Here is a 72,089-nt window from a genome sequence, read left to right on the forward strand (position 1 = left end):
GCCTACCCCTCTATAATCTGTCCAGTAATGTTAGGCCTACCCCTCTCTATAATCTGTCCAGTGATGTTAGTCCTACCCCTCTCTATAATCTGTCCAGTGATGTTAAGCCTATCCCTCTCTATAATCTCTCCAGTTTTGTTAGGCCTACCCCTCTATATAATAATATGTCCTGTGATGATATCCTGTGATGATAGGCCTACTCCTCTCCATAATCTGTCCAGTAATATTATGCATACCCCTCTACATAATCTGTCCAGTGATGTTAGGTTTACCCATCTCTGTAATCTGTCCAGTGAAGATTGGCTCACCCCTCCTTATAATCTGTCCAGTGATGTTGGGCCTACCCCTCTCAATAATCACAGATTTTAGCCCGACACCTCTCTATAATCTGCCCAGTGGAGTTAGGCCTACCCCTCTCTATAATCTGTCCAGTGATGTTAGGCCAACCCCTCTATAATCTGTCCAGTGATGTTAGGCCTATCCCTCTCTATAATCACTGATTTTAGCCCGACACCTCTCTATAGTCTGTCCAGTGAAGATTGGTTTACCCCTCTTTATAATCTGTCCAGTGATGTTAGGCCTACCCCTCTCTATAATCTGTCCAGTAATGTTAGGGCTACCCCTTTCTATAATCTGTCCAGTTATGTTAGGCCTAACCCTCTCTGTAATCTGTCCAGTGATTGTAGGCCTACCTCTCTCTATTATCTGTCCAGTGATTTAAGGCCTACACCTCTCTATAATCTGTCCAGTGATGTTAGTCCTACCCCTCTCTATAACATTTACAGTTATGTTAGGTTTACTTCTCTCTATAATCAGTGATGTTATATCTACCTCACTCAATAATCTGTCCAGGGATGTTAGTCCTACCATCTCTATAATCTGTCAAATTATGTTAGGCCTACCCCTCTCTATAATCTGTCCAGTAATGTTAGTCCTACTCCTCTCTATAATCTGTCCAGTGATGTTAGGCCTACCATCTCTATAATCTGTCCAGTAATGTTAGGCCTCCCCCTCTCTATGATCAGTGATGTTATGTCTACTCCTCTCTATAATCTGTCCAGTGATGTTAGGCCTTCCCCTCTCTATAATCAGTAATGTTAGGCCTACCCCTCTCTATAATCTGTCCAGTGATGTTAGTCCTACCATCTCTATAATCTGTCCAGTAATGTTAGGCCTTCTCCTCTCTATAATCAGTGATGTTAGGCCTACCCCTCTCTATAATCAGTGATGTTGGGCCTACCCCTCTCTATAATCTGTCCAGTGATGTTAGGCATTCCCCTCTCTATGATCAGTGATGTTAGGCCTAGCCCTCTCTATACTCAGTAATGTTGGGCCTACCCCTCTCTATAATCTGTCCAGTGATGTTAGGCCTTCCCCTCTCTATAATCAGTGATGTTAGGCCTACCCCTCTCTAAAACCTGTCCTGTGATGTTATGCCTACCCCTCTCTATAATCAGTAATGTTATACCTACCTCTCTCAATAATCTGTCCAGGGATGTTAGTCCTACCATCTCTATAATCTGTCAAATTATGTTAGGCCTTCCCCTCTCTATAATCAGTAATGTTATGCCTTCCCCTCTCTATAAATCAGTGATGTTAGGCCTTCCCCTCTCTATAATCTGTCCAGTTATTAGGCCTTCCGCTCTCTATAATCGGTGATGTTACGCCTACCCCTCTCTATAATCTGTGATGTTCTGCCTACCCCTCTCTATAATCGGTGATGTTACGCCTACCCCTCTCTATAATCAGTGATGTTAGGCCTACCCCTCTCTATAATCTGTCCAGTGATGTTAGGCCTTCCCCTCTTTATAATCTGTGATGTTATTGTCATAAGCGTCGTAATGATTGGACCAAACTGCAGCGGGGATGTGAATCCTCTTCTTGATTTATTAAAGAAATGAACGCCAAAAAAAACAGTCCTGTAAGGTATATAGACTATACATGGAACAACCACTCACAAACACAAGAGAAAATTAACCCACTTAAATATGGCCTCCAATTAGAAGCAACGACAACCAGCTGCTTCTAATTGGAGGTTGTTCCCAAAACTAACATAGAAATAGAAAAACTAGAAAACCCACATAGAAATAGAAAACATAGAACATAAACCAAAAACCCCGAAACACACAAAACAAACACCCCCTGCCACGCCCTGACCAAACTACAATAACAAATAACCCCTTTTACTGGTCAGGACGTCACAGTTATGCCTACCCCTCTCTATAATCAGTGATGTTATGCATACTCCTCTCTATAATCTGTCCAGTGATGTTAGGCCTTCCCCTCTCTATAATCAGTGATGTTATGCCTACCCCTCTCTATAATCTGTCCAGTGATGTTATGCCTACCCCTCTCTATAATCAGTGATCTATTGCCTACTCCTCTCTATAATCTGTCCAGTGATGTTATGCCTTCCCCTCTCTGTAATCAGTGATGTTATGCCTACCCCTCTCTATAATCTGTCTGGTAATGTTAGGCCTTCCCCTCTCTATAATCAGTGATGTTATGCCTACCCCTCTATAATCAGTGATGTTATTCCTACCCCTCTCTATAATCTGTCCAGTGATGTTAGGCCTTCCCCTCTCTATAATCAGTGATGTTATGCCTACCCCTCTATAATCAGTGATGTTATTCCTACCCCTCTCTATAATCTGTCCAGTGATGTTAGGCCTTCCCCTCTCTATAATCAGTGATGTTATGCCTACCCCTCTCTATAATCAGTGATGTTATGCCTACCCCTCTCTATAATCTGTCCAGTATCTGGAGTTTCAAATTATTACTTGACTTTTCTATGCACAGGACTAGTTGGCTGTAACACCAGATAGGCCCACAGACTGCTGTTCTGCATAGATTCGTCTAGCATTCCCAAACCAGCTATACCTTTTCCTTCTATAAGGACATTAGCATGATACACATCGACTCAGGGCGCTCCATCTATACTGCATACACGTAGTTACCTATAAAATGTCTCCCCGCTTTCTGTTCACATGATGAACATTTATGCCATCAAAACCAAACTCTCCAACTAGTCTCTCCCCTGGAATCCAGCCTCTCAAGGTTTCACGTTCCTTCTGAGAGCATTAATGTTCAGGTGATGTTAAATCTGCAGCTACTGGATCAAAACCCGCCGTCGAACACAAACACCAAGATTTACTTCCTGGTCATCATTTTCAACAATTAAGGCTCCAAGCTAAACCAGGGTATTATTAAGTACAGTAGAAAGCGTAATTTCCAGCTCCTGCAGGAGCCAAGAGAAATAGGATGTGTGGAGAGCAATAGTGAAAGTAGAGTAATGTGACGCAGGGCGCAACTTTCACTGGGGACCCCCACCCCACATTCTGAAATTCTGTTTTTGACCCCCCTCCCCACAGTTTTAACATTGGAATGTGATACAAAATGAGGCAACTGTGTGCTTTAGGACCACGCGGATGTCTCCAAGCGGTCACGTAGGCTGTTTGGAGTGTTTATCCGACTGGATAAAAATTACAATATTAATAATAATTATGCCCCCCCCACTTCTAAAACCAAAGTTGCGGTCCTGATGTGACATGTTGCGGCTCTTATTCCTTGTCCACTGGTACGTCTCAAATGGCACCCTATTCCCTATATAGTGCGCTACTTTTACCAGGGGCCATATGGCTCTAGTTAAAAATAATGCACCCTATTCCCTATATAGTGCACCACTTTTGACCAGGGTCCGTAAAATGTATATAGTATGTATAAGGTGGAAGTAGAAGCCTAAGTGTTGGTGTTCATTAGTTTACTCCAATTAGGGTAGCGGTGGTAGGGTTAGTGGAATGAATAAAGGAAAATATATTTAAAAGATATTTGGATATTTATATATACAGTACCAGTCGAAAGTTTGGACAATCCTACTCATTCAAGGGTTTTTCTTTATTTTTTATTATTTTCTACATTGCAGAATAATAGTGAAGACATCAAAACTATGAAATAACACATATGGAATCATGTAGTAACCAAAAAAGTGTTAATAAAATATTTGAGATTCTTCAAAGTAGCCACCCTTTGCCTTGACGACAGCTTTGCACACTCTTGGTATTCTCTCAACCAACTTCATGAAGTAGTCACCTGGGCCCAGATTCACAAAACAGTTCTTATGCAAAAACTTAAGAAATTTCTCAAGAAAAATTGTAAGAAGTTCATAAGATTCTTACAAACTTCTCAAATATCTTCTTTCAAATTTAATTAGATGTTAGCTAGCTATCTAGCTAGCAATGGCAATCATGTTAGCATATTTCCGACTGAGATTACTGTTCTAAACATGTTCTTGGGTTTAAAATAATCAATACTGAAACTTTCAGATGAAGTTTGTGAGTGAATTAAACATGTTAAAATGCATTCATTAGCTTTTTCTCTCACTGCCTTGAGTTTAAGACAAGGGTTTAGCTATCTTGGAAGTAGGAACATTTCCAATAACTGTCTTTTCAAGAATCTGATTTCTTCTTAACTTTTTGCTTAAGGAGATACATAAGAAATAGCGCAATAAAATGTCCAATACTCTTTATGAGGAATAGCAACTTTGTTTAACTTTTTTCTTAAGTCTACATTTAAGAAAAAAAATGGCAGTTAAGAACAAATTTCTTCTTAAGAAGGTTTTGTGAATATGGGCCCCGGAATGTATCTGAATTAACAGGTGTGCCTTGTTAAAAGTTCATTTGTGGAATATCTTTCCTTCTTAATGCGTTTGAGCCAATCAGTTGTGTTGTGACAAGGTAGGGGTGATTTACAGAAGATAGCCTTGTTTGGTAAAAGACCAAGTCCATATTATTGCAAGAACAGCTCAAATAATCAAAGGGAAACGACAGTCCATCATTACTTTACGACATGAGATCAGTCAATCCGGAAAATTTTAAGAACTTTGAAAGTTTCTTCAAGGGCAGTCGCAAAAACCATCAAGCGCTATGATGAAACTGACTCTCATGAGGACCGCCACAGGAAAGGAAGACCCAGAGTTACCTCTGCTGCAAACGATAATGTTACGACGACCAACGGACATGGGAACAATAACTGACAAGGACAATGGGGAACAGAGGGCACATATATAACATACTAATCAGAGGAATGGGAACAAGGTGTGCGTAATCAGACAAGACAGTCCGGGGTTAATGATAATGAATCCAGTTCAGTGAAGCCTAGAAGGCCGGTGACGTCGACCTCCGGAACTGGTGAACAGAATGAGCAGCAGTATCGGGGGGATCCGTGACAGATAATTTCATTAGAGTTACCAGCCTCAGAAATTGCAGCCCAAATAAATGCTTCTCACAGTTCAAGTAACAGACACATCTCAACATCAACTGTTCAAAGGAGACTGCGTGAATCAGGCCTTCATGGTCAAATTGCTGCAAAGAAACCACTACTAAAGGACACCAATTAGAAGAAGAGATGTGCTTGGGCCAAGAAACACGAGCAATGGACATTAGAACGGTGGAAATCTGTCCTTTGGTCTGATGAGTCCAAATGTGCAATTTTTGCTTCGAACCGCAGTGTCTTTCTGAGACACAGAGTAGGTGAATGGATGATCTTCGCACATGTGGTTCCCACCGTGAAGCATGGAGGAGGAGGTCTAATTGTGTGAGGGTGCTTTGGTGGTGACACCGTTGGTGATTTATTTAGAATTCAAGGCACACTTAACCAGCATGGCTACCACAGTATTTTGCAGCAATATGCCATCCAATCTTGTTTGAGCTTAGTGGGACTATAATTTGTTTTTCAACAGGACAATGACCCAAAACACATCTTCAGGCTGTGTTAGGGCTATTTGATGAAGGACAGTGATGGAGTGTTGTATCAGATGACCTGGCCTCCACAATCCCCTGACCTCAACCCAATTGAGATGGTTTGGGATGAGTTGGACAGCAGAGTGAAGGAAAAGCAACCAACAAGTGCTCAGCATATGTGGGAACTCTTTTAAAACAGTTGGAAAAGCATTCCAGGTGAAGCTGGTTGAGGCAATGCCAAGAGTGTGCAAAGCTGTCATCTAGGTAAAGGGCGGCTACTTTGAAGAATCTAACATATATTTTTGATATGTTTAACACTTTTATGGTTACTACATGGTTCCATATGTGTTATTTCATAGTTTTGATGTCTTCATTACTATTCTACAATGTAGAAAATAGTACAAAGAAAGAAAAACCCTTGAAAGAGTAGGTGTCCAAATTTTTAACTGGTACAGTATATATATATATATATATATATATATATATATATATATATATATATATATATATATATATATATATATATATATATATACTTTTACTGGAAACACTTATTTACTGGAAACACTTATCTCCCTCACTAGCTTTAAGCACCAGCTGTCAGAGCAGCTCACAGATCTCTGCACCTGTACATAGCCCATCTTTAATTGAGCCCAAACTACTACCTTTTCCCCTACTGTATTTATTTATTTTATTTATTTTGCTCCTTTGCACCATATTATTTATATTTTAACTTTTAACTTTCTTCAAACTACAAATCTACCATTCCAGTGTTTTTTCTTGCCATACTTTATTTACTTTGCCACCATGGCATTTTTTTGCCTTTACCTCCATTATCTCACATCATTTGCTCACATTGTATATAGTCTTATTTTTTTCTACTGCATCATTGATTGTATGTTGTTTTACTCCATGTGTAACTCTGTGTTTTTGTATGTTGTCGAACTGCTTTGCTTTATCTTGGCCAGGTCGCAATTGTAAATGAGAACTTGTTCTCAACTTGCCTACCTGGTTAAATAAAGGTGAAATAAAAAAAAAAAAAAAAAAAATATACAGTTGAAGTCGGAAGTTTACACACACTTTAGCCAAATACATTTAAATATATATATATACATACAGTTGAAGTCAGAAGTTTACATACACCTTAGCCAAATACATTTAAACTCAGTTTTTCACAATTCCTGACATTTAATCCTAGTAAAAATTCCCTGTCTCAGGTCAGTTTGGATCACCACTTTATTTTAAGAATGTGAAATGTCAGAATAATAGTGTAGAGAGAATGATTTATTTCAGCTTTTATTTTATTTCTTTCATTACATTCCCAGTGGGTCAGAAGTTTACATACACTCAATTAGTGTCAAGAAACACTCAAACAAAATAACAGAAGGGAAAAACGAAAATGCACAGTTCCATCAGGCACATACGCTAAACAGAAAATAATCTCCCACAAAACTCAGGTGGAAAATAGGCTGCCTAAGTATGATTCCCAATCAGAGACAACAATAGACAGCTGCCTCTGATTGGGAACCACACTCGGCTCAAAACAAAGAAATAGAAAATATAGATATTCCCACCCGAGTTACACCCTGACCAATCCAAACATAGAGAATAAATAAGATCTCTAAGGTCAGGGCGTGACACAATGTTTTCACCATGATAGAGGCCCTATTTATTTTAGAGAATAAGCATTGTATTATCTGCTATAGACCTTTGAGGTAGATTCCATAAACCTGGAGAATGTGCTGATGATGACTTTAATACAGTTACAGAGTTTAATGGCTGTGATAGGAGAAAACTAAGGATGGATCAACAACATTGTAGTTACTCCACAATACTAACCTAATAGACAGACTGAAAAGGAAGCTTGTACAGAATCAAAAAATTCAAAAATATGCATCCTGTTTTCAATAAGGGATGAAAGTAAAACTGCAAACAATTTGGCAAAGAAATTAACTTTATGTCCTGAATACAAAGCATTACGTTTGGGGCAAATCCAACACAACACATCACAAAGTACCAAGCTTCATATTTTCAAGCACGGTGGTGGCTGCATCATGTTGTTGGTATGCTTGTCATAGGAGTAGGAATGGCAAGGATAAAAAGAAACGGAATGGAGCTAAGCACAGGCAAAATCCTAGAGAAAAACCTGGTTCAGTCTGCTTTCCACCAGACACTGGGATATCAATTCACCTTTCAACAGGACAATAACGTTAAACACAAGGCCAAATCTACACTGGAGTTGCTTACCAAGAAAACATTGAATGTTCCTGAGTTACAATAATGTGCAAATATTGTGAAATCCAGGTGTGCAAAGCTCTTAGAGACTTACTCAGAAAGACTCACAGCTGTAATCACTACCAACGGTGATTCTAACATGTATTGACTCAGGGGGTTGAATACTTATCAAGATATATTAGTGCTTTATTTTTCATATTTTATTTTTTACAAATGTTAAAAATGTTCTTCCACTTCGACATTAGAGTAGTTTGTGTAGATCGTTGACAAAAAAATGACAATTAAATCCATTTGAATCCCACTTTGTTACACAACAAAATGTGTAAAAAGTCAAGGGGTGTCTTTCTGAAGGCACTGTACATGCCGGTAAGATGAAATCACTTCATAGATGTCCACAAGAGGGTGATATACCACAAGCTATGGCTATATACACTTGTCAGTATACTTGTATTTATAAACTGGGTGGTTTGAGCCCTGAATGCTGATTGGCTGACAGCCGTGGTATATCAGACCGTATACCACGGGTATGACAAAATATGTATTTTTACTGCCCTAATTACATTGGTAACCAGTTTATAATAGCAATAAGGCACCTCTGGGGTTTGTGGTATATGGCCAATATACCACGTCTAATGGTGGTATCCAGGCACTCCACGTTGCGTCGTGCTTAGAACAGCCCTTATCCATGGTACATTGGCCATATACCACACCGCCTTGTGCCTTATTTCTTAAATATACTTGTATATATATACACTTGTCAGCATACTTGGACAGCAGGTAGACTAGCGGTTAGAGCATTGGGCCAATAGCCAAAAATATCTTGTTTTGATTACGCGAGCCGACAAGGTATACAAATCTGTCGATGTGCCCTTGAGCAAGGCACTTAACTCTAAATTGCTCCAGGGGCGCTGTACTACTATGGCTGACCCTGTAAAACAACACATTTCACTGCACGTGACAATAAAACATTTTTTTGTAAGTCTGTGAATGTTATTGTGAGCAAGAGCAGTAAAAAACCTGTACATTGAATATATCATAGATCAATATATCATGGCATTGGAACGTTAAATAAACACAATCTGAGAAAGTAGTTGGCATCAGAACGTTAAATAAACACAATCTGAGAAAGTAGTTGGCTTTGGAACGTTAAATAAACACAATCTGAGAAAGTAGTTGGCATCAGAACGTTAAATAAACACAATCTGAGAAAGTAGTTGGCATCAGAACGTTAAATAAACACAATCTGAGAAAGTAGTTGGCATCAGAACGTTAAGTAAACACAATCTGAGAAAGTAGTTGGCATCAGAACGTTAAATAAACACAATCTGAGAAATTAGTTGGCATCAGAACGTTAAATAAACACAATCTGAGAAAGTAGTTGGCATCAGAACGTTAAATAAACACAATCTGAGAAAGTAGTTGGCATCAGAACGTTAAATAAACACAATCTGAGAAAGTAGTTGGCATCAGAACGTTAAATAAACACAATCTGAGAAAGTAGTTGGCATCAGAACGTTAAATAAACACAATCTGAGAAAGTAGTTGGCATCAGAACGTTAAGTAAACACAATCTGAGAAAGTAGTTGGCATCAGAACGTTAAGTAAACACAATCTGAGAAAGTAGTTGGCATCAGAACGTTAAATAAACACAATCTGAGAAAGTAGTTGGCATCAGAACGTTAAATAAACACAATCTGAGAAAGTAGTTTGCATCAGAACGTTAAATAAACACAATCTGAGAAAGTAGTTGGCATCAGAACGTTAAGTAAACACAATCTGAGAAAGTAGTTGGCATCAGAACGTTAAATAAACACAATCTGAGAAAGTAGTTGGCATCAGAACGTTAAATAAACACAATCTGAGAAAGTAGTTTGCTCACCTCCTTTTCTTTTCCATTTGACTTGACAATTTTCTCTTCTATCGGCCAGGCCATATGGACATCAGTATTCGTCTAAGCAGTTATACAAATGAAAAGGCTAATGCATTATGGCCACAACATCACATAGGCCAGAACAGCATTCACCTCCGAGGCTAACTTCAACTGGCCCAAGTATGCAGTGCTGAAACTAAATTGGCCTGGATGGTGAACCATGAGCTATTGATATATCACTTACACTTATGATGTGTCTCTTCCTCAAACTGGCCTCTCCAGCGGGAATAACTAAGCCAATGTCATACTCTTAATTGTTTTCAGCCCTGTATATTAATGTGGGCCAGGGCCAAGTGTGCATCCCAAATGGCACCTTATTCCCTATATAGTGCACTACTTTTGACCAAAGCCCTATGTTCCCTGGATAAAAGTAGTGCACTATAAAGGGAATATGTTGCCATTTGGGACGTGACCCATGTTTTCCTTGTCATGCATTCCTAATGAGCTGGTCTCACGAGTCGTCCGTCACTCCTGTTGGCCAGACATTTTGATTCATCACATTTTAAATCATCACTCTATTTAGCTATTTTTGGCGAGGAGAATGAAATCATTAGTGGAAGGAAAATATGTTGAGTTGTGAATGCACTGTAAAAGCCTTAATTACAGTACTGTAGCTACAGAGCAAATAATGATAAGCCAATAAATATTACACTCCAGCCTGTAACAATGGATTATCAGCAAATGGTTCCATTCCATTCATGTTAAAGCAAAGAGAACCACCTTAACATTCTATTGTAGAATTAGTTTGTACTGTATCATTCATGTTGCCATGGAGAAGGTTCCAAATATATTGTCATCATTTCAGCAAGTTCACACCTTGAGTGTGGGCATGCTTACAGCTAAATATTACATGGATAAATATCAAATAACTCAGTCATACATCAAATAAATTTGACAGAGCTTAATCTGAGATGCACAGGAAACGAGATGTAGCCACTAGGAGAGGAAGCGGATTGAAGGTATCTATTTTAGTATGAGTGTTACTGGCATGAGAGTAAAGGACTCAGGGAAGTCGCTTAATGAGAGGATCATAGAGTGTCGAGAGAATGGCTACCTTCTCTCTGGCAAGATGAGGACAGGTGCTTTCTCCAAGGTCTACCTGGGGTATGCTACCCCAAATAAGATCAGCCAGTACTACAAGCTGGGCAATGACCTGAGGAGCAAGAACCATGATATGGTAGCGCAATGTAATTTTGCCACATTGTTACCATGGTAAAAATCATAACAAATACATTCTCAACTTAAATTTATGACCATAACATACTGATTATTTTGTATTTTAGCCAGAACTTATGTCCATATTATCTGTACACATTTTAAAATAATAGTATCTCACTATGACTAGCACTGGAGTCACACTGTAATAAAAACCTATTTTTGGTAAACTGTGTGGATAAGGACCTTCAGCCCTACAACCATTCACTTTCAGGTGGCCATCAAAATCCTCTCTATCAACGAGGCTCCCCTAGAATACTCTAAGAAGTTTGTGCACAGCGCGATATATGCTCTGAACGCCACGTATAGACACCTAGTGGTGGTGAGTGTTGTCAGAGAACAAACACCAAACACATTTCTTCTTTGATATACGCAAAACATATAGGGCTAGTTTCCCAGACTAAGACTAGTCCTAGAATAAAAAGCACCTCCATTGAACATTGTTTTTAGCTTAAAACCTCTCTGGGGTATGTGGGACGCTAGCGTCCCACCCGCGGGACACACTATTCAACAGCCAGTGAAATAGCAGGGCGGCAAATTCAAAACAACAAAAATCTCATAATTCAAATTTCTCAAACATACAACTATTATATCCCATTTTAAAGATACACTTCTCGTTAATCCAACCACATTGTCCGATTTCAAAAAGGCTTTACGGCGAAAGCATAACATTAGATTATGTTAGGACAGCGCCGAGACAAGAAAAACCACACAGCCATTTTCCAAGCAAGGAGAGGCGTCACAAAAACCAGAAATACAGCTAAAATGAATCACTAACCTTTGATGATCTTCATCAGATGGCACTCATAGGACTTCATGTTACACAATACATGTATGTTTTGCTCGATAAAGTTCATATTTATATTCAAAAACCCCATTTTACATTGGTGTGTAATGTTCAGAAATGTTTTGCCTCCCAAAACCTCCGGTGAATGAGCACATCAATTTACAGAAATACTCATCATAAACGTTGATAAAATATTAAACTGTTATTCAAAGAATTATAGATACACTTCTCCTTAATGCAACCGCTGTGTCAGATTTCAAAAAAACTTTACAGCGAAAGCACACTTTGCAATAATCTGAGTACAGCGTTCAGACATGAAACCAAACCCGCCATTTTGTGGAGTCAACAAAACTCAGAAATAATATTATAAATATTCACTTACCTTTGATGATCTTCATCAGAATGCACTCTCCGGAATCCCAGGTCTACAACAAATGTTTGTTTTGTTCGATAAAGTCCATCATTTATGTCCAAATACCTCCTTTTTGTTCGCGCGTTCAGTCCACTACTCCAAATGCAGGAAGCGCTCGCAAAATGTCACGACAAAAAGTAAACATTTTTTTCTCACTCATCAACTTCCAGGCCCTCTTGTTCGCTTCGGATTCACAGTAGAAGCATGAAATAACGTTCTAAAGACTGTTGACATCTAGTGGAAGCCTTAGGAAGTGCAAAATGAACCCTAAGTCACTGTATACTGTATAGGCAATCACTTGAAAAACTACAAACCTCAGATTTCCACACTTCCTGGTTGGATTTTTCTCAGGTTTTTACCTACCATATGAGTTCTGTTATACTCACAGACATCATTCAAACAGTTTTAGAAACTTCAGAGTGTTTTCTATCCAAATCTACTAATAATATGCATATCCTACCTTCTGAGCCTGAGTAGCAGGCAGTTTAATTTGGGCACGCCTTTCATCCGGACGTCAAAATACTGGCCCCTACCCTAGAGAGGTTAAGCTAGATCTGGGAAACTGGCCCTTATGATGGCCCTCATTATATGATGTCAAGCATTCCTGGTTCGAATCCAGGCTGCATCACATCCGGCTGTGATTGGGAGTGCCATAGGGCGGCACACAATTGGCCCAGCGTCGTCCAGGTGTAAGGATCTATGTGTAGCTGGTGCAGAGGAGTCAGGCGCAGGACAGCAGAGATGAGTAAATAAAAGTAACTTTACTCAAAGTCATCAAAATACAAGAGAATTACCAAGCCCACAATACAGACCACAACGCTACAAACAATCACTCACAAACAAACATGGGGAACAGAGGGTTAAATAATAAACAGGTAATTGGGTGAGTGAAACCAGGTGTGTAAGACTAAGACAAAACAAATGGAAAATGAAAAGTGGCTAGAAGGCCGGTGACGTCGACCGCTGAACGCCGCCTGAACAAGGAGAGGGATCGACTTCGGCGGAAGTCGTGACACCAGGTTTGGCCGAGGTAGGCCATCATTGTAAATAAGAATTTGTTCTTAACTGATTTGCCTAGTTAAATAAAATAAAAATATGGATCCAGACTTACTGACTGTATGTGCTATAGCAATAGAATCATTAGGCTAATAAACTCAGCAAAAAAAGAAACGTCCCTCTTTCAGGACCCTGCCTTTCCAAGATAATTCGTATCAATACTAATAACTTCACAGATCTTCATTGTAAAGGGTTTAAACACTGTTTTACCATGCTTTTTCAATGAACCATAAACAATGAACATGCACCTGTGGAACGGTCGTTAAGACACTAACAGCTTACAGATGGTAGGCAATTAAGGTCACAGTTATGAAAACTTAGGATACTAAAGTGGCCTTTCTACTGACTCTGAAAAACACCAAAAGAAAGATGCCCAGGGTCCCTGCTCACCTGTGTGAACATGCCTTAGGCATGCTGCAAGGAGGCATGAAGACTGCAGATGTGGCCAGGGCAATAAATTGCAATGTCCGTACTGTGAGACGCCTAAGACAGTGCTACAGGGAGACAGGATGGACAGCTGATCGTCCTCGCAGTGGCAGACCACGTGTAACAACACCTGCACAGGATCGGTACATCCGAACATCACACCTGCGGGACAGTTACAGGATGGCAACAACAACTGCCCGAGTTACACCAGGAACGCACAATCCCTCCATCAGTGCTCAGACTGTCCGCAATAGGCTGAGAGAGGCTGGACTGAGGGCTTGTAGACCTGTTGTAAGGCAGGTCCTCACCAGACATCACCGGTAACCACGTCGCCTATGGGCACAAACCCACCGTCGCTGGACCAGACAGGACTGGAAAAAAGTGCTCTTCACTGACGAGTCGCGGTTTTGTCTCACCAGGGGTGATGGTCGGATTTGCGTTTATCGTCAAAGGAATGACCGTTACACCGAGGCCTGTACTCTGGAGCAGGATCGATTTGGAGGTGGAGGGTCCGTCATGGTCTGGGGCAGTCTGTCACAGCATCATCGGACTGAGCTTGTTGTCATTGCAGGCAATCTCAGCGCTGTGCGTTACAGGGAAGACATCCTCCTCCCTCATGTGATACCCTTCCTGCAGGCTCATCCTGACATGACCCTCCAGCATGACAATGCCACCAGCCATACTGCTCATTCTGTGCGTGATTTCCTGCAAGACAGGAATGTCAGTGTTCTGCCATGGCCAGCGAAGAGCCCGGATCTCAATCCCAATTGAGCACATCTGGGACCTGTTGGATCAGAGGGTGACAGCTAGGGCCTCACTGTCTGTCATAACAACCACATAGTACACAGGTAACACCTCACTGTCTGTCATAACAACCACATAGTACACAGGTAACACCTCACTGTCTGTCATAACAACCACATAGTACACAGGTAACACCTCACTGTCTGTCATAACAACCACATAGTACACAGGTAACACCTCACTGTCTGTCATAACAACCACATAGTACACAGGTAACACCTCACTGTCTGTCATAACAACCACATAGTACACAGATAACACCTCACTGTCTGTCATAACAACCACATAGTACACAGATAACACCTCACTGTCTGTCATAACAACCACATAGTACACAGATAACACCTCACTGTCTGTCATAACAACCACATAGTACACAGGTAACACCTCACTGTCTGTCATAACAACCACATAGTACACAGGTAACACCTCACTGCTGTTGCTGCAACAGTCTGATTCTACATCTGCAAAATCACAGGTAATGCCAACAGCATCATAGGTTGTTGAGTAAAACCACAACAATCACATATTGTAGTTTACAGGTAATACCATAGCAACCAAACACAGGTAATACCACAGTAACCAAACACGGGTAATACCATAGCAACCAAACACAGGTAATACCACAGCAACCAAACACAGATAATACCATAGCAACCAAACTCTGGTAATACCATAGCAACCATACAACAGCAACCAAACACAGGTAATACCATAGCAACCAAACACTGGTAATACCATATCAACCATACCACAGCAACCAAACACAGCTAATACCACAGCAACCAAACACAGGTAATACCACATCAAACAAACACAGGTAATACCACAGCAACCAAACACAGGTAATACCATAGCAACCAAACACAGGTAATACCACAGTAACCAAACACAGGTAATACCACAGCAACCAAACACAGGTAATACCACAGCAACCAAACACAGATAATACCATAGCAACCAAACACTGGTAATACCATAGCAACCATACACAGCTAATACAACAGCAACCAAACACAGGTAATACCACAGCAACCAAACACAGCTAATACCACAGCAACCAAACACTGGTAATACCACAGCCAAACACAGGTAATACCATAGCAACCAAACACTGGTAATACCACAGCAACCAAACACAGGTAATACCACAGCAACCAAACACAGGTAATACCACAGCAACCAAACACAGGTAATACCACAGCAACTAACCACAGGTAATACCACAGAAACCAAACACAGATAATACCACAACAAAACACAGGTAATACCACAACAAAACACAGGTAATACCACAGCCAAACATAGGTAATACCATAGCAACCAAACACTGGTAATACCATAGCAACCAAACACAGGTAATACCATAGCAACCAAACACAGGTAATACCACAGTAACCAAACACAGGTAATACCACAGTAACCAAACACAGGTAATACCATAGCAACCAAACAGAGGTAATACCACAGCAACCAAACACAAATAATACCATAGCAACAACACACAGGTAATACCACATCAATCAAGCACTGTTGCTCCCTGTCACACCCAGATTAGGCACAGAGGTAATGCCAATATTTCTTGCAGTCACCATGACTTGCAACACCTGTCTTTTTTAATGTATTTCCTATTCATTTCCAGAGACTTAAAATGTGAAAACATACTGTTGGATGAGCAAGGATTTGTGAAATTGACTGGTAACATAACCATGCACTCCACTACCCACCTCACCAGTGTTTTTTAATCAATTTTATAGTAAACCCTGTGCATCACTGACTCTGTGTGTGTGTGTGTGTGTGTGTGTGTGTATGCTGTCTCACAAATACAACGGAGAACAAGCTGAGCTGTGGAGCCTGTGTGTCAGAGATTTGCGTCTCAAATGGCTCCCTATTCCCTATATAGTGCACTACTTTTGACCAGGGCCTATAGGGCTTAAATGAGTATCATCCAATGACTTCTACAGAACTAGCCTACTCATTGGTCCCAGGGTACCAGTATAATAGTTACCTACTGTATATGTTGACAGTCATGCTACCAATAAATAACACAGCCATACACAGCAAAGGGGCATCACATATCACTGTCATAGTTTTGAACACAACTATTTTCTGCTTACTGGAAGTTAGTTGGTCCCATGTCTCTTCTATCCATAGGGGTGATTCTGTATGCCATGGTCACAGGGAAGCTGCCCTGCCATGAGAAGCATCCCTGCAAACTGGTCCAACTCATCAGGAAAGAGCTGCCGTTCCACCACCCAGTTTCCCTAGGTATTCTGCCAGTGATGAACAGGGGCCATATTCATAAAGCATCTTGGCGTAGGAGTGCGGATCTACGATCAGGTCCGCCTTGTCTAAGTAATCGTATTCCTTTAGAAAGATTTAGAAAAGCAAAACTGATCCTAGAACAGCACTCCTACTTTGAGATGCTTTTTGGATATGGGCCCTGGTCTGTAAAATGTGTTTTAAAAAAAACAACACTTCTCTGGTCCTTAAGCCCACTTCTCCAATCCAACACTACAGTCATGGCCAAAAGTTTTGAGAATGACACAAATATTAATTTTCACAAAGTCTGCTGCCTCAGTTTGTATGATGGCAATTTGCATATACTCCAGAATGTTTTGAAGAGTGATCAGATGAATTGCAAAGTCCCTCTTTGACATGCAAATTAACTGAATCCCCAAAAAACATTTCCACTGCATTTCAGCCCTGTCACATAGGGACCAGCTGACATCATGTCAGTGATTCTCTCGTTAACACAGGTGTGAGTGTTGATGAGGACAAGGCTGGAGATCACTCTGTCATGCTGATTGAGTTCAAATAACAGACTGGAAGCTTCAAAAGGAGGGTGGTGCTTGGAATCATTGTTCTTCCTCTGTCAATCCTGGTTACCTGCAAGGAAACATGTGCCGTCATCATTGCTTTGCACAAAAAGGGCTTCACAGGCAAGGATATTGCTGCCAGTAAGATCGCACCTAAATCAACCATTTATCGGGTCATCAAGAACTTCGAGAGCAGTTCAATTGTTGTGAAGAAGGCTTCAGGGCGCCCAAGAAAGTCCAGCAAGCGCCAGGACCATCTCCTAAAGTTGATTCAGCTGCGGGATCGGGGCACCACCAGTACAGAGCTTGCTCAGGAATGGCAGTAGGCAGGTGTGAGTGCATCTGCACGCACAGTGAGGCAAAGACTTGGAGGATGGCCTGGTGTCAAGAAGGGCAGCAAAGAAGCCACTTCCCTCCAGGAAAAACATCAGGGACAGACTGATATTCTGCAAAAGGTACAGGGATTGGACTGCTGAGGACTGGGGTAAAGTCATTTTCTCTGATGAATCCCCTTTCCGATTCTTTGGGGCATCCGGAAAAAAGCTTGTCCGGAGAAGACAAGGTGAGCACTACCATCAGTCCTGTGTCATGCCACCAGTAAAGCATCCTGAGACCATGTGTGTGGTTGCTTCTCAGCCAAGGGAGTGGGCTCACTCACAATTTTGCCTAAGAACACAGCCATGAATAAAGAACACATCCTCCGAGAGCAACTTCTCCCAACCATCCAGGAACAGTTTGGTGATGAACAATGCCTTTTCCAGCATGATGGAGCACCTTGCCATAAGGCAAAAGTGATAACTATGTGGCTCGGGGAACAAAACATCGATATTTTGGTCCATGGCCAGGAAACTCCCCAGACCTTAATCCCATTGAGAACTTGTGGTAAATCCTCAAGAGGCAGGTGGACAAACAAAAACCCACAAATTCTGACAAACTCCAAGCATTGATTATGCAAGAATGGGCTGCCATTAGTCAGGATGTGGCCCAGAAGTTAATTGACAGCATGCCAGGGCAGATTGTAGCGGTCTTGAAAAAGAAGGGTCAACACTGCAATATTGACTCTTTGCATCAACTTCATGAAATTGTCAATAAAAGCCTTTGACACTTATGAAATGCTTGTAATTATACATCAGTATTCCATAGTAACATCTGACAAAAATATCTAAAGACACTGAAGCAGCAAACTCTGTGGAAATTAATATTTGTGTCATTCAACTTTTGGCCACGACCGTGCATATGTCTTGGAAAGAAAGCATACCCAAATACACTTCAGCCCAGCTCGAAAGAAATCTAAATACGAATGCCTTCAATTACTGAAATTATACATTTGTGGCTCAGTTGGTAGAGCATGGTGTGTGCAACGCCAGGGTTGTGGGTCTGATTCCCACAGGGGGCCAGTACAATTTTTAATATTTTTCAATAAAATGCATGAAATGTATGAATTCACTACTGTAAGTCGCTCTGGATAAGAGCGTCTGCTAAATGACAAAAATGTAATGTAAAATGTAATAGAACGGTGGTGATGTAAATTGAAAAAAAATAAATGACTGTTGTTGGATGTGAGCCTGTCTTTACTTGATGTTACTTTAAAGTGAATAAATCTACTTTGCCATAAAGAGCTGTAGTCCCCTGGCTGTGTGCCCCTCCAGGCTGCCAGGACCTGATTTAGAATCTGTTACAGTGGCAGCCCTCAGCCCCCAAGCCCTTCCACAACCTACCTAACATCAGGAAGCCCGGCTCAGCCCGTAAGGACCAGCACCCCAACAGGCAGCTGCACAGGTAAACTGTCTGACAGAAGCCTGAGGATTCCTACTCCTGGCTACTAGCCTAGGGACTGCTAACCATGGATTATGATACCATGGACTACTATGGGCTCAAATGTGATTCCATTTGGAACTCAAACATTTTTGGGTTCCTACAGAAAATAAATCAAGGACAGACTCTTTTCGTTAAAAACAAAATGTTATTATTTTAATAGTTAGTTACTTGACTTTTGTTGTCTGAATTTACATGTGAAAATACGACCCAGTCCTTCCCAACTCCTGTTTACATGCAAGTTTGTTGTTGTGATGGCGAGAATGATCTTGTGTTCATTCCAGTCAGCAGTTGGTTTGGTTCCATTGTTCATCAGATGGTGGCTCAGATGAAATGTAGAAAAGACCTCCCTGCTACATCATCCTCACTATGCCAGCACACTGCTGGGGCTTGTCTGGATTTAACAGATCTTCCTGGTCCTTCTCCAACTGCTCCTGCTCCTTGGCATCCATGTCTTTGAGCTTCACCTCCACATCCTCAGGAATCTCCACCTCCAACAAGTTCTCCATGCCTGGCTCCGGTTCGTCCCCGATCAACACCTGACAGAGACACGCACATACAAAAAAGGATACATCAATGCTGGTGGCAAACACATTAACATAGACTTACTTTAAGTGAAAAAAACTGTAGAGAGCAAAATATTCCAATGACATCCTCAACATTACTACAGACTGGAATTGACAACAAATTAGCTCAAGAAATGTCAAAACGGCATCAGGACGTGCTCCAAAAATTAGGAAAAACTGGAGGGGGAAAAAGTGGTATTTTTAAGTAATATGTTACAGCCTTGTTAAGCGCAAGCTTCAGCATAAAAAGACCATTAATCTTAGATAAATATCATGCTCGGATTTCAACTCGCTAGATTTATATGCTTTATGACTGCAATTAAACTGTCTGGGTAGCTAAAGACTGAACCTATACCTCTGAACCAGAACTCAAAAGGGATCTCCGAGCTGTATGGAGTGTATCAGGGTGTCATCCAAGACCGAGTGACATCTTTTCCACTCAGTCGTTCCCCACTACCACAGCAGAGCAGGCACTATGCAGGGAAGGAACAGTGGAAGCTTTTTCCAGCCAATCAGAACATCCTGTCTGTGTCCTAAATGGATCCCTACAGTGCACTACTTTTGCCCAAGGGCCCCGCAGGGCCCTGTATAAAAGTAGTGCACTATGTAGGGACTAGGGTGCCATTTGGGATACAAATTCAATTTCCTCAGTTAGCCGCTGCTGTAAATTTCAGCACTCAGAGTATTGACATGTCATGAGATGAATTGGCATTGTAGACTGGGGTGTCTTACCAAGCACAACAAGAAGCCATGCAATTCCCGAACGGACTGGTTACCAAGGTGCCATGACGACAGCTGGAAAATCTGGACTTGCTTGTGAATAACGCAGCAGCTCACCATGAGATTGCTCTGGGTTGATTTAATAGGGTAAACCTAAACCCTAACCGCAGAGGTTTGCCTCAGAATTACAGCAACCGTTTGTTGATCTTAGTATAAACCTAACACACATTAAATTACACAGAGTATACAAAACATTAAGCACACCTGCTCTTTCCATGACAGGTGAAAGCTATGATCCCTTATTGATGTCACTTGTTAAATCCACTTCAATCAGTGTAGATGAAGGGGAGGAGACAGGTTAAAGAAGGATTTTTTTAAGCCTTGAGACAATTGAGACATGGATTGTGTATGTGTGCCATTCAGAGGGTGAATGGATAAAACAACATTTAAGTGTCTTTGAACAGGGTATGGTAGTAGGTGCCAGGCACACTGGTTTGTATCAAGAACTGCAACGCTGCTTGGCTTTTCATGTTCAACAGTTTCCCCATGTGTATCAAGAATGGTCCACCACCCAAAGGACATCCAGCCAACATGACAACTGTGAGAAGCATTGGAGTCAACATGGGCCAGCATCCCTGTGGAACGCTTGACACCTTGTAGAGTCCATGCCCCGATGAATTCAGGCTGTTCCGAGGGAAAAAGGAGGTGCAACTCAATATTAGGACGGTGATCCTAGTGTTTGGTTTACTCTGTATATTCGGAGTTTACCTGTATAAACTTCTCGCAAGCAGCGGCCACGTGAGGTTCCTTTTCCCAGTTGTGGAACTCCCTCATGATGGCGTAGGCGTTCTTGGCCTTCAGAAACTGCCGGCCCACTTGGGTCGCAGTCAGCTGGGTGCATCAAGAGAAAAATGTCAAGTTACGAGTATTTCCAGCTGTTAAAATCACTTTGGGTTATACAAAAAAAAGAGCTTTTCTGGTTTAGTGACAAAGATGATTAAGTGTTGGAGCCAGAAACAAAGCATTTCGTTGCACCTGTGGTAACATCTGCAAATCTGTAAACGCGACAAATAAGCTTTGATTTGAAGTGTTGGTGGAAGCATGGCATGGTATTGACTCCTGGGTACACCAACCAGGATCATGGTCTCAATGAGCATCTTGCGAATGTCGGGATCCTCCTCTCTTTTCTTGTCCTCTGGCAAGTACTGGAGGTCGACGGGTAACCCTTCATTGAATAGGAATAATGTACCATCAGAATTAGGCTACATTTTAATGCAGATATCTTACTGTATTACATTAGCAGTAGGCTATATCAAGGAGTTTAAGTGTTTTTAATCAATGTATGTTGTTCACAGTACAAACTGTGGGCCTGTGATGCCCACCATCTCTTTATGAATTATTCTCTAGCATCTCAGGCTGTGTAGCCTTCTATAAAGACTGGTTAACGTGGCCATGTGCCACAAGACTATAAAACAACAAAACAAATGAAATTTTTTTAACTATTTTTACGTGACCACCGCCTTTAAAGAACCCCGGGCTGAGTACAGTAAAACTTCCTTGGAAGGATCTTCAACATTTTCTATTTGGGTCCCTCTGACGTTACTGTGATGTAAACATTTTTTACCAACTCTCCATGCACAAGGTGGGGACAAATACACAGTGCCTTGAAATTCCACCTGCCATCTGCACAGAACAAACACATTGCGCCCTATGGAGGAGAGGGCAACTGCAGCAGACACGCTCATGCCACAGGCACAATGATTTCCTGTTGCAGCTGGGAATAGGAATGAGCACTGAAGTTAGCCCTAGGTATAGATCTTGGATAACCTTCCCCTAATACAACCATTAGTGGGTAAAATGTCAAACTGACTCAAAATCGAGGAAACTGCAGTGGGGTTGCCAAAATGTTTTGGAGGAGGAGGGGGGACAATACTTTTTGTTAGGATCCCCATTAGCTGTTGCAAAAGCAGCAGCTACTCTTCCTGGGGTCAACACAGAACATGAAACAATACAGAACACTAATAGATAAGATCAGGACAGAAAATATACAAACGTTTTTGAGAAAGACATTTTGAAATAAAATATTGAGTAAACGTATTTATTGTTTTTTATTCTTTTTGATAAGAGCTAAAAATTCAATAAATTGAAGGTTATTTGTTGACGTAAAACTCAAAATGTTATAATTTTAAAGGTTGTCATTAGATTTGGGGCGGGATCGCAAGAAATTCTTGAGGGAAAAAATAAATAAAAATGGGGACCGAGAAACTCTGTCCCCCCCAAAAAATGGGATCCCCGCTGAAAAAGTTTGAATATCACTGCTCTAACCCGCTGTGCCAGCGTCTACCAACTAACCCGCTGTGCCAGCGTCTACCTACTAACCCGCTGTGCCAGCGCCTACCTACTAACCCGCTGTGCCAGCGCCTACCTACTAACCCGCTGTGCCAGCGCCTACCAACTAACCCGCTGTGTCAGCGCCTACCAACTAACCCGCTGTGTCAGCGCCTACCAACTAACCCGCTGTGCCAGCGCCTACCAACTAACCCGCTGTGCCAGCGCCTACCAACTAACCCGCTGTGCCAGCGCCTACATGCTAACCAACAAACCTGTATTATCAGCGTCAACCAACTAACCTGTTACATAACCAGCTGCCCACTGCACTGAGGCTAGGAAACACGGTTACCACTGATAAATCTACGATTATTGCAAATTTCAATAAGCATTTTTCTACGGCTACCCCTACCAACAGCAACTTGCTCAAGCCTCCCCCATTTGTCCTTCACCCAAATCCAGACAGCTGATGTTCTAAACCTGCAAAATCTGGACCCCTACAAATCAGCTGGGCTAGACAATCTGGACCCTCTCTTTCTAAAATTATCCGCCGCAATTGTTGCAACTCCTATTACTAGCCTGTTCAACCTCTCTTCCGTATCTTCTGAGATCCCCAAAGATTGGAAAGCTGCCGCGGTCATCCCCCTCTTCAAAGGGGGAGACACTCTAGACCCAAACTGTTACAGACCTATATCTGTCCTCCCCTGCCTTTCTAAGGTCTTCGAAAGCCAAGGTAACAAACAGATCACCGACCATTTCAAACCCCACCGTACCTTCTCCGCTATGCAATCTGGTTTCCGAGCTGGTCATGGGTGCACCTCAGCCACGCTCAAGGTCCTAAACGATATCATAATCGCCATCGACAAAAGACTATACTGGGCTGCCGTATTCATCGATCTGGCCAAGGCTTTCGACTCTGTCAATCACCGCATTCTTATCGGCAGACTCAACAGCCTTGGTTTCTCAAATGACTGCGTCGCCCGGTTCACCAACTACTTCTCAGATAGAGTTCAGTGTGTCAAATCGGAGAGCCTGTTGTCCGGACCTCTAGCAGTCTCTATGGGGGTGCCACAGTGTTCAATTCTCGGGCCGACTCTTTTCTCTGTATACATCAATGATGTCGCTCTTGCGGCTGGTGATTCTCTGATCCACCTCTACGCGGACGACACCATTCTGTATACTTCTGGCCCTTCTTTAGACACTGTGTTAACTAACCTCCAGACGAGCTTCAATGCCATACAACTCTCCTCCATGGCCTCCAACTGCTGTTAATTGCAAGTAAAACTAAATGCATGCTCTTCAACTGATCGCTGCCCACACCTGCCCGCCCAGCATCACTACTCTGGACAGTTCTGACTTATAAATATGTGTACAACTACCTAGGTGTCTGGTTAGACTAAACTCTCCTTCCAGACTCATTAAGCATCTCCAATCAAAAAATAAATCTAAAATCGTCTTCCTATTTCGCAACAAAGCATTCTTCACTCACGCTGCCAAACATACCCTTGTAAAACTGACTATCCTACCGATCCTCGACTTCGGCGATGTAATTTACAAAATAGCTGCCAACACTCTACTCAGGAAATTGGATGCAGTCTATCACAGTGCCATCCGTTTTGTCACCAAAGCCCCATATACTAACCACCACTGTGACCTGTATGCTCTTGTTGGCTGGCCCTCGCTTCATATTCGTCGCCAAACCCACTGGCTCTAGTTTATCTGTAAGTCCTTGCTAGGTAAAGCCCTGCCTTATCTCAGCTCACTGGTCACCATAGCAGCACTAACCTGTAGCACGCACTCCAGCAGGTATATTTCACTGGCCACCCCCAAAGCCAATTCCTCCTTTGTCCGCCTTTCCTTCCAGTTCTCTGCTGCCAATGACTAACGAATTGCAAAAATCACTGAAGCTAGAGACTCATATCTCCCTCACTAACTTTAAGCATCAGCTATCAGAGCAGCTTACCAAACATTGCACCTGTACATAGCCCATCTGTACATAGCCCATCCAACTACCTCATCCCCATATTGTTATTATTTTTTGCTCCTTTGCACCCCAGTATCTCTACTTGCACATTCATCTTCTGCACATATATCACTCCAGTGTTTATTTGCAAAATTGTAATTATTTCGCCACTACAGCCTATTTATTGCCTTACCTCCCTAATCTTACTTCATTTGCACACACTGTATATAGACTTTCTATTGTGTTATTGACTGTACGTTTGTTTATTCCATGTGTAACTCTGTGTTGTTTGTGTCACACTGCTTTGCTTTATATTTGCCAGGTCGCAGTTGTAAATGAGAACTTGTTCTCAACTGGCTTACCTGGTTAAATAAAAGGTGAAATAAAATAAATATCAGTGTCTACTAACTAACCTGTTATATCAGTATGTAACTAACTAACCGGTTATATCAGTGTATACTAACTAACCTGCCATGTCAGTGCGTACTAACTAGAGAAAACGTTTGAATACCACTGGTCTAGGGGCAACTTCACTGTACTCTTTAGGGTCGAGGATGTATTTAAGGACTGTTGAACCATCTGAAATCACAGTGCCTGGTACAGTACATGATACGCTGTCTGCTGGAGCCTGTCTGTTCTGCAGGGAGATGAGAAACCTTTTGCCATGCTGTGGTGTCTCCTTACCTTCATTCTCCTCGTCAGAGAGTTCCTCAGGCCCAGCGAGAGGCAGCAACAGGAAAGGCAGAATGTCCACCGCATCACTAAGCAACCACTCATGATGAGCTGGGGGAAATAATAAGATATCCAAATCAGGAACTTTTTTCCCCTCTTACCCTTTCTTGGAAACATATATTACAAGGTCAAAGGCCAACATAGCTACAACGTTTACCGAAAATGAATCCTCTTCAATTCAACACAAAACGGGCATGAACTAGGAAGGTTAAAACTGACTGTCCTACAGCCATAAAGATGTATGTGTGTCTTTTCATCCCTTACCATGGTCAAAGCAACAATTTCTCAGAGTGCCAATGACTCCCCCTCGTCTGATTGTGGAGGCCTCGTATTGTATGTAGGGAAGGAGTCTCTGCACTACACACCTGTGGACCATCAAACATACACACAAAGAACAGGCATCATCATTGGACAGGGAACAGACAGGTAACACTTATTGGGTAGGAAGTTTGACATCTCTTTAGGCATGAAGTCTACCAAAAAAACTGAAATCTTCATCCCTAACTACAACATTTGCAATCTACTGCAGAGATAGCCTGCAGAGTTCTGTCCTACTATCCAGGTCTGTACCCAAACAATTTGAACTTCTACTTTTAAAAATCCATCTCTAAAAACAAGTCTCTTACCGTTGCCGCCTGCTATAGACCCCCCTCGGCCCCTAGCTGTGCTCTGGACACCATATGTGAACTGATTGCCCCCCATCCATCTTCAGAGCTCGTGCTGCTAGGTGACCTAAACTGGGACATGCTTAACACCCCAGCCATCCTACAATCTAAGCTTGATGCCCTCAATCTCACACAAATTATTATTGAACCCACCAGGTACCACCCCAAAGCCGTAAACATGGGCACCCTCATAGATATCATCCTAACCAACTTGCCCTCTAAATACACCTCTGCTGTTTCAACCAAGATCTCAAGAATCCCTGCCTGCATCCGTAATGGGTCAGCGGTCAAACGACATCGACAAATCACAGTCAAACGCTCATTGAAACATTTCAGCAAGCAAGCCTTTCTAATAGACCTGGCCCGGGTATCCTGGAAGGATATTGACCTCATCCCGTCAGTAGAGGATGCCTGGTTATTATTTTTTTAAATGCCTTCCTCACCATCTTAAATAAGCATGCCCCATTCAAGAAATTTAGAACCAGGAACAGATATAGCCCTTGGTTCTCTCCAGACCTGACAGCCCTTAACCAACACAAAAACATCCTTTGGCGTTCTGCATTAGCATCGAACAGCCCCCATGATATGCAACTTTTCAGGGAAGTTAGAAACCAATATACACAGGCCGTTAGAAAAGCCAAGTCTATCTTTTTCAAGCAGAAATTTGCTTCCTGCAATACAAACTCCAAAAAGTTCTGGGACACTGTAAAGTCCATGGAGAATCAGAACACCTCCTCCCAGCTGCCCACTGCACTGAGGATAGGAAACTGTCACCTCCGATAAATCCACTATAATTGAGAATTTCAACAAGCATTTTTCTACGGCTGGCCATGCTTTCCACCTGGCTACCCCTACCGCGGTCAACAGCACTTCACCCCCCACAGCTACTCGCCCAAGCCTTCCACATTTCTCCTTCTCCCAAATCCAGTCAGCTGATGTTCTGAAAGAGCTGCAAAATCTGGACCCCTACAAATCAGCCGGGCTAGACAATCTGCACCCATTTCTTCCTAAAATTATCGCAACCCCTATTACTAGCCTGTTCAACCTCTCGTGCCGTCTAAGATTCCAAAAGATTGGAAAGCAGCTGCTGTCATCCGCCTCTTCAAAGGAGGGGACACTCTTGACCCAAACTGCTACAGACCTATATCTATCCTACCCTGCCTTTCTAAGGTCTTCGAAAGCAAGTCAACAAACAGATTACCGACCATTTCGAATCTCACTGCACCTTCTCCGCTATGCAATCTGGTTTCAGAGCTGGTCATGGGTGCACCTCAGCCACGCTCAAGGTCCTAAACGATATCGTAACCGCCATCGATAAGAAACAATACTGTGCTGCCGTATTCATTGACCTGGCCAAGGCTTTCGACTGTCAATCACCACATCCTCATCAGCAGACTCAATAGCCTTGGTTTCTCAAATGATTGCCTCGCCTGGTTCACCAACTACTTCTCTGATAGAATTCAACGTGTCAAATCGGATGGCCTGTTGTCCGGGCCTCTGGTAGTCTCTATGGGGGTGCCACAGGGTTCAATTCTTGGGCCAACTCTTTTCTCTGTATACATCAATGATGTCACTCTTGCTGCTGGTGAGTCTCTGATCCACCTCTACGCAGACGACACCATTCTGTATACTTCTGGCCCTTCTTTGGACACTGTTAACAACCCTCCAGACGAGCTTCAATGCCATACAACTCTCCTTCCGTAGCCTCCAACTGCTCTTAAATACAAGTAAAACTAAATGCATGCTCTTCAACCGATCGCTGCCCGCACCTGCCCGCCCGTCCAGCATCACTACTCTGGACGGTTCTGACTTAGAATATGTGGACAACTACAAATACCTAGGTGTCTGGTTAGACTGTAAGCTCTCCTTCCAGACTTACATCAAACATCTCCAATCCAAAGTTAAATCTAGAATTGGCTTCCTATTTCGCAACAAAGCATCCTTCACTCATGCTGCCAAACATACCCTCGTAAAACTGACCATCCTACCGATCCTCGACTTCGGCGATGTCATTTACAAAATAGCCTCCAATACCCTACTCAATAAACTGGATGCAGTCTATCACAGTGCCATCCGTTTTGTCACCAAAGCCCCATATACTACCCACCACTGCAACCTGTACGCTATCATTGGCTGGCCCTCGCTTCATACTTGTCGCCAAACCCACGGGCTCCAGGTCATCTACAAGACCCTGCCAGGTAAAGTGCCCCCTTATCTCAGCTCACTGGTCACCATAGCAGCACCCACCTGTAGTACGCGCTCCAGCAGGTAGGTAGATAGGTAGATAGATATATATATATCTATCTCTGGTCACCCCCAAAGCCAATTCCTCCTTTGGCCGTCTCTCCTTCCAGTTCTCTGCTGCCAATGACTAGAACGAACTACAAAAATCTCTAAAACTGGAAACACTTATCTCCCTCACTAGCTTTAAGTACCAGATGTCAGAGCAGCTCACAGATCACTGCACATAGCCCTTCTATAATTTAGCCCAAACAACTACCTCTTCCCCTACTGTATTTATTTATTTAGCTCCTTTGCATCCCATTATTTCTACTTTGCACTTTCTTCCACTACAAATCTACCATTCCAGTGTTTTACTTGCTATATTGTATTTACTTTGCCACCATGGCCTTTTTTGCCTTTACCTCACCTCATTTTCTCACATTGTATATATACTTATTTTTCTACTGTATTATTGACTAAGTTTGTTTTACTCCATGTGTAACTCTGTGTTGTTGTATGTGTCTTACTGCTTTCTGCTTTGCTTTATCTTGGCCAGGTCGCAATTGTAAATGAGAACTTGTTCTCAACTGGCTTACCTGGTTAAATAAATAAATAAATAAATAAATAAATAAATAAATATATATATATATATAGCATGTTTTACCAGATGATGAGAAAAGTCAAGACATAACCTAGCCTAGGCTAAACCTGGATCTCATGAGCTAAGCACCCAGCCACTGACCTCTCCCTATCCAGGATAAAGTGTCTGGTCTCGGGCAGCTGAGTCAGGTTGGAGAGGAGGGGGCCCAGGTAATGGAGCGACACCTGCTTGTTGTAGCCCTCAGTGCAGAAGATTTCCACTATCTGCGTCAGACCGATCTCCTGCTCCTGCATAGCCTTAAACACCTCTTTACACGTCTTCACGTGCCGCGACAGGTTAGTGAGGATCGTACAGATACGATCTGCAAACATAAACTCTGGGTCCAGGAGGTTTTTAAACAACATAGGGAGGAAGTCAGCGTCTTTCACCAGTGGTTGGTGCATGGTCTCGTCAGCCGAGAGATTGATGAGAGAGTGGTAACAGTCTTTGACGATGGCGATAGAGGGGTCGGTGGTGAGGGTCACCAGGGCTTTAAGGAAGTCAGGTTTTGACTGTAGGTAGCGACAGCCGTCCCTGTTGCCTGATAGGCCCAAGATGTACTCTGTGGCCTGACCCTTGACGTCCGGCCTGGTGTTCAGGGTGAGGAAGGACAGCAGCTCTTTTGCCTCCACGTCACTCAACATGATGGTGGACAGGCAATGTGTGATGGTCAATCCAAATCTTCACTAATCCAAAAGTTGACAGTCACAAGATACAGGGTTACAATTCCACAAGTGTAAAGAAAGCTTGCTACAAAGACAGAGAGGAAAATTAGACCAATGATAACTGGTTAGATACAATGTAGCTAGAACACAACATAAACATACATGGTGAATATAAATGACAAAGTCAGTAAAAGTTACATTAAACTCATGCTGTCACATAGCATGATCACATCGGAGTCCTTTCGATCGTGCTAGCTAGCCGGTCGAACATGGGTTCACGTTAGTTTCTATATCTCAGGCGATATAAAACCACCCGAATTCCTCGACTGTTAAAACGATAGAAAACAACGTAGCTAGCTGGCTTGATACATATTTCAGGATTTAAATCCAATCGTGCGGTTCTGTAACATTGTTCAAACGTTTATTATGAGGCACACTCACCTCATCCACATGGGCCGTTCCATGCTGATAAATACGTACTTCCGCATTTGATATTTTGCGTCTCCCAATAGGATTACAGACAATACAGATATATCCGCTTCCAAAAGTAATCCTTAGTTCTGATTGGTTTCATTTTCTCAGCAGCCTTTCGATTGGTAGATTACTGCATGTCATTTTAAAGCGCGCTAAAATGGTGGAAACAACATATGCTCAGCACGACATATCATTCTCCTGGAGTAAGAAGCTGATTTAGGCTCTTTCAAAGCAGCGTTTTAGGATTCTTATTGCCAGCAGTCAGGTAAGAAACTTCGAATTTATTTTGCTTGAGATTACGGTATATTGGGACTTTTTGAAACAACTGTTGTAGCAAAGATGTTTTTAAACTAAGCCATTGTTCTTTCTATCTGTGGTTGTAGCTTGCCTACAATTTAGGGCTGGGCGGTATACTATACAGTATTTTACGATATACAGGTATTGATGCACGGACGGGATTGTGTTTTTACTTGACCTTCTATAAAGGTATTTGAATGTGATACGCCGTGCGTAACGTCCATTTTTATAGTTTATTTCGCTACTTGAGTCCTCTCTCACTCAACTCAATTGAAATCAATTCAAAGGGCTTTGTTGGCATGGGACACATATTGTAGCGACTTGCACAGACAGCTGTGTGTTATGTTATTCGTTGGTTGTGTTGTACTTACAGTACCCAGCGGGGTCCGACATGCCAATCAACCTGCTATCTGTCAATCACGGAGATGCCTGGAATGTTCTGAAGCCAGGCATCCTTAGTTCGGATTTCTCTCCAGGCCTGATCCGTGCGCATGTTGACCAGACTGCTCAAAGGTTGTTGTTTAAGAGTCTAAACTCATCTTTCAACAGAGGCTCCCTCAGAAATAACGCAGGGAAAGCGTGCCATGATAAAGTTGCCTGTTGCCTATTGCCTGTTGGCAATGTCAGCGACCACTGCATGCTGGAGGAGCACATCTCCAAATGGAAATTTCAGCAACATGTAGTCTACTGCAGAATAAAATACGTTTCTGACACATGAATTGTAGGTCTTCAGATCCAGCTTGCATTGGCCCCCAAGTTTAGTCTCTATAGTAGAGGAACGCTTGTCACCTCTCAAACAGGGCCAATCACTAGGGCCAGCTCGAAGTATTGGCTTTTTAGACACGGTTCCTAATCAACACTGAAAGCAAAATCATTTTGAAAAAACAAATGATCACATCGACATAGACCGCAAACTGGCTAAACAAAGATCTAAGTACGCTACGGCGAAGGGAATCTGAACGTTGTTCGCTAGAAGAGCCCGGTGTTTCAGCCTATGTAAAGGTGCCTATTGGATTTCTTTGTAGCGCATTTCAGATTTTCGGAATTTATAAAATCTCAAATCTTGTGCAAAGGCATTTTAGAAGCATTGCCTCTATAGCTAATACCTGACACTGTCATTCTTCATCGCTCAGTCTTCTAAACTCCCCATTCCATTTAATGCCAAGATGTTTATTGATTTTTGATTATACTTTTGTAATGCTTTTTGTGACGTGGATCATAGTCTCAGGTTGCGTGATCCTAGTAATCTTATGTGGAAAATACAACTAATGGGACGCAGAATTAAATGTATATCACACTCGCACAAATGCGACCAGTAATTGTTCGTATTTGAATTTAATCTCACACTAGCAAATGCGAGTGAATTGCTGGCACTTTAGAGCCCACTGAATATATTATGTTCGCTAACGTTAGCTCGAAATAATTAGTGTTTACCTGTCCACAACACCGGGTCGAAAAGGGATTTGTCCATGCGTTTACGTACAGCTGACGGTCGGCAAACTCAGCATCACAACAAACAGGAGGACGGCCAGACACCGGGCAGCTACGTTATAATGATGGAGATGAATACATGTCCGTTGACACAACTCCGTACATGTCTGTGTGTTGCAGCTCGAGAATAGGGATGTTAGATTTACTCCGTGGATTATTTTTTTGTAAAAAAAATCAGGCCCTGTTCATGTCTGCGTACTTTTAACTCGGATCTCGTACCTGCGTACATGGACAGAGAATTGCGTAGTTGTTACACAAAATGCGTGCATATTGGCAGTTCTGCAAAAGTTAAGTAAACAATCAAAAATGAACAGTAACATTACACTCAGTTTCAAAGGAATAGACACATTTCAAATGACATATTATGGCTATGTACAGTGTTATAATGATGTGCAAATAGTTAGAGTACAAAAGGGAAACTAAGTAAACACACATGGCTTGTATTTACAATGTTTGTTCTTCACTGGTTGCCCTTTTTTGTGGCAACAGGTCACACATCTTGATGCTGTGTGGACACACAGTGGTATTTCACCTAATAGATATGCGAGCTTATCAAAATTAGATTTGTTTTGGAATTCTTTGTGGGTCTGTATAATCTGAGGGAAATGTGTGTCTCTGATATGGTCATAAATGTGGCAGGAGGTTAGGAAGTGCAGCTCAGTTTCCACCTCATTTTGTGGGCAGTGTTTTCTCTTGAGAGCCAGGTCTGCCTAGGTGGCATCTCTCAATATCAAGGCCATGCTCACCGAGTCTCTACATAGTCAAAGATTTCCTTAATTTCAGTCACTGCTGTCAGGTATTCTGCCACTGTGTACTCTCTGTTTTAAGGCCAAATAGAATTCCAGTTTGCTCTGTTTTTTGGTAAATTCTTTCCAATGTGTCAAGTAATTATCTTTGTTTTTTCACAAATTTGGTTGAGTCTAAATGTGTTGCTCTGTGGGGTCTGTTTGTGAGCAGAGCCCCAGGACCAGCTTACTTAGGGGACTTGTCTCTAGGTTCATCTCTCTGTAGGTGAAGGCTTTATGGAAGGTTTGGGAATCGCTTCCTTTTAGGTGGTTCTAGAATTGAACGTCTCTTTTCTGGATTTTGATCATTTGTGGGTATCGGGCCTAATTCTGCTCTGCACAGTCTCAATTTGGTGTTTGTACAATTTTGTGAATTATTGGTTGGTGAGCGACCCCCAGACCTCACAACCATAAAAAGCAATGGGTTCTATAACTGATTCAAGTATTTATTTTTTTGTTGCCAAATCCTAATTGGTATGTTAAATTTAATGTTCCTTTTCCATGACGTAGAAGGCCCTTCTTGCCTTGTCTCTCAGATCTTTCACAGCTTAAAAATCAACAAAGCATGAGAAGACTTTGCCTTTGTTTTGGTTTGTTTGTCAGTTATGGTGTGCAAGGTGAATGTGTGGTCTGTCATATGGGACATTTGGTAAAAGGTCAATTTGATATTTGCTCGGTACATTGTTTTCACTGAGGAAATGTACAAGTCTGCTGTTAATGATAATGCAGAGGATTTTCTCAAGGTTGCTGTTGACCCATATCCCACAGTAGTTATTGGGGTCAGATTTGTCTCCACTTTTGTGCATTGGGGTGATCAGTCCTTGGTTCCAAATATTGGGGGAGATGCCAGAGCTGAGGATGAAATATTTTTATTTTTTTAAGTATAGCCAATTGAAACTTGTGGTCTGTATATTTTATTTTACTTAGGATACCATCAACACCACAGGCCTTTTTGGGTTGGAGGGTTTGGATTTTGTCCTGTAGTTCATCCAATGAAATTGGAAAATCCAGTGGGTTCTTGTAGTCTTTAATAGTTGATTCTAAGATTTGAATGTGATCATGTATATGTTTTTGCTGTTTGTTTTTTGTTATAAAGCCAAAAAGATTGAAGTGGTTTATCCACACATCTCCGTTTTGGATAGATAATTCTTCGTGTTTGTTTAGTGCGTTCTAATTTTCCCAGAAGTGGTTACATTGAGCTGATTTCTGATGTGCTGTTCCTTCTTTTTCCGTAGTGTTTTCCTGTATTGTTTTAGTGATTCACCATAGTGAAGGCGTAGACTCAGGTTTTCTGGGTCTCTATGATTTTGGTTGGATTGGTTTCTCAATTTGTCATTGTTTAAAATGTTCTTAGGTTGTCTGCTTGACATTTTTGTTTATTTGATAGTGAAGCTGAGAGGTCAAATATATTGTTAAGGCTTTCTGCTGCCAAGTTTACACCTTCACTATTACAGTGACATGTTTTGTCCAGGAAGTTGTCTGAAAGGGATTGAATTTGTTGTTTCCTAATAGTTTTTTTTGGTAGGTTTCTACACTACATTCCTTCTATCTATAGCATTTCTTAATATTATGTAGTTCCTTTGGCTTTGACGACTTGTGATTTGAGTATTGCTCTGTTCATGTAGACTGTGATTTTGCTGTGATCTTATAGGGGTGTTAGTGGGCTGACTGTGAACGCTCTGAGACACTCTGGGTTGAGGTCAGTGATAAAGTAGTCTACGGTACTACTGCAAAGAGATGAGCTGTAGATGTACCTACCATATGAGTCTCCTTGACGCCTACCATTGACTATGTACAGAGCTGCAGGACTTGTGACCCGTTTTTGTTGGTTGTTTTGTCATAGTCAATATCCTGTGTGGCTCAGTTGGTAGAGCATGGTGTTTGCAACGCCAGGGTTGTGGGTTCGATTCCCACGGGGGACCAGTACGGAGAAAAAAATGTATGAAATGTATGCATTCACTACTGTAAGTCGCTCTGGATAAGAGCGTCTGCTAAATGACTAAAATGTAAACGTAAAATAGTTGTGTATAGAGGGGGCATATTTGGGAGGGAATACTGTTACCTCTCTCTCTCTCGCCGCTTTCCACACAGACCTAGCCTTGTCCCCTGTCACTCAAGGAGCGCATGTGTTGTTCCTCAACCAGAGACACTTGCGTTCAGTCTACATGGTCAATGCAGCAGTATCGGTGACATTTTCTTAGCAAGTTGGCTCTAAATCTTGTTAGCTACTAATGCTAATCGCTAGCTATGTACAGTACTGCGTCAGAACAAACGTAATTAGCTGTACAACCTGATAATACCAGTGAATGTTGTTTGTGCAACAGTATCTTCTAAATCAAAAAGGAATACGCAAAGCATGAATATGTTAGCAAAATGAAGTAGCTAACAGAAAACATTTTAATGTAACCAAAGATAATTGGGTCCCCTAGGAAACACTTCTTTGGTTTCTACCCTGTCACAATAACTCCTCCCTGGCATTTTCATTCGTTGTCATGTCAAACACTGTATTTAAAACGCCCACTATTATATTGTAACTATTGTAATTCTATAATTATATTTCCATGATGCCAACAGTTCACCCAATTGTTTTGCTCTAAATCGCAAGTCACATCGCAATTGCAACATTTGGTAAAAAATAAGGCCTATAAGTGTGGAAATACAGAAATTGATAAACAATTAATTTTGTTTTGGTTGAATAGAACAGTATAAAAGAATCAGAATGGAGAAAGACTCATTGAAATCACTTAGAATATATGTGTTGCCACGCTAGGATCTCTCACTACTCATAAAGCACCCTGGGATCTCTCACTACTCATAAAGCACCCTGGGATCTCTCACTACTCATAAAGCACCCTGGGATCTCTCACTACTCATAAAGCACCCTGGGATCTCTCACTACTCATAAAGCACCCTGGGATCTCTCACTACTCATAAAGCACCCTGGGATCTCTCACTACTCATAAAGCACCCTGGGATCTCTCACTACTCATAAAGCACCCTGGGATCTCTCACTACTCATAAAGCACCCTGGGATCTCTCACTACTCATAAAGCACCCTGGGATCTCTCACTACTCATAAAGCACCCTGGGATCACTCACTACTCATAAAGCACCCTGGGATCTCTCACTACTCATAAAGCACCCTGGGATCACTCACTACTCATAAAGCACCCTGGGATCTCTCACTACTCATAAAGCACCCTGGGATCTCTCACTACTCATAAAGCACCCTGGGATCTCTCACTACTCATAAAGCACCCTGGGATCACTCACTACTCATAAAGCACATGTAGAACTTATTTTATTATTAAAAAACATACCATCAAATTAAAATGTATACTGTGATATGGTATTTTGTCCATATCGCCCAGCCCTACTACATTTTCATTTCTAGTCTCATATATGGCTCTTGTCTAAAACAATAGGTCGCTACTTTACGTTTATAATGAATTATAGCATTGTCTGACCTGCAGTTTTATTGCCATGAGAGCCAGCTGTTTGGATACAGTTGAAATCCCTGACTGACTAGATAACTTGCACAAACTCTCCAAACTCTAACATTTGAAATCGCTGGTGATTTTATAATATTGCTTATTTGTCATTTCAACAAACGTTTATTCCTACACAGTGATGGATCGATACAATGATGTGAAGATTCTTCTGAAAACCTGGGAGCAGTCATTTGTTCAAGAACATCAAAGAAAGCCCAACAAGGTACTATATCTATCTATCTATCTATCGATCTAGCTAACTAGCTATAGGTAATTAACTATTCAATTATCATGTATTACTAACCAGAGATCTACAGTAACTAACTCATATAGTCTTTCTCACTGTTGTCCTATTATTCAGGGTGATATTGACGGAGCTCCAGAAGAGGCTAAAAGTAAGTACATGCCAATATTTTAACTGGCTGAAAAATCAGAACTGAAACACAGGGGAGAAATGTTGCTGTTCTCTGGCCTGTGTTCATTGGTTATCACCATAGCAAAACATTTAGCAACCGATTTAATAAAAACACAAAACGTTTCTTATTGGACAAATTCAGGTAGGTCCCTCCCTCCCTGTTTTGGCCGGGTTGCTTCAGTTTGCTGCCTACTGAATAGGACTCAGGTATTCTTCTATAATTCATTTCAGTTACTGAAATGCATTGCTTTGAGTTTTGTGTTTCTGTGTGTGTTTCACAGAGCTCTACAAAGAATATCGAACACTCAAGCAAGCAAAAGAAAACGGCAGCAATGGGCATACAGACCCAACACCGACTGCACAGACTCAGTCATCTGAGAAGGTAGGTTATGTTCAGTGGAATTATATTGTTATAGCACTTGTCATCCACATTTATTAGTTAACTGTGTTTTAAAGGGGCGATATTTATTGATTTTCTTTCATACATTTAAAAAAAAAAAATACTTTTTAAATTAATGATACATACCCATTCACCACTTTGTTAACCGAAAGGTTGCTGGATTGAATCCCCGAGCTGACAAGGTAAAAATCTGTTCTGCCCTGAACAAGTCAGGTAACCCACCATTCCCCAGTAGGCCGTCATTGAATTTGTTCTTAACTGACTTGCCTAGTTAAATGTATTATTATTTTTGTTGTTGAAGAATACCCCCTTTTTAATATGTTTTCTCTTTGAAGGAATCTGATTGCTGGGGCACTCACCTGAACCGTAAGAGCATGCCGGTGGCTGCCCCCAAACTGACGCTGACGCCCAAGGACAGGGAGTCCCTCCAAACCTCGGCCCAGTACTTTGGCATGAAGCTCAAGTCAAATGTGGGAGCTCTAATAAAGGTACAGTCTGTGTGTAGTTTGGCTGTGTCTAGTACCACACGTTGCTTTTTGCAAACTCTGTTGCATACATTTGATTTTGCATCCATAGACCAAGACTGTTAATATAAAATGCAAACTGCAATTGCTAGTTAACGTGATGATGGAGATGTGGGGAATTTGGACCTCTGCCATTTTGAATATATACATTTTTCCTGCGCTATAAACTGTTTCTAGGAGAGACCGGTTTCTCTGAAGAAGTCGTTCACGCCACGTCGAACACCTCTGAAGTCCTGGAAAGACGGCCAGAGCCCAAACCCTGCAGCTGGTGCTGCAGGCAGCGATACACTGTTATCCCCTCTGCTAAAGCCAGCCAACACACGTCCACACCTTCTGGCCTGTCCAGTGCAGACGGGGACAGAACACCCACAGCAGGAGCCCTTTGAGCCATTACCAGCCTTCACACCCTCCAAGCTGTGGTCTCCTGCAGCGGGGGCATCCTCATCAGACAGACAGGCAGGAAGCAGGGCCCAGCAGCTCAGACAGACCTTCACCAAGAGGCTGACCTCTGTAGACAGCAGCTGGCTCGAGAGATGTCAGGTGTTTGACGAGGTGGGTATCGCGGAGAAGCCCGTTGTGGGTAATTTGTCTCTCGCCGTGGTGTCGGCGGTAGGTTCACCGCAGGCCAAAGGGGGAGGCGTAGGTGAGGGAGAGAACCCAGGACGTGCCGCCAGTTCCTTTGTCATACCTTCCAGGCAGAATGAAGGGACAACTCTCCTGGGGGAGAGGGCTTCCAAGAGTACCATGCCACAGGATCTGCCTTTTTCAGACGAGCAACATCCCAAAATTGGTTGTGGCGTAACGTCTGCAGCAGACCCAGCCAGTCTGCGGTCCACTGGACAACGCTCCTCATTAGGGTCTGGCTCCGGAGAGGGAAAGGATGGAGAAACCAGACCAGGTCTCAGAGGACAGGCCGAGGGCGGAACGTCAGAAGAGACAGCCGTCGGCGCCACCACCGCCAAGAAATCTCGAGCAAGGGCCAGAAAAGGCCTGGTAGGAAGGGTTGAAGAGGAGGCGGAGGTGTCGACGCAGCCACCGCAGCAGGCTGAGGGTGACGAGCTTGGGACGGAGAAGAAAGGTACGAAGAAAAAGGGCCAAAAGAGGCAAAGGGACCACGACACATATGGAGAGAACCCTGACGACACAGAGAAAGAGGGGGCGGTGAAAAAGAGGAGGAGAACCAAAAAGGTTACAGAGGCTACAGCTGATGGCAGGAGTCCTAAAAAAGCCCCCAGAGCGAGGAAGAAGAAGGCTCAGACGGGTGATGGAAATGCTAGCGAGCAGGAGAATGGTGACGTCACAGAGAAGGAAGCAGTGAAGCAGAAACCAAGGGTTCCACAGGAGAACCTCCTAGGAGAGGTGGATGAGGAAGATGTCAAAGCTGCCAGGAACAGAGGGAGCAACACTGTGAGACCTAAGTGGGTTATACTCTATATTACCCTTAGACTACTAATATATTTCATCAAACAATATTATTTAGATTGACAAATTGATCTATGCACTCTCGAGATCCCCTTTTTTAAATACATATTCCTCATTGGCTGTAATTATCATAACTGTATCTTATTTTTAATAATCTAATTGTTTTGTATTAATGTGATTTTTCTTTCGCACTATTCATCTGTCCAGACCCACCAAGAACTCGGACTGTAACTTTGTAAAGATCAACCTGAAAAATAAGTCTCATGTCAAAGGATACGCATGTAGGGGTGCTGGCCTACGGAAGCAGGTAAGGAAACTAGTACAGTTGGTACATGCAGTGCATTCAGAAAGTATTCAGACCCCTTGACTTTTTCCACATTTTGTTACGTTATAGCCTTATTCTAAAATGTATTAAATCGTTTTTTTTACCTTCATCAATCTACACACTACCCCATAATGACAAAGCAAATTGTTTGCAAATGTATAAAAAAATGACATTTTACATAAGTATTCAGACCCTTTACTCAGTACTTTGTTGAAACACCTTTGGCAGCGATTACATGCTCGAGTCTTCTTGGGTATGACGCTACAAGCTTGGCACGCCAGTATTTGGGGAGTTTCGCCCATTCTTTGCAGGTCCCCTCAAGCCCTGTCTGGTTTGATGGGGAGCGTCACTGCACAGCTATTTTCAGGTCTCTCCAGAGATGTTTGATTGAGTTCAAGTCCGGGCTCTGGCTGGGCCACTCAAGGACATTCAGAAACTTGTCCCGAAGCCATTTCTGCGTTGTCTTGGCTGTGTGCTTAGGGTCGTTGTCCTTTTGCAAGGTGAACCTTCACCCCAGTCTGAGGTCCTGAGTGCTCTGGAGCAGGTTTTCATCAAGGATCTCTCTGTACTTTGCTCCGTTCATCTTTGCCTTGATCCTGACTAGTCTCTCAGTCCTTGCCGCTGAAAAATATCCCCACAGCATGATGCTGCCACCAGCATGCTTCACCGTAGAGATTGTGCGAGGTGTCCTCCAGATGTGACGCTTGGCATTCAGGCCAAAGAGTTCAATCTTGGTTTCATTAGACCAGAGAATCTTGTTTCTCATGGTTTGAGAGTCCTTTGGGTGCCTTTTGGCAAACTCATAGCGGGCTGTCATGTGCCTTTTACTGAGGAGTGGCTTCTGTCTGGCCACTCTACCATAAAGGCCTGGTTGGTGGAGTGCTGCAGAGATGGTTGTCCTTTTGGAATGTTCTCCCATTTCCACAGAGGAACTCTGGAGCTCTGTCAGAGTGACCATCGGGTTTCTAAAACCTGTTTAGAATAAGGCTGTAATGTAACAATGTGGAAAAAGTCAAGGGGTCTGAATACTTTACAGCATACAGTCCCTGTCTAGGAAGACAGTACGTGTGTGTATGATATAAGCACATTTTATCTCTGTTTCAGTTGACCATGGAGAAGTTCCAGCTAAAGGGGGAGAGGTTTGGAGGACCAGACTCAAGGTTTAGAGGGGGAAGAGGCAGAGGAGGGTTTAGAGGCGGCTTCGGAGGGTTCAATCGTCCAGGGGACACCTGCTTCAAGTGCGGAGGCACAGGACACTGGGCTATGAACTGCAAGGGCAGAGGTGAGAGGTTACAGGACAGACAGTACATGGCGTGTGATGACTGAAGCTGTGGTAGCTAAATTGGCTTGTGTGGTTCTTCAGAAACTAGTTTCATTGACCACATCACGGTTGTCTTTATGCATAAGAAATACTGTGCTAAAGCGTTTTCTTTGATGCACCTGGGGTCTGTTGAGGAAGGTGCAACATTGCAGAACATTCAGTTGGAAATGTATTTTGCTCAACAGATCTGATTCGCTGTCCTTTACATGTGCAAGAGTCATTTTCATCTTTTGAATGCTTCTCCCTACTGAATACATCCCTGTATCCTGTGAATGTTATATATTCTAATATTTAACCTGTTGTGCCCTTCCTATTTCCAGTTGCAGCTCCAGTAGACGGTGCTGCTGCTGATGAGGCATCTGCGGTTGAGGAGCCCTTCGAACTGCCAACCTTGGAAGAAGTTGCCCGGGCAACGGGAACTCTGCGTTCCGAGCCTCGGGGTATGCTATTTTCACCCCGTCTGGCGATGAGATCTACATTAGTGAAAATGTTGAGGCAGGCAGATTCTCCCCTCAATCTCAATCAAAATATCCCCAAGGGTGCACCCCAAATGGCACCCTATTCCTTATATAGTGCACTACTTTTGTCCTTAGCCCTATGTGCAATGGTCAAAGCTAGGGCACTATTAAGGGAATAGGGTGCTATTTGGGACATATAAACAGTGCATTCGGAAAGTATTCAGACCCCTAGACTTTTTACACCTTTTGTTACGTTACAGCCTTTTTCTAAAATGCATTAAATAAACAATTTTCCTCGTCTAGCTACACACAATACCCCATAATGACAAAGCAAAAACAGGTTTTTAGAAAATGTTGCATGTTTATTAAAAATGTAAAACAGATACCTTATTTATATAAGTATTCGGACCCTTTGCTATAAGACTTGAAATTGAGCTCAGGTGGGCATCCTGTTTTCATTGATCATCCTTGATGTTTCTACAACTTGATTGGAGTCCACCTGTGGTAAATTCAATTGATTGAATTTAGGCACACGCCTGTCTATATAAGGTCCCATAGTTGACAGTGCATGTCAGAGCAAAAACTAAGCCATGAGGTCGAATGAATTGTCCGTAGTGCTCCGAGACAGGGTTGTGTCAAGGCCCAGATCTGGGGAAGGGTACCAAAACATTTCTACAGCATTGAAGGTCTCCAAGAACACAGTGGCCTCCATCATTCTTAAATGGAAGAAGTTTGGAACCACCAAGCCTCTTCCTAGAGCTGGACGTCCGGCCAAACGTAGCAATTGCGGGAGAAGGGCCTTGGTCAGGGAGGTGACCTAGTACCCAATGGTCACTCTGACAGAGCTCCAGAGTTCCTCTGTGGAGATGGGAGACTCTTCCAGGAGGACAACCATCTCTGCAGCACTCCACCAATCAGGCCTTTATGGTTGAGTGGCCAGATGGATGCGACTCCTCAGTAAAAGGCACATGACAGCCGATTGGAGTTTGCTAAAAGACTCTCAACCCATGAGAAATAAGATTCTCTGGTCTTATGAAACCAAGATTGAACTCTTTGGCCTGAAAGCCATGCATCACTTCTGGAGGAAACCTGGCACCATCCCTACGGTGAAGCATGCTGGTGGCAGCATCATGCTGTGGGGATGTTTTTCAGCGGCAGAAACTGGGAGAGTAGTCAGGATCAAGGCAAAGATGAACGGAGCAAAGTACAGAGAGATCCTTGATGAAAACCTGCTCCAGAGCGCTCAGGACCTCAGACTGGTGCGACGGTTCACCTTACAACAGGACAATGACCCTAAGCACACAGCCAAGACAACACAGAAGTGGCTTCGGGACAAGTCTCTGAATGCCCTTGAGTGGCCCAGCCAGAGCCCGGACTTGAACCCGATCGAACATCTCTGGAGATACCTGAAAATAGCTGTGCAGCGACACTCCCCATCAAACCAGACAGAGCTTGAGAGGATCTGCAGAGAAGAATGGGAGAAACTCCCCAAATACTGGCGTGCCAAGCTTGTAGCGTCATACCCAAGAAGACTTGAGCATGTAATCGCTGCCAAAGGTTCTTCAAGAAGGTACTCAGTGATGGGGTCTGAATACCTGTGTAAATGTGATATTTTTATTTGAGTACGGTATTTAAAAATTATAGTAATTTTTTTAAACATTTGCCAACAATTCTAAAAATCTGTTTTGCTTTGTCATTATGGGGTATTGTGTGTAGATGAGGGGGGAAAAACTATTTAATAAATTAAGGCTGTAACGTAACAATGTGGAAAAAGTCAAGGGGTCTGAATACTTTCCGAATGCACTGTACTTTGAAGCATCACAATAAGATAAATAGACAACTTAGAAGTTGGACCAATCATAATCTTCTCCATACACTCACTCACACTGGAAAAATGCCCCTTATCAAAGTATCTGTCAGCAGTAACTATTTCATCCAAGTCTAGCTTCCTTCAGTAGCCCAGAACATCTGTTTCAGCAGTAGAGACAACCTAACATTATGACTGTAAATACTATTCCCTGAAGGAGGGAAATTAGTTACAACCTACTATGGGGAGTTGCACTTGCGACTTCAGTTGAAGGATCTACAATCCCGCCTGACAAGGCCAATAAAATCCACACCTCGCTGGAAGCCCCGCCTACCACAGGTGATAAGCGTGAGGCTCGGATTCATTCTTTTAATTTAATACCGCTCTTCACCGAGCCTAGGAACGGGCGGTGCGGGGCTAAACAGATGTTGTACCTTGTTTCCCTTCTCCAGGGAACAGTAGTTATAGTCATAACGTTACATTCCCTTTCAGTCAGTCAACTTGGTACAACATACTGTAGAGAAATAGAATTTCGCCCCAAGCCGACCCCAACGGATACTAAATGAAACACCACCCAGACCTGACCCCGCCAGATGCGACAATCTGGGTATTACGCACACGGCCCGCTGCCTAGTTACTTTCCCCTGTCCCAGCCATAAGCACCCTGTGGGCTACACTGAGGCCAGTGACATCCAAGAGATAACCACACAACAGTGATGTCCAACTCAACCCTTTAAACAACGCCCAAGACGCTGCCAGACCCCAGGTGGAGTGGGCGCATTCACCGCTAGGTAACCTTTGCCCCCTAGCAAAACAGACAAAAAGTTTGTCACATAACCGGATATCCCGGGTCTGTTCAAGGTCTCTTTGAGTAGCCTCCCATAACCGGCGGCAGAGCTCACAGCAGCTGGGTTGGGCGCAGGCAGCCACCACATACCCCACGCCCAGGCGACCACCTAATCCATCTTCGCTTCCTGCACCTCGGTCCCAGCCGAGGTACTGGCATCCGGGAAAGTCCCCATCGGTAATTACAAGCTTCCTCAAGAATACTACACGTCTTTTGGGGGAAATTTCCGCAGTACACTGTCGTCTCAGTCGTTTTCTTAGTCATCTTACTCGTTGCACCAGAAAATTTGAAGAATAACTACCGTAAATTCCAGACTATAAGCCACAACTTTTTTCCCAGGCTTTGAACCTCGCGGCTTAAACAATGACGTGGCTAATATATGGATTTTTCCCGCTTCACATTTTTTTTCCTCCAAAAAAACACATTCTGTGACGTGCTCAGTTTTTTGGCGGCATGAAGCTTTCATTAGACCAATGAAATTGCCTAACGGGTTAAGGTCAAACAACTTTTTTGTTTACTGTTTAGATTAAATCGAGCGCTCTAAAACTTCCCATCATTCTGATTACAGTAGTCATTTTGTCACCCTCATCATGGCAAAGACACGGAGAAATGCATATGATGCAGCTTTTCAAGTTGAAGGCGATTGATCTGGCTGTTGGAAAAGGAAATAGAGCTGCTGCACGGGAGCTTGGTCTTAATGAGTCGATGATAAGACGTTGGAAACAGCAGCGGGAGGAATTTACTCAGTGCAAAAAGACAACTAAAGCTTACTGCTAATTTTGTATTTTTTTGTTACAAGCCGTGTTTCATTAAAGCCTGTGTAAAGTTCATTTGTTTCAATGTACCGGTAGGCACCTGCGGCTTATAGACATGTGTGGCTTATTTATGTAAAAAAAAAAAAAAAAAATTAAATTCAGTTGGTGCGGCTTATATTCAGGTGCGCTTAATAGTCCGGAAATTACGGTAATTGTTTGTGATTAGAAAACTTATGAGAACAAGTACACACAATGTCCAGGAGTGAACAGCTGCACACAAGCCTAAGGTCACCATGCGCAATGCCAAGCTAGTGAGCATTACACATGGTGATCTTAGGCTTGTGTGCAGCTGCTCGGCCGTGGAAACCCATTTTATGAAGCTCAGGACGAACAGTTATTGTGCTGACGTTGCTTCCAGAGGCAGTTTTGAACTCTGTGGTGTGTGTTGCAACCGAGGACAGACGATTTTTACGCACTTCAGCACTTGGCGGTCCCATTCTGTGAGCTTGTGTGGCCTACCAATTCGCAGTTGAGCCGTTGTTGCTCCTAGATGTTTCCACTTCACAATAACAGCACTTACAGTTGACCGGGGCAACTCTAGCAGGGAAGAAACTTTACCTACTAACTTGTTGGAAAGGTGGCATCCTATGACAGTGCCACGTTGAAAGTCATTGAGCTCTTCAGTAAGGCCATTCTGCTGCCAATGTCTATGGAGATTGCATGGTTGTGTGCTCAATTTTATACACCTGTCAGCAACGGGTGTGGCTGAAATAGCCGAATCCACTAATTTGAAGGGGTGTCCACATACTCTGTGTGTGTGTGTCTATATATATATATATATATATATATATACACACACACACACACAGAGTATGTGGACACCCCTTCAAATTAGTAAAATGTCACTGCTGAGACCAATCAGGTATGGTCCCCACGGAAACGATCAACGCTCGGGTTACGTCCCAAATGGCACCCTATTGCCTATAGAGTTCCCTGCTTTTTACCAGAGCCCATTTTACCAGGGCTCTGGTTGAGAGTAGTGCACTATGTAGGGAATAGGGTGCCATTTGGGGCGTACATGGAGTGAAATACCGCTCCACACACAGATGATGTCCAGCGAAAGTCAGAGTGATTGTGCAGGCAGAAACCGAGGCCCCTGTAAGCCTAAAAAAGTAGATGTGCATAACAGCTACACTGTCTGGCTAGGCAATGATGTCATGCTACTAAACTAACCTGCATGCCAAAAGGTCAAAGAGCTCATGCTTACCCCCCTGCAATTCTCTCACTCCGGTTACTTTCTCCCAGTTCCCTGCCCATAACAACTGATTTAGGTTCAGTTTCTCCCGACTCCAATTCAAACCTCAGTCATAACGAACTCCACGCCAAAGCTGACCCCAGACCCATGGAGGATGAACTAATTAATGACATCTGTGTACATGAGGTCCCTCTGTCTGTGTGGATCCCAAATGACACCCTATTCCATTTTATAATGCATTACTTTTGACCAGGGCCTATAGGGCTCTGGTCAGAAGTAGTATGCAATTTTGGATGCATACTATGTCTCTCATTACACAGTGGCGCCCCCCAGTGTTAAAGAGGAGAATGAGGGTCTGGGGGAGAAGCAGGAGGATGGTGGTGATGAGGTCTTGTTGAATGTGATCAGGCCAGATTACGAGCGCATGCTCCCTCCGTCCCCCATGCAGCCCCTCTACCCCCTAGGGGAGGACGGCAAAGTACAAGGTACCCCGTTTTTAAAATACAATTATTTAATGAATGAATCTAAACTAATCAATCAACCAGTACAGTATGATTTATACTCCTTTTGTTTTGACTTCCAACTAAATTTTGTTTCTGCAGCGGTGCCCTCTGAAGTTAAGGAAGCACTTAAAGACTTTGGGTACAAGTCTTTCAGACCAGGGCAGGAACAGGCCATCATGAGAATTCTATCAGGTATGCAGGAAGAGGATAAAACAGTGTTTAATTTAGTTAGTACCTCAGTTAAGTGATATACATGAGATGTACAGCTCCTGTAAGTTGCTCTGAATAAGAGTGTCTGCTAAATTACTCCAATAAATGTAATGACTAAATGTAAGTAGTTGCTTTCCTACATGTATGTTTTTTGTTTGTTACAAGCAGGGCTCCCACCCACTTTCACTCCCTGTGTGTGTGGTGTCTTGGGGGGGTTAGGAGCTGAACAAACGACATTTACTTTGTAAGATACAATATAACTTTATTGTCCATCGTTTTTCTATTCTATTCTCTTCAGGTCTGTCCACGCTAGTGGTGCTCTCTACGGGCATGGGCAAGTCTCTGTGCTACCAGCTGCCTGCCTACCTCTATGCCCAGAGATCTAACAGTATCACTCTGGTGGTGTCACCACTGGTGTCGCTTATGGATGATCAGGTAACGCCCTATATCTGTAGCCCCTAGGTAACGCCCTATATCTGTAGCCCCTAGGTAACGCCCCATATCTGTAGCCCCTAGGTAACGCCCCATATCTGTAGCCCCTAGGTAACGCCCCATATCTGTAGCCCCTAGGTAACGCCCCATATCTGTAGCCCCTAGGTAACGCCCCATATCTGTAGCCCCTAGGTAACGCCCCATATCTGTAGCCCCTAGGTAACGCCCCATATCTGTAGCCCCTAGGTAACGCCCCATATCTGTAGCCCCTAGGTAACGCCCCATATCTGTAGCCCCTAGGTAACGCCCCATATCTGTAGCCCCTAGGTAACGCCCTATATCTGTAGCCCCTAGGTAACGCCCTATATCTGTAGCCCCTAGGTAACGCCCCATATCTGTAGCCCCTAGGTAACGCCCTATATCTGTAGCCCCTAGGTAACGCCCCATATCTGTAGACCCTAGGTAACGCCCCATATCTGTAGCCCCTAGGTAACGCCCCATATCTGTAGCCCCTAGGTAACGCCCCATATCTGTAGCCCCTAGGTAACGCCCCATATCTGTAGCCCCTAGGTAACGCCCCATATCTGTAGCCCCTAGGTAACGCCCCATATCTGTAGCCCCTAGGTAACGCCCCACCTTATTGATACAGACACTGTCTTGTGAATGTCTCAAAATAATTGATTTGAATGAAATACTGACAGAAAATGATTTTGTCTCCTTAGCTTTCTGGACTCCCATCCAAGCTGAAAGCGGTTGCCATTCACTCCAATATGTCTAAAAAACAGAGAGAGGTTGCCATTGAGAAGGTACTGTTTTTCTCTTTCAATCCGCTTAGAGTATACTCTATCTAGGCCTAAACCTTAGCGGTTTCTGCTTTTGCGTAATGTTTAACTGCATTGATCATTTTTGTTTCCTGCATTTGACTTCTCTCTCTGTGTGTGTGTGTGTGTGTGTGTGTGTGTGTGTGTGTGTGTGTGTGTGTGTGTGTGTGTGTGTGTGTGTGTGTTACCTCCAGGTGCACATTTGTATGTGTTGTGTGATACCATGAAGATACCACTACAAGGATGTCAGTCATATTTGCATTGCTGTTGATGTCGTATCTATTGTGATCTGCATGACGACAGTTTTCTGCTGTGTGTGTGTGTGTGTGTCCTCCAGGTTAAGGCAGGTGAGGTCCATGTCCTGCTCCTGTCCCCTGAGGCGTTGGTAGGTGGAGGTCACTCTGGCTCTGGCTGTCTTCCCCCAGCTGACCAGCTCCCCCCGGTGGCCTTCGCCTGTATCGACGAGGCCCACTGTGTCTCAGAGTGGTCACACAACTTTAGGCCCTGCTACCTGCGTCTCTGCAAGGTGAGCTCTGATGACCACTTCATTCATAGATAGATAGATAGACAGACAGACAGACAGACAGACAGACAGACAGATAGATAGATAGATAGATAGACAGATAGATAGATAGATAGACAGACAGACAGATAGATAGACAGATAGATAGACAGACAGACAGACAGACAGACAGACAGACAGACAGACAGACAGACAGACAGACAGACAGACAGACAGACAGACAGACAGACAGACAGACAGACAGATAGATAGATAGATAGATAGATAGATAGATAGATAGATAGATAGATATCCTAACCCACTTTTTTATTAAATGCAAGGGGAGTTTTTTTCCACAGTACTTGCTTCTGTAGAATGAGCCTGTCTCTCACCATAGCTGTAGATGGCTAGCCCATAGCTGTAGATGGCTAGCCCATAGCTGTAGATGGCTAGCCCATAGCTGTAGATGGCTAGCCCATAGCTGTAGATGGCTAGCCCATAGCTGTAGATGGCTAGCCCATAGCTGTAGATGGCTAGCCCATAGCTGTAGATGGCTAGCCCATAGCTGTAGATGGCTAGCCCATAGCTGTAGATGGCTAGCCCATAGCTGTAGATGGCTAGCCCATGCGTGCCGTTCTACCTCTCAGAGTGGAAGTGCCCTGTACGTCTCTTTGACTGACTGGGTTTTAATCTGGGTTGTCAGTGCATCACAAGACTGTTAGCTTGCTGAGCTAAAGACCTAGATCCTCAGGTCTTAGGCAAGATTACTGAACACACAAGCATGGTTCACCAAAGCACCTCCGTTCCATCTCCTAGGTGTTGAGGGACCGTCTGGGCGTGCGCTGCCTGCTGGGTCTGACTGCCACCGCCACCCTGTCCACAGCCCTGGACATCGCTCAAAACCTGGGCATCGCTGACCAGGATGGTGTTGCTGTCCGCTCAGCCGCCGTGCCTGACAACCTGCAGCTGTCTGTCTCCATGGACCGAGACAAGGACCAGGTATGTACATGCCAACCACAAGACCAGGACCAGGTAGGGTACATGCCAACCACAAGACCAGGTAGGGTACATGCCAACCACAGGACCAGGTAGGGTACATGCCAACCACAGGACCAGGTAGGGTACATGCCAACCACAGGACCAGGTAGGGTACATGCCAACCACAGGACCAGGTAGGGTACATGCCAACCACAGGACCAGGTAGGGTACATGCCAACCACAGGACCAGGTAGGGTACATGCCAACCACAGGACCAGGTAGGGTACATGCCAACCACAGGACCAGGTAGGGTACATGCCAACCACAGGACCAGGTAGGGTACATGCCAACCACAGGACCAGGTAGGGTACATGCCAACCACAGGACCAGGTAGGGTACATGCCAACCACAGGACCAGGTAGGGTACATGCCAACCACAGGACCAGGTAGGGTACATGCCAACCACAGGACCAGGTAGGGTACATGCCAACCACAGGACCAGGTAGGGTACATGCCAACCACAGGACCAGGTAGGGTACATGCCAACCACAGGACCAGGTAGGGTACATGCCAACCACAGGACCAGGTAGGGTACATGCCAACCACAAGACCAGGACCAGGTAGGGTACATGCCAACCACAAGACCAGGACCAGGTAGGGTACATGCCAACCACAAGACCAGGACCAGGTAGGGTACATGCCAACCACAAGACCAGGACCAGGTAGGATACATGCCAACCACAGGACCAGGTAGGGTACATGCCAACCACAGGACCAGGTAGGGTACATGCCAACCACAAGACCAGGACCAGGTAGGACACATACCAACCATGAGACCAGGTAGGATACGTACCAACCACACACACAAACAATGGAGTTTGCAATTTAATCCAATTTCATTGGTTCCATTGTGCCAGGAAAGCCCAATCAAGCACAGCTAAAGTATTTGAAAGAAAACAAATAAAATTTGAACCCAGGTGTGATGCTGTGTGTCCTGTCTCCTGTCCAGGCCCTGGTGTGTCTGCTGAAGGGGGAGCGGTTTGGGTCTCTGGAGTCCGTCATCATCTACTGCACCAGGAGAGAGGAGACCACCCGTATATCTGCCCTGCTCAGGACCTGCCTGCAGGGGGTGCTGTTGAAGGAGTCTAACCGTACCGCTAGTCAGGAGGCAGACGACAACCCTGTAGGGAAGAAGAAGAAAGCTTTGGGTACCTGTCTGTCTGGGTTTGGCTGGAGCTGGGTTGATTGGGATGTTATATTTATAAACTGGGTGGTTAGAGCCCTGATTGCCTGACAGCCGTGGTATATCAGACCCTATAGCACGGGTATGACAAAACATTTCTTTTTACTGCTCTAATTATGTTGAGAACCACTTTATAATAGCAATAAGGCACCTCGGGGGTTCATGGTATATGGCCAATATACTCCAATGCATTGTGCCTAAGAACAGCCCTTAGCCGTGATATATTTTTAAAAATATTTAACCTTTATTTAACTAGGCAAGTCGGTTAAGAACAAATTCTTATTTACAATGACGGCCTAGGAACAGTGGGTTAACTGCCTTGTTCAGGGGCAGAACGACAGATCTTTACCTTGTCAGCTCGGGGATTCGATCCAGCAACCTTTCGGTTACTGGCCCAACGCTCTAACCACTAGTCTACCTGGCTGTAAATCACAACCCCTCGTGCCTTATTGCTTAAATATTTTATTGGGATGTTGATATTTACAGAAGTCTAGGTAAAGGGCTGAATCCTGTCTTGAATCATACGTTGATGAAAATGGGAAAATTTACAATTTGTGTTGATCTGATGCCGTTGTCAAAAAGTCTCATCAAAGTGCTAGGATCAGTTTTCCCTTTTAGATCATATTGAATCAGATTATATAGATATGGTAGATCAGCATTCCTACTCTGAGATGCTGTGTGACTATGGGCCCTGACACCTCTCTCTGCTGTGTGCCCTCAGCCAGGAAGAAGATCCGTAAGCCTCTGAAGTGGATGGCTGAGTCCTACCATGCCGGCATGTCGTCCTCTGAGCGCCGTCGCGTCCAGAACAACTTCATGTGTGGCGAGCTGCGAGTGGTGGTCGCCACGGTAGCCTTCGGCATGGGCCTGGACAAGTCGGACGTGCGCGGCATCGTGCACTACAACATGCCCAAGAGCTTTGAGAGCTACGTGCAGGAGATCGGGAGGGCAGGGAGAGACGGGGTACCGGCCCACTGTCATCTCTTCCTGGATCCTGAGGTTCTGTCTCCTCTCACCTTTTTCAGTCGTTATTTATTTCATAGCGTTTATTTACTTTTCATCCAAATTCAAATGTGTTTTGATGACAACGTCTAGTAAGTAATAGTTAAGTGATGAATTGATACTTGGTGAGTAGTGTACAGTGGCTGTGCAACAATACTTTTGTTCAAATTATTAGGTTATTATTCACAAATAAATCTATGTATTATTCAATAGAGTGCCAAGACATATGATGTGTATGCTCATTATGTTGATTAATCCTACGTTCTTGCCTGGTGTTGTAGGGAGGGGACCTGCATGAGTTGCGGAGGCACATCTATGCGGATACGGTGGACTACTATACTGTGAAGAAGATCGTACAGAAGGTGTTTCCTCCCTGCAAGTGCAGACAGATCCACCAGAAACAGCAGGACTTAGCCAGGGTAATGTTGGTATTCTTACATATTCAACTTTTTCTTCCCTTCTCTCGGTCTACAATCATCGGACATTAACAGCCTATGGCCCTTATGTGAACCTCAAGGTTTAGGATTAACAGTTGTTTTATCAAGACGCTACGTCTCATCCCAAACCAAACAGTATTTTTTAAAATTCTAATCATGTCTTAGACTCAGGAGGAGGTTGACGACTCCGAGATGATGGAACTGATGGACACCTGTGATGAGAACCCAGTTGAAACACCGGAACACAGAACGGAGACTGGTCAGAACACCCCTGTCCAGCAGTTGGAACAGGCCAAAGTTCCTACTGAGGATGTATCAACTTTTCAACCACTGGACGGGGAGCAGGAACACCCACCAGAGTCAAGTGTTCCATTTCCCCAGAGAGAGGAGGGCGAAGAGGATGAGCAGACCGGGGGAGGTGATGATTGGCCCACGACTAGGGTGTGTCACACCCATGAGAGGGCCATATCTATGCAGGACACTGTGGAAGGCCTGGACATCACTGAGGAAGGTAGGTACCTCACTATACTGAACACAAGTATTTTGTGTCACTTGGTAGTTGACTCAAGGATCAGAAAACTGTAAATATATAATTAGAATGAGATCACACTTTTAATTCAGATTGAGACTCCTGCCTTTTCTTCAGATATCAGACTGTATTTTACAATCGACTTAAAATGATTGAAGTTCTAACACTGTGTGTCAGGTTTGGAGACTCTGCTGTGTTACCTGGAGCTGCACCCTCAGCAGTGGGTAGAGCTGCTCCACCCCACCCTCTCCACCTGTAAGATGGTCTGTTACAACGGCCCGCATCAACTCCGCAAACTCACCAAAATGTAGGACAACATCACAAAACCAGGGTCATAGAAAAACACGTTTAAAAGTTTTTTTTCAGCAGAGTTTGCGTTTCTTATTCGACAAGGTCTGCAAAGTCACTCTCAACACCTGGCCAGACTGTTACAGTAGACTGTTACAGTAGACTGTTACAGTAGACTGTTACAGTAGACTGTTACAGTAGACTGTTTAGCTGTACCATACAAAGTCCTGTTTGCTAGGTTGTGTTTTTATATGTAGGTGTGTATTTCATACTCAACGTTATTTTGGTCCAGTAAAGGCAGTGGGACATGTGAGTGGTTTGGTGTTTTCATGTACAGGCAATAGATGACTAATGTTTACAATGTGCTTAAACTGTTTTGGTGTAGGTAAGTAATGTTTACAGTACCAGTCAAAAGTTTGGACACACCTACTCATTCAAGGATTTTTCTTTATTTTGACTATTTTCTACATTGTAGAATAATAGTGAAGACATCAAAACTATGAAATAATATGTATGAAATCATGTAGTAACCAAAAAAGTGTTAAACAAATCAAAATATATTTTACATTTTACATTCTTGAAAGTCCTTTGCCTAGATGACAGCTTTGCACACTCTTGGCATTCCCTCAACCAGCTTCACCTGGAATGCTTTTTCAACAGTTTTAAAGGAGTTCCCACATATGCTGAGCATTTGTTGCCTGCTTTTACTTCACTCTGCTGTCCAACTCATCCCAAACCATCTCAATTGGGTTGAGGTTGGGTGATTGTGGAGGCCAGGTCATCTGATGCAACACTCCATCACTCTGCTTCCCATCAAACCAGATGGGATGGCGTATCGCTGCAGAATGCTATGGTAGCCATGCTGGTTAAGTGTGCCTTGAATTCTAAATAAATCACTGACAATGTCACCAGCAAAGCACCCACACACCATCACACCACCTCCTCCATGCTTCACGGTGGGAACCACACATGCAGAGATCATCCATTCTCTTACTCAGCATCTGACAAAGATGGCGGTTGGAACCAACAACATTTTTGACTCATCAGACCAAAGGACAGATTTCCACTGGTCTAATGTCCATTGCTTGTGTTTCTTGGCCCAACCAAGTCTCTTCTTATTGGTGTCCTTTAGTAGTGCTTTTTTTACAGCAATTTGGCCATGAAGGCCTGATTCACACAGTCTCCTCTGAACAGTTGATGTGTCTGTTACTTGAACTCTGAAGCATTTATTTGGGCTGCAATTTATGAAGCTGGTAACTCTAATGAACTTCTCCTCTGCAGCAGAGAACTCTGGGTCTTCCTTTCCTGTGGTGGTCCTTGTAAGAGCCAGTTTCATCATAGCGCTTGATGGTTTTTGCGACTGCACTTAAACTTTCAAAGTCCTTAATGTTCTGGATTGACTGACCTTCATGTCTTAAAGTAATGATACTGTTGTTTCTCTTTGCTTATTTGAGCTGTTCTTGCCATAATATGGACTTGGTCTTTTACCAAATAGGGCCATCTTCTGTATACCCCCCTACCTTGTCACAACACAACTGATTAGCTCAAATGTGTTAAAAAGGAAAGACAGTCCACAAATTAACTTTTAACAAGGCACACCTGTTAATTGAAATGCATTCCAGGTGACTACCTCATGAAGATGGTTGAGAGAATGCCAAGAGTGTACAAAGCTGTTATCAAGGCAACGGGTGGCTACTGTGAAGAATCTAAAACACTTTTTTTGGTTACTACATGATTCCATGTGTTATTTCATAGTTTTGATGTCTTTATTCTATAATGTAGAAAATAGTAAAAATAAATAAAACCCTTGAATGAGTAGGTGTGTCCAAACTTTTGACTGGTACTGTATGTTGAGGGGTGGAGTCGGTGTGGTGATGATGGATATGTGTCGTCTGATTGGCAGCTGCCCACCTGTTGCCGTAGTGTTAGCCCGGAAACGGCTGGCAGGGGAGCGAGTGGAGACCTGTGATTCGGTGGACTTTGACGTGGTGGAGGTGGCAGACACTATGGGCTGGCAGCTGGGTCTGGTGAAGAGAGGCCTCAGACAACTACAGTGGGCCACAAACAGAGGTGTGTTTTTATAGTTAAAAAAATGCAAACTACAGTGGAGCATTGTCAGAGATGGGTATGATTACAAATATAATATTATTTTGTACAGAATTTAAAGTGTGTGTGTGTGTGTGTGTGTGTGTGTGTGTGTGTGTGTGTGTTTAGATTTGGATAAAAGAGAGAAATAATTATACATTTCCGATCTCCATATCATACATATCCTGTCTTCTCCAGGAGTCTTGGTGGAGTTCTCCAACCTGTCCTTCTACTTCCGTTCCTACGGTGACTTGACCCCAGATGAGATGGACCGGGTGTGTGAGTTCCTGCATGGCAGGGTGGTGGCCCAAGAGAGGACCAAACTGTACCAGCTCAAAGCCTGCTTCAAGGCCTTCCGCAGGTCAGCACCAACCTACACTACACCAGTATTCAGAACTCATACAACACTAGGTTACTCTCCATCAGTATTATAGCAACAAATATGACCGTAGAGGAAAATCCTGGTTACCAGAGTTTCATGGCTTTGTAGGGCTATTATTGGAACTGTTAACCCAATGGTGCTTGAAGTATGTTTAAGACATTGATATTTATAAGACATTTATAGATTAGTATATGCTACTGTATGTGTTTCAGGTGACATACATGTGTATTACTCTTTACTTGGAAAGGTCTCTGCCTGCATTGAGTTCTGCCACACTGTATGTCTCTCTCTGCAGCGTCGCATACAAGAGCTGCAGTTTCTGCACGGACAAGCTGGACGAGAGCCGAAGCCTGAAGCTGAAAGGGCTTCTGGGGGATTACTTTGACAAGAGGAGAGAACTGGACCTGAGCAGGAAGTTCCAGGAGGAGAAGGATGACGAGGAGGAGGTGTTGTTGAAATGCAAGGTTCGTCTCTGTCCTAAAATTCCCTTATGGTTTTTACCAAGGGTTAGTGAAACTAAATCCTTTAGCGAATTCTAACTGTAATAAAGTACCCTTATAATGAATGACCTAATAGAGCTGAATGGTAAGAACAGGACTTTCCCATTTAGAGAAACGTAGTGAGTTTACAATATTTCTACTTTATATTGTCTGCCCTACGTGTAATTGTTCTGTTTTTACTGTATCTATACTGCATGTGGATTGTGTAAATGATTTTGTCTGAATTGTGTTTATTGTTGTCAGCACCATTTCACCAGGTCAGACTCCTGCCTGGTAAATGTAAATGTACTATGCCAATATAGGTGATTCTGATGGGTTTTGTTTGTCTTCAGATGAAGGACTTCGAGGGTCAGATCAGAGCAGATATTCAGAGTTTCCTGGGCAACCGCAGTGATGAGAAGTTCTCTGGCAGAGCCGTCGCTAGAATATTCTTTGGAATTGGTAAGTTTTCCCATTTTTAAAATGTTTTATTTTGCAAACGCCCAGAACTACTTCAGTGTCTAATGGTACAGTATGCTGGCTTCTTGTCACTAGGGGGGGTGGCTTGCTTCGTGCCATGTGTCTGAACTGTATGGGCCCAGTTGTACCAGTCACTTTTATGCAGTCAGTGATGATCATTGATTTTCAATTTGTGTTACATTATGGGGATTAAGTTGTCCGACTTGAGCCTACATGATCTAAGGTCATGCAGTTTTTGATGCAGTCCACTGCACCCTGAAGCCATTGCAGGAGGTTCAATCATTTAGTGTTTTTGCTTGACCCACTCAAACGTGGCCAAAGACTTGACTGGAACCAACTTTGTTGCCGTGATTCATAGCTACAGTACAATAGTGTAGGCCTAAGAGTATATACAGTGTGATATTTATTTTCTCTGTCTAACCTATTGATTGTAGACATGTTTTCAGTGTGAGGGTGTGATACAGAGGGGGGGGGTAGATAAAAGTTTATTTGGTGTGACGGATCAGCTAGTCTGAAACACCATAACACAGGCGAGAGAGGCATGAAATTAACAGACTGGAGGCAGTGGTTCTGGTTCCTTTTGGATCGTCTCTAAACGGGATTTCTTTCGCCTAACAAAATAGTTCCAGTACAAGGTAGCGTCCAACGCTGAAACGGCATTAAAAAAAAAGTACATAAACTAAGCAGCAGACCAAAAGGCCGTGGCCAAAAACCAACAAACGGCTCCCCTTGTCTTTAGACTATCGTCTCCACGTCATATTTAGAGGGGGAATGCTTCCCTCTATCAATACCCATAGAGCCAAGGTGCATCAGATGAAGACGCTTTCAGTAGGAAAGTCTGACGTCCTCACAGGTCCCCGTGTCTGCTCCCAATCCACCTCGAGCTCATCTCCTGGCACACCTATATAGAGGGAGACACCAAGTCAATTAGTGTGCCCAGGTGTGTACTAATTAGCTTTACACTGAGTACCTCTCCCCGGAGGAGGGTGCCGCCCTATCTTCCTCCGGCTGGTCACTGAAACCTATAAACAATGGCTGCTATATTTACACTGCCAAGTTGAAATAAGACTTGATTTTGGAAAGCCGCTTTAGTAAGTCAACTGGAACACCCTCTATAGTGTTAGTAAGTCAACTGGAACACCCTCTATAGTGTTAGTAAGTCAACTGGAACACCCTCTATAGTGTTAGTAAGTCAACTGGAACACCCTCTATAGTGTTAATAAGTCAACTGGAACACCCTCTATAGTGTTAGTAAGTCAACTGGAACACCCTCTATAGTGTTAGTAAGTCAACTGGAACACCCTCTATAGTGTTAGTAAGTCAACTGGAACACCCTCTATAGTGTTAATAAGTCAACTGGAACACCCTCTATAGTGTTAGTAAGTCAACTGGAACACCCTCTATAGTGTTAATAAGTCAACTGGAACACCCTCTATAGTGTTAGTAAGTCAACTGGAACACCCTCTATAGTGTTAGTAAGTCAACTGGAACACCCTCTATAGTGTTAGTAAGTCAACTGGAACACCCTCTATAGTGTTAATAAGTCAACTGGAACACCCTCTATAGTGTTAGTAAGTCAACTGGAACACCCTCTATAGTGTTAGTAAGTCAACTGGAACACCCTCTATAGTGTTAATAAGTCAACTGGAACACCCTCTATAGTGTTAGTAAGTCAACTGGAACACCCTCTATAGTGTTAGTAAGTCAACTGGAACACCCTCTATAGTGTTAATAAGTCAACTGGAACACCCTCTATAGTGTTAGTAAGTCAACTGGAACACCCTCTATAGTGTTAGTAAGTCAACTGGAACACCCTCTATAGTGTTAGTAAGTCAACTGGAACACCCTCTATAGTGTTAGTAAGTCAACTGGAACACCCTCTATAGTGTTAGTAAGTCAACTGGAACACCCTCTATAGTGTTAGTAAGTCAACTGGAACACCCTCTATAGTGTTAGTAAGTCAACTGGAACACCCTCTATAGTGTTAGTAAGTCAACTGGAACACCCTCTATCTTTTGTTTCCAGGAAGTCCATGTTACCCAGCTCAGACCTTCGGCAGGGACAAGAGATACTGGAGAAAATACATCCAGTTTGATTTTAATGAAATAATGCGCATTGCTATTCAGGAGATCATTCGATTCAAGTGATGTAATACCTACTCTATCTAAAAAAGAAAAATAAGTAAATAATGTAAAAAATGTAAATAAATCTTACCTCAGTTGCATCCATTAACACATTCTTTTATTATTCATAAATGGCTGTTTTATGGTTTCTCTATTTTTTTTGTTTGTTTGGTATACTGTACATTTCATGTAATGTTCTTTGTATGCCCATTTAATAAAATGTATTTTGTATGAAACGTAAGGGTAAGTGCTTGATGTTATTAAAACTTTTGTATGCTCAGAACACTTTGATGAAGGTTGAAAAAGGTTTTCAGTCAATGGTTGACTGAGTTTTACAGTATGGGTCAAGTGCATTGCATTATTTTAGTAGCTACACTACCGTTCAAAAGTTTGGGGTCACAGAGTTCTAGGCAGAGTTCCTCTGTCCAGTGCCTGTGTTCTTTTGCCCATCTTAATCTTTCCTTTTTATTGGCCAGTCAGAGATATGGATTTTTCTTTGCCACTCTGTCTAGAAGGCCAGCATCCTGGAGTCACCTCTTCACTGTTGACGTTGAGACAGGTGTTTTGCGGGTACTATTTAATGAACCTGCCAGTTGAGGACTTGTGAGGTGTCTGTTTCTCAATGTGTATGTTTATTTTATCATCCGAAAAGAATAATGACCATTTGAGAAGTTGTACAGCTGTATTTATTTTTTTATTTTTTTTATAACTCAAGATAAGGTTTATTATCTCTTAGTCGACTGTGAACTTTGTCAGGTAGCATGCATTCACTGTATGGAGAGCTATCTTCAGTTGCTTGCTGTCCCTGGCAACCTTGTTGTACGTGAGAGGGTTATCTATGAAACAAAACATAGGAAATTATAATTTTGTCTATGGGGAATTGTCGTGGCAAAATGTGAATCAGAATGTGTGTTATAATGTTAATGTCATTTTAAAAAAAAAAAGTTTTTAACATTTATCAGATGACTGTGTTCTTTTGATAATGTAATGTCACGCTCTAATTTAAGGCTGACAGGTCAGAGGTGATCCTCTAGGTGCAGGGATGGGCAATTCCAGTCCTCATGGGCCTGATTGGTGGCAGTTTTCCTCCTGCTAACACACCTGACTCCAATAATCACCTAATCATGATCTTCAGTTTAGAATGTCATTTGATTAATCAGCTGTGTTTGCTGGGGATGGAGAAACAGTGTGACACCAATCAGGCCCCAGAGGACTGGGGTTGCCCACCCCTGCGTAGGGGGTTGGCCCACGTGGGGGGGAAATGTTGACATGCAAGACAATGGCATAACAGAGAATTCCTTCGTGAGCATTAATACTCTCATCTCAATAAGCTCTCTCACTGGAGAATAGACACTTATCCACATTTATCCAAACGTCCAATGTTCAAAGTTAAGATTTTGGATAGTTTTTGAGTAGAGTTCCCCTATAGGTTTTAAACCTAATCTTTTGGAATTGTTTTCATTAGTCCTCTTGATACAGTTCTAAAATGTATTGCATGTCAGCAGTCAAGTTTCCAAGTTATGGGCCTTTCGAGAAACGGTGTCACCGGCCACGTCCTGATGGCGCTAAATGTTTTTTGGGCAATTTGTTTCATTTTAAAGTTACAACAGAGGAAAGAGACATTTTAAATAAAAAGTAATTAATACCAAAAAAGTGTCACTATTTTCATAGGAAGGCAGAACAGCCAGTGCTCCAGCACCCTTAGAGCCCTATCTGTGCATGTGTCTGATGTTCAGTATAAGAGCAGTGAGAGAGACTACTGCCTCCTGGGAGGTTTTGTTCCAGGTATTGTATGTCTGATTAAACTGTGTTGGCCTAGATCACAAGATATGTTTGGCTGTTTCTTTGTACAGGCTTAAGGAAGAGGTGTAGATGGACTTTTTAAACAGCTGAGAGAGAGGATGAACTTTGTCATAAACTAACCCAATTCTATTTCACCTGTATGAGCAAGATACTGTATCTCAGACCTGTCATATTTTTTTCATTTTTTCGGGGGACACTCTTGAAAATGAGATGTGCATCTCAAGAGATTTCATCCTGCAAAATGTATAATAAAACATTGTTTTAAATGATTTCCACCTGTAGCAAAGATCCTTATAACAAACTCCTGTTCATCTGCGCTTCTAGATTGCTTAGCCTACAATGTGTGATGAATGTGTTTTTGCAGAGAATTAAGGAATGTTATTTATATAAAAAAAGAATTATATGGAGAATTGTCTACAGGAGCAGTAGAACATTATTTTTCATGAATTAAATGAAGGGGAGGGGAGGCATTTTTTCACTTTCAGCACCTGCCCCACCAAAGGTCTGTGCCCAACCCTGCTGACCCTGCCCCACCAAAGGTCTGTGCACAACCCTGCTGAACATGACGTTATTTCATCCAAATATGTTCAAAGTGACATAGGTGGCAAACTACTGTAGGCCGACTTTGAGTACCTCATTTGGATGTTCATGCTTACATCTAAAGACCCTTCAAACAGCTTCATGTTTGACTTGGAGATGGGTGATCTCCCCCTCATTTCCTGCTGATCATTGACACAAGGATGTGTTTTGGTAGTTCTGCCAGACCAGCCTCACCTGACCCAGTCACTGATGTGGTGTAGAGTGAAGTCATCAGTCCATTAATCATTGTGAGTAGGGCCCGGAGTTTCTCTTACCCATGGTCAGGAAAAACTATTGGCCTTAAATATGAAACCCAATCATCCAGTCACATGGTCAGAGCATATGTTGAATGATGTCCATGGAAAGTACTTTTAGTCCACAGAATGGTTATACATGGAGAATGGGGCCTCTGAATTGATTCATCAATAAATGTCCTCAACTGTGTTGGTTGTTTCTCAAAATATATCCTTCAATTCATGTATTATTAGTAAACATTTTTTACAAAAAGGTGCTGTAGAAATGTGTATTATTTGTTTTGTTTGTACGCTGTCAGTAATGCTTTGTGTTACATGTTTATTAATTTTCCCAATACACAATCTTTAAAATATGGGAATGTTAGCTAATAGATGAGATATATTCACCACTGGAGAGAGAGCAGGTAAGGCTCACCATCAGGGTATTGGTCACCATTGAGGATGTAAGTGAATCAGTTGGCACAAATATTTAGCCTGTATTCCTAGCAACATGTCTTATTGACATAACTCTTGCCATTATGTCAGCTGATGCTGAGTGTACATTGAAGACAGGTAATTTTGGACCTGTACCCCTTATTCAGGTGAACTGCAATGGTTTCCTATTTATGGACTGGTAGAGAAGCGCAACTCACCTCTGGACCAATCAAAGGCGAGCTAACAGGTCAAGGAAATCTCTAACTTAGCTGATTTATAGATAGCTGTTTGGTGAACTTAAAACCGTGTGTGGACTGCATATGCGCCACTCGGTATCATCTCTCTATAAACTCACTGTTTTTGCACTTTTTATTTAATTTTTTTAGAGGATTTATATTTTAATAGAACAATGGAAACTGTATATAGGTATTTTCCCGTTATTCTCCTATGTCTGAGTTTGAACCTATTCAGCTACGCGTGGTGTTCACCTATGGATGTATATGGGAAAGTGGTGGAGCTCGTTTCGCCAGGAGAGGAATACCTGGATGAAATGTCAGTTCGCTCCTTTTTCAAACTGTTGGAGAAGCGTGTGCAGTGCCCTGGTGTGTCGTGTGAAAAGGTAACTTTTTTCTTACACTCGCTTCAACTTGGTTTTAGGAAAGGTCGAGGTCCAACCTGCACCTGTTACTGTGCCGTGCGCTACACACAATGGAATACAGCGCTGTACATTTATCATAGTGCTTTTTCAGAACTAGTTTGTTAAGCCTAAATCTGTATTTTAAAATTTTTATTGACCAGTCTCTAACAAAGTATTTTTTATTGATACATATATCGTGAGCACTGGGCAATTCAAAAGTTGAATGCGAGCTCCATTATAATAATAATTATATGATAACGATAACAATAATGATTCTGGCTATTATTATGTAGGTATTATATAGAGAGAATACACGACGTCGGCATTGCAGATTGTTTTGTACCAGATATATTAAAATCATTATGTTCTACCAATGACATAAAACACCTGATCAATATTTATCAAATTCCATGTGTTAGGGTATTATCATAGATTATAGCAATGGCTTTGATTTAAATGGCTAATGTGTAAAAAAATAATACTTAAAAACATATATCGTGGTTGTATTACCCTATTACCGTGCAGCCTGTTTAAACGTCTTAATGATTGGGCATTGTGTTTTATTTAATACATTCAATGGAAAAAATTAAAATGACTCTGTCCATCATGCCAATGCACCACAAGTACTCCAATAAGTGTTCATTTTGGTTTCATTTGATTACAGTAGAAAAACATGTAAACATACATTTTTTTTCTGTTCAGACATTGAAGGCCTTGGACTTTACCGTGGCAAGTGTAATCTGCCCTTGTGACCATGTAGAGGAAGTTTTCTGTCACACGTTATGTGAGAGATGTGTTATCAATTGGCCAAACATGTTTGGGACTAACACTAATGATCAGTCGTTAGATGGCATGTTCTGCTAATGCAACAATGGCTTGAGATCTTACTCATACGTGGTCATGGTACTGGAGAATCAGGAAGAAGTCTGCACACTTCCAGTGAGATGCATATTTATTTGAATAGATATGGAGCTTTCGGTCAGTCGACCTTCATCAAGCTCAGGCTCTTTTAAAAGAAATGTGCATCTGACTTGAAGTGTGTCAAGACTTTTCTTCGGTTTCTCCAGTTTAGCATTTTGCCTCCAGCACCTTCACTAATCGGTTCTGGGTTTCTGGTAGACTCTACAGAATAATCTGTTAGATAATAGGCCAAGTCACTGTATGTCCTGACTCAAAAAGCCTGAGAATAGCTGTTAAAGATCAGAAAATTAGATTTTTATTTTCTCACATTCACCCAACCCAAACTCCTTTAGCTTTGTGGTCATAATGACTGACTATACAAGACCCTACGTTGGTTTTCTCTCATAAATTAGGCCTATATTTGTACTGAGTAAATCATCTCCATGAAACACTGAAGCCACCCTGCTTGTTTCTAGTGCCTCTCTGTGCAGTCAGTAGACCAGCTGGTAGGTAACTTCACCAGCACTGGTGGTCTCCTTCACAAGGAGGGCTTCTTCAGAGTAGCGGCAGGATGCTGCCTGTACCTCGGCTCTCCCTCAGAGGCCTGCTCTGCCGTGAGGGCAGGGAGGTGGGGGGACGAGACGGACCACTTCATCCATGAGATCACAGGCTATGACCATGGGGATGGACACGGAGATGTGGAGAGCAGTGGGATAGAAACACTGCTCCATAACTTGAAGAAGCACTACAAGCCCCATCAGCAGTACGACCAGGTTGGTGCTGCTGTGTTAATAAGAATGGCAACACATTTTATAAACTCTACCTTTCTAAGGTTGTGCAATAGATACCCAATGAACTACCGTTAGCAACAGTGACCTGTTTTCTAACAAACTCATTTGAGTAGATTTGTTTCAACAAAATATTTCTATTCTATTCAACGGTGTATGTCTGTCCCGTGTTATCGTGGTCATTTAGCACTGTCTTACTGGTCAAGATATCTTGGAGATGAATCATGGTGGCCCACACAACATGGATGTGGTGTTTGGATACATAGTTTACCATGCTTTGCGAGGTGACTGCATGACTGCCAGAGCACTGCCTGAAGAAGACTACTTTCTGGATTTCATATTCAACTCCTTCGGTTCTGACAACATTACCATACACGGTACAGTAAGAAACAGCTATTCCTGTGTATATACGAAATGTCCGTGCTGTAATATTGCCTCATAACAAACTACTATCCCTATTTAGTATGAATCATTTTCCTCGCACTGTTTAGTTTTATTACACTGTAATGTCATGCTCCTGGCTGTACTGTAACATCAACCCACTCATTAATCCATCTTGTGCAATACATAGTTCATCATTCATTTAGCATGACGCTATTAATGTTATCCTCTACCCCTATGTTAATGTTACCCTCAAACCCTATGTTAATGTTACCCTCAAACCCTATGTTATAACCCCATGAAGCCTGGATAATGAGAGTTTATATTGCTGTTCCCCAATGGCCTAATATGCTCTTCCACCATATTACTGTTCCTCAATGGCCTGCTAATATACTCTACCAGCATATTACTGTTCCTTAATGGCCTGCTAATATACTCTACCAGCATATTACTGTTCCTCAATGGCCTGCTAATATACTCTACCAGCATATTACTGTTCCTCAATGGCCTGCTAATATACTCTACCAGCATATTACTGTTCCTCAATGGCCTGCTAATATACTCTACCAGCATATTACTGTTCCTTAATGGCCTGCTAATATACTCTACTACCATATTACTGTTCCTCAATGGCCTGCTAATATACTCTACCAGCATATTACTGTTCCTCAATGGCCTGCTAATATACTCTACCAGCATATTACTGTTCCTCAATGGCCTGCTAATATACTCTACCAGCATATTACTGTTCCTCAATGGCCTGCTAATATACTCTACCACCATATTACTGTTCCTCAATGGCCTGCTAATATACTCTACCACCATATTACTGTTCCTCAATGGCCTGCTAATATACTCTACCAGCATATAACTGTTCCTCAATGGCCTGCTAATATACTCTACCAGCATATTACTGTTCCTCAATGGCCTGCTAATATACTCTACCAGCATATTACTGTTCCTCAATGGCCTGCTAATATACTCTACCAGCATATTACTGTTCCTCAATGGCCTGCTAATATACTCTACCAGCATATTACTGTTCCTCAATGGCCTGCTAATATACTCTTCCACCAACTAACCATATCATTGTGATTAATCTCTGTAGAGCTGGAAGGTCTTATGAAGAGCCTGCAACTAGGTGGAATCCACGAAGAGGATCAAGAGGGACACAAAGATGACCACGTTGACCATGACCATAGTGACCACAGTACTGTTAGCAAGGGTCGGGGGGGTCAAAGTGGAGGTGATGACTTCAGGAAGAGTCATGAGGAGGGGTACCACCAGAGGAACATCAGCAGCTGGGAACTGGTAATTGTTATACTCAACCACCATGGTGCTTTGTCTGTAATTAGGTCAAGGCCATCGCTCCAATCTCCTGAAGAGACCTTCAGGGGCTTAACGATGCATGCACGCATGCACGCACGTACACACAGGCTCCTTCACTCTGACTCATTATCAGACTGCTAAACCCCTGGTGTCCGCTGCATCTCCAGTGCATTACAATGAGCCTCAGATGTGCAGTAGATGGCCTGAGCTATTGGCAGCTGTAGGATTCTCCCCATGGTAATATCTATATTAGAGAAATCTGAATGAGAAGGAACACTGGTGAGGGATAATAACATGTTACTTGTAATATATTGGTCCCCACTTTGTGAATGCCCAATGACATCTTACTGTCAGTCAATCAGTTAGCGACAAGGAGTGTCAATTCAAAGAATAGGCCAATGGGCTTTGGTCAAAAGTTGTGCACTGCAAAGGGAGTAGTGATCCATTTGGGACACAGTATTCTGACAGAAGTATATTAATTGAAGAATTCATTTGCACTTCCATTTTACACTGACACACGGCACTGTATTTTCAACTGTAGCAATTACCACATATCGGGGGCGATACATATTCTGTGACGGAAAGTGTTTTTTTTTTTAAATACTGCTTGTTTCCTCCACCAGGTTTTCTCCATGTAGACGTGTTTCAGCCCTGTTTTCTCCACGCTGACGTGTTTCAGCCCTGTTTCCTCCACGCTGACGTGTTTCAGCCCTGTTTCCTCCACGCTGACTTGTTTCAGCCCTGTTTCCTCCACGCTGACGTGTTTCAGCCCTGTTTCCTCCACGCTGACGTGTTTCAGCCCTGTTTTCTCCACGCTGACGTGTTTCAGCCCTGTTTTCTCCACGCTGACGTGTTTCAGCCCTGTTTTCTCCACGCTGACGTGTTTCAGCCCTGTTTTCTCCACGCTGACGTGTTTCAGCCCTGTTTCCTCCACGCTGACGTGTTTCAGCCCTGTTTCCTCCACGCTGACGTGTTTCAGCCCTGTTTCCTCCACGCTGACGTGTTTCAGCCATGTTTCCTCCACGCTGACGTGTTTCAGCCCTGTTTCCTCCACGCTGACGTGTTTCAGCCCTGTTTCCTCCACGCTGACGTGTTTCAGCCCTGTTTCCTCCACGCTGACGTGTTTCAGCCCTGTTTCCTCCACGCTGACGTGTTTCAGCCCTGTTTCCTCCACGCTGACGTGTTTCAGCCCTGTTTCCTCCACGCTGACGTGTTTCAGCCCTGTTTCCTCCACGCTGACGTGTTTCAGCCCTGTTTCCTCCACGCTGACGTGTTTCAGCCCTGTTTCCTCCACGCTGACGTGTTTCATCCCTGTTTTCTCCACGCTGACGTGTTTCAGCTCTGTTTTCTCCACGCTGACGTGTTTCAGCTCTGTTTCCTCCACGCAGACGTGTTTCAGCCCAGAGGAGCTGATAAAGATCCATGGGCTGAATGGATCTAGCCTGTCCAGGTCTGACGTGGCCCGGCTCAGCCCAGCCCTGGTCCAGCAGCTCCTCAGTGGTGCCTGCAACAGCATCTCTCCCCCCACTGGACCATTAGACCAGCTCAGCACCACAGAGAGTGAGTGAACTGCTACAGTTCTAGCCACTGTGATTCTGCATTGTGTGCTCTTGTGATTGATCTATTGATTGCTACAGTACACTCTATATTCAACACTCATTCCTTTCCTTTTGATACAGAAAGTCCCATTCCTGCCTGTTAATTTTTTTTAATGATAAAGGAATTATAGAGAGGCTATGCAGAAATACATTTCTTATGTTTGTAAATATGAATGCTCCAAAATTCTAAATCACAAAACTTTAGGTTGTAGTCCAAAAATACTAGAGCCTATTGCATTCGGTAGGACTAGAGCCTATTGCATTCGGTAGGACTAGAGCCTATTGCATTCGGTAGGACTAGAGCCTATTGCATTCGGTAGGACTAGAGCCTATTGCATTCGGTAGGACTAGAGCCTATTGCATTCGGTAGGACTAGAGCCTATTGCATTCGGTAGGACTAGAGCCTATTGCATTCGGTAGGACTAGAGCCTATTGCATTCGGTAGGACTAGAGCCTATTGCATTCGGTAGGACTAGAGCCTATTGCATTCGGTAGGACTAGAGCCTATTGCATTCGGTAGGACTAGAGCCTATTTCAAGCATAATCACACAATGTTCACTGTATTATCTAACAGACCTTTTGTGGCTTGACTGATTGGCTTCAGTCTGGCACTGTTATTATATTTGTAACCCCTTAATGTTAATTCTCTCTCCCCACAGAGTTTGCGTATGCCTCCATAGCCAATCTGCTGATCTGTCTGGCCGCCCTGGTTGGCGTTATGGTGCTGCTGTGTACCTCCTGCAGCAGTGTCTTCCAGCTCGTCATCCAGTTCTGTGTCAGCCTGGCCGTTGGCTCCCTCACTGGGGACGCCCTGTTGCACCTCCTGCCTATGGTGAGCACCACAGTACCATATCCACATCACTGAGCCCAGCTGATTCAAGCTGATCTACACTGTACTGGCCTGGTTATGCATCCATCATAGGTGCTGGAATGTCCAATGTGAAAAGAAAACCACTTATCTAGCCAGCCAGACCTCTTCCTCCTCAACACTTCATTAAAGTGTTGTGGTTAATGTCAGTGCGACCCAATAATCAGCCAGATGTCTGAGAGACCTCATGATAAGTCAGAGCAACACATACAGTAGTCCCATCTGATGCTTCCTAGCCTTATTTCCCCCAGGGCAGAAGTCTGGAGGGGATACTTCCTGCTGCTGCAGCTCAATCCATTTAGACCCATCATGTCAACATCGCAGGGCGAAGTATTAGCAGGCTGTCACACCCTGTCATCGCTTACAGTGTCAAATAATAACGACGTGATTTAAGGAACAAGAACGACCCCTTCAGATCGGGCAAACAGAGAAATGGCCCCATGTTCCTTCTGGGAACTTTAGGTTATTACAAAGCCAATGATAAGAGCAACATAACAATGTGTCCCAATGGTCCGACATGATTTCTTATCTTCCTCTCCTTCTCAACCACTTATTAAGAGGACTTGATTGGTTAAAGCAATATGGTGGATAGGTTCTGGTCTCCACTCTAGACTTTCATCTGTCAGTAGTGAGTGAAGGAGGCCATTTCAGAGTAATGGACCCTGCACAGGTTGATTGCATCGCCAGTATTTGGTCTTGTGTAGTGTATTACACTTTACTTGAACCTGCCTTCATAAGAGCTACGTAACACTGTTAAAACAATGACATAACACTGTCAAAACAATGACATAACACTGTCAAAACAATGACATAACACTGTCATTACAATGACATAACACTGTCATTGGGCTGACTGTGTCAGACTGGGTTGTGACTGTGTTTCCTCTGTTGGTTCAGTTCCTAGGCCTCCATGTTCACAGTGAAGGATCGGACCACAGCCACTCAGAGGAGGTTCCAGACTACATCTGTAAGATACTGGTGATGATGGCTGGCATCTACTGCTTCTATCTCATGGAGACTATCTTCTCCATCATCACCACTCACAAGGACAGCCATCACCATTCTCTGCATCACAATGAGGTAAGTAGTGTCTCATCTGGGCTGTGTTCAGTAGGGCACGATGTAGCAAAATGTGTTGCAACAGGAAACAAAAATCTGGGTTCTTATTGGACACGTTCAGGTGGTACCTCCCCATTTCACACTGTTTCTAAACCTTATCTCCTTACTGAACACCTCCGTTCTGTCAGCTTACTGGTTCGGTGGATCCATGGTGAAAAGAACTTCCACACACGTACACTTGCAATACACCTTTTAATAAAGTGCAATGTTTCGGTCAAAGAAATTTAACAGGTCTTACTGGTTCCAAATTGTGAGAATTGTTAGCTATCACCGGTAGATACAGTTGAAGTCAGAAGTTTACATACACCTTAGCCAAATACATTTAAACTCAGTTTTTCACAATTCCTGACATTTAATCCGAGTAAAAATTCCCTTTCTTAGGTCAGTTAGGACCGCTACTTTATTTTAAGAATGTGAAATGTCAGAATAATAGGAGAGTGATTTATTTCAGCTTTTATTTCTTTCATCACATTTCCAGTGGGTCAGAAGTTTACATACACTCAATTAGTATTTGGTAGCATTGCCTTTAAATTGTTTAACTTGGGTCAAACGTTTCGGGTAGCCTTCCATAAGCTTCCCACAGTAAGTTGGGTGAATTTTGACCCATTCCTCCTGACAGAGCTGGTGTAACTGAGTCAGGTTTGTAGGCCTCCTTGCTCACACACGCTTTTTCAGTTCTGCCCACAAATGTTCTATAGGATTGAGGTCAGAGCTTTGTGATGGCCACTCTAATACCTTGACGTTGTTGTCCTTAAGCCATTTTGCCACAACTTTGGAAGTATGCTTGGGGTCATTGTCCATTTGGAAGACCCATTTGCGACCAAGCTTTAACTTCCTGACTGACGTCTTGAGATGTTGCTTCTATATATATATATATATATATATATATATATATATATATATATATATATATATATATATCCACATTATTTTCCTTGCTAATGATGCCATCTATTTTGTGAAGTGCACCAGTCCCTCCTGCTGCAAAGCACCCCCACAACATAATGCCTTCCCTGTAGCTCAGCCTTCCCTGTAGCTCAGTTGGTAGAGCATGGTGTTTGCAATGCCAGGGTTGTGGGTTCGATTCCCACGGGGGGCCAGCACAGAAAAAAAAATAATATGTATGAAATGAAATGTATGCATTCACTACTGTAAGTCGCTCTGGATAAGAGCGTCTGCTAAATGGCTAAAATGTAAATGTAAATGATGCTGCCACTCCCTTGCTTCATGGTTGGGATGGTGTTCTTCGGCTTGCAAGCCTCCCCCTTTTTCCTCCAAACATAGCGATGATCATTATGGCTAAACAGTTCTATTTTTGTTTCGTCAGACCAGAGGACATTTCTCCAAAAAGTACGATCTTTGTCCCCATGTGCAGTTGCAAACCGTAGTCTGGCTTTCTTGTGGCAGTTTTGGAGTAGTGGCTTCTTCCTTGCTGAGTGGCCTTTCAGGTTCTGTCGATATAGGACTCATTTTACTGTGGATATACTTTTGTACCTGTTTCCTCCAGCATCTCCAGCAACGCGTCTCCTTCCTGAGCGGTATGACGGCTGCGCGGTCCCATGGTGTTTATACTTGCGTACTATTGTTTGTACAGATGAACGTGGTACCTTCAGGCATTTGGAAATTGCTCCCAAGGATGAAACATTTTTTTTCTTAGGTCTTGGCTGATTTATTTTTATTTTCATATGATGTCAAGCAAAGAGGCACTGAGTTTGAAGGTAGGCCTTGAAATGCATCCACAGGTACACCTCCAATTGACTCAAATGATGTCAATTAGCATATCGGAAGCTTCTAAAGCCATGACATCATTTTCTGGAATTTTCCAAGCTGTTTAAAGGCACAGTCAACTTAGTGTATGTAAACTTCTGACCCACTGGAATTGTGATACAATGAATTATAAGTGAAATAATATGTCTGTAAACAATTGTTGAAAATTACTTGTGTCATACACAAAGTAGATGTCCTAACCGACTTGCCAAAACTATAGTTTGTTAACAATACATTTGTGGAGTGGTTGAAAAACGAGTTTTAATGACTCCAAGCTAAGTGTATGTAAACTTCCGACTTCAACTGTACATGTTCTTTGTTGTGATGTTCCGGGCACAGACCGATACATTGTGCCATTGTGTTTCCAGGAGGGGTCTGAGCCCCATCACTGTGACCATGGTAAAGTCCTGGAGATGTACATGCAGGAGAAAAAGAACAAGCAGTCCATCTCACAGACTGACCTGGTAGGTTCTGTACCACTTATTCACAGATACATCTGGTAGGTTCTGTACCACTTATTCACAGATACATCTGGTAGGTTCTGTACCACTTATTCACAGATACATCTGGTAGGTTCTGTACCACTTATTCACAGACACATCTGGTAGGTTCTGTACCACTTATTCACAGACACACCTGTGATGTTCTAAACCCTCTGTCCTCTCTCTTGGAGATCTGAGTCAGACAGAGGTCCATGACTGAACAGCCAGTAAATCTGTGTTTTTACCTGACACAGTATGTAGTCTCAAGTCTCTACTACCCGTGTCTCTGAACACCTTGTCCTCCACTAACTTGTTCACACCTGCTATAATTCCGATGTTATACTTCTGTAAAATTCTGATCCTAAAAGGTTGTCAGTGAGCACAGTGAGGACACAGAGGAAGCCTTTCCAGAAACAAACCAGCGCTCAAGAGGTAAGATAGACAACCCAGGTCATCTGACAGTCAGGGCGTTCACTGGAAAGCTGATATACTGTGAACTTACTGTGTGAGTCAACTCTAGTCAATGTTTACACACATTCAGCGTGACAAAGACTAATGTGCACCAAAGAGCTTTGTTCATTTACACGAGGACAGCAATAAAGGCATTCATTACTACAGGGGTACAACGCTTTAGCTGCAGATGCACCCAAAAACACTTTGTCATATCATTGTAAATGATAATATAAACAGTGACAACAATTTATTTATCTGACATGATTAAAATGAGACATCATCCTTTATGTAATCTTTATAAACAATTCAAGCACAATATTCAATGGTGTAGTTGTAGTCACTCTACAGTATAACCGCTAGCTTGCCAGTTCCTACCAGTGTAAAAATACTTTAAAGTACTAGTTAAGTAGTTTTTTG

The 72,089-nt window shown here is 42.9% G+C and overlaps 3 protein-coding genes across 6 annotated transcripts in view; 2 read left to right on the plus strand and 1 right to left on the minus strand.

Moving 5' to 3' along the window:
* Positions 1-19,365: 19,365 nt before the first annotated feature.
* LOC115174054 (protein HGH1 homolog) lies at positions 19,366-30,233 on the minus strand. 3 transcript variants are annotated; one of them, XM_029732688.1, is made up of 7 exons: positions 30,181-30,233; positions 29,177-29,824; positions 25,811-25,911; positions 25,499-25,597; positions 21,657-21,748; positions 21,292-21,414; positions 19,366-19,776 (listed from the first exon to the last, which is right to left on the minus strand). In XM_029732688.1, exons 2-7 carry the CDS (start codon positions 29,716-29,718, stop codon positions 19,591-19,593), a joined length of 1,143 nt encoding a protein of 380 aa, XP_029588548.1. In that variant the 5' UTR covers positions 29,719-29,824; positions 30,181-30,233; the 3' UTR covers positions 19,366-19,590. The 3 variants fall into 3 exon arrangements, with proteins under 3 accessions (XP_029588548.1, XP_029588549.1, XP_029588550.1); XM_029732689.1 differs by lacking the exon at positions 30,181-30,233 and adding an exon at positions 29,938-30,156; XM_029732690.1 differs by lacking the exon at positions 19,366-19,776 and having other exon boundaries at positions 21,290-21,414; positions 21,559-21,748.
* Positions 30,234-30,352: 119 nt separating this feature from the next.
* LOC115174055 (ATP-dependent DNA helicase Q4) lies at positions 30,353-58,536 on the plus strand. Of its 2 annotated transcripts, XM_029732691.1 has the most exons (26): positions 30,353-30,478; positions 36,415-36,500; positions 36,639-36,672; positions 36,974-37,074; positions 37,245-37,274; positions 37,428-37,580; positions 37,794-39,034; positions 39,246-39,345; positions 40,468-40,645; positions 41,005-41,124; positions 46,127-46,291; positions 46,409-46,501; positions 46,818-46,954; positions 47,674-47,757; positions 48,110-48,298; positions 49,091-49,273; positions 50,262-50,460; positions 51,217-51,494; positions 51,779-51,916; positions 52,100-52,445; positions 52,641-52,770; positions 54,655-54,821; positions 55,035-55,197; positions 55,514-55,682; positions 56,051-56,159; positions 58,203-58,536. In XM_029732691.1, the coding sequence occupies exons 2-26, from the start codon at positions 36,417-36,419 to the stop codon at positions 58,322-58,324; spliced, it is 4,713 nt and encodes a 1,570-aa protein (XP_029588551.1). In that variant the 5' UTR covers positions 30,353-30,478; positions 36,415-36,416; the 3' UTR covers positions 58,325-58,536. The 2 variants fall into 2 exon arrangements, with proteins under 2 accessions (XP_029588551.1, XP_029588553.1); XM_029732693.1 differs by lacking the exon at positions 37,245-37,274.
* Positions 58,537-61,610: 3,074 nt separating this feature from the next.
* The window catches only part of LOC115174056 (zinc transporter ZIP4), a 13,157-nt gene continuing 2,678 nt past the window's right edge, over positions 61,611-72,089 (plus strand). Inside the window, exons 1-9 of the mRNA XM_029732694.1 lie at positions 61,611-61,969; positions 63,364-63,660; positions 63,863-64,052; positions 65,165-65,367; positions 66,774-66,945; positions 67,643-67,815; positions 68,749-68,931; positions 71,106-71,201; positions 71,588-71,651. Coding sequence (XP_029588554.1) covers positions 61,760-61,969; positions 63,364-63,660; positions 63,863-64,052; positions 65,165-65,367; positions 66,774-66,945; positions 67,643-67,815; positions 68,749-68,931; positions 71,106-71,201; positions 71,588-71,651 — 1,588 coding nt within the window. The 5' untranslated portion in view covers positions 61,611-61,759. The remainder of the gene's footprint in view (positions 61,970-63,363; positions 63,661-63,862; positions 64,053-65,164; positions 65,368-66,773; positions 66,946-67,642; positions 67,816-68,748; positions 68,932-71,105; positions 71,202-71,587; positions 71,652-72,089) is intronic.

Source organism: Salmo trutta, chromosome 34 (assembly GCF_901001165.1).
Source record: "Salmo trutta chromosome 34, fSalTru1.1, whole genome shotgun sequence".
NCBI lineage: Eukaryota > Metazoa > Chordata > Actinopteri > Salmoniformes > Salmonidae > Salmo > Salmo trutta.

Excerpts from the sequence above, each read along its gene's own strand:
- LOC115174055 (XM_029732691.1), top strand. The coding sequence starts at position 36,417 with ATGGATCGATACAATGATGTGAAGATTCTTCTGAAAACCTGGGAGCAG. Across the intron at positions 36,501-36,638 it reads ATCAAAGAAAGCCCAACAAG|GGTGATATTGACGGAGCTCC; the intron begins GTACTATATCTA and ends CCTATTATTCAG. Across the intron at positions 37,275-37,427 it reads TGAATCCCCGAGCTGACAAG|GAATCTGATTGCTGGGGCAC; the intron begins GTAAAAATCTGT and ends TTCTCTTTGAAG.
- LOC115174054 (XM_029732688.1), bottom strand. The coding sequence starts at position 29,718 with ATGTTGAGTGACGTGGAGGCAAAAGAGCTGCTGTCCTTCCTCACCCTG. Across the intron at positions 21,749-25,498 it reads CTCTGACGAGGAGAATGAAG|GGTTACCCGTCGACCTCCAG; the intron begins GTAAGGAGACAC and ends TATTCAATGAAG. Across the intron at positions 21,415-21,656 it reads TCATTGAGACCATGATCCTG|CTGACTGCGACCCAAGTGGG; the intron begins GTTGGTGTACCC and ends TGATGCACCCAG.